Source organism: Diplotaxodon limnothrissa, linkage group LG17 (assembly GCF_057381915.1).
Source record: "Diplotaxodon limnothrissa isolate DT_005_m linkage group LG17, D_limnothrissa_male_GT1.1, whole genome shotgun sequence".
Lineage (NCBI taxonomy): Eukaryota > Metazoa > Chordata > Actinopteri > Cichliformes > Cichlidae > Diplotaxodon > Diplotaxodon limnothrissa.
The window spans coordinates 25155870-25216817 of NC_140612.1; the positions used below are offsets into that span (position 1 = coordinate 25155870).

General features: G+C 40.2%; 2 protein-coding genes across 3 annotated transcripts; one reads left to right on the forward strand and one right to left on the reverse strand.

Annotated features, from left to right (window-relative positions):
• Window positions 1-16264: 16264 nt before the first annotated feature.
• Window positions 16265-46002, forward strand: ppfibp1a (PPFIA binding protein 1a). 2 transcript variants are annotated; one of them, XM_085376816.1, is made up of 26 exons: window positions 16265-16384; window positions 24498-24577; window positions 26461-26666; window positions 29907-29987; window positions 30958-31071; window positions 31205-31315; window positions 33361-33453; window positions 35887-36004; window positions 37276-37337; window positions 37414-37480; window positions 38033-38151; window positions 38365-38438; window positions 38616-38670; window positions 38957-39110; window positions 39230-39262; window positions 39924-40059; window positions 40140-40262; window positions 40427-40577; window positions 42464-42575; window positions 42650-42738; window positions 42881-43003; window positions 43097-43222; window positions 44003-44191; window positions 44962-45120; window positions 45211-45276; window positions 45365-46002. In XM_085376816.1, exons 2-26 carry the CDS (start codon window positions 24514-24516, stop codon window positions 45455-45457), a joined length of 2718 nt encoding a protein of 905 aa, XP_085232942.1. In that variant the 5' UTR covers window positions 16265-16384; window positions 24498-24513; the 3' UTR covers window positions 45458-46002. The 2 variants fall into 2 exon arrangements, with proteins under 2 accessions (XP_085232942.1, XP_085232943.1); XM_085376817.1 differs by lacking the exon at window positions 39230-39262.
• A 517-nt stretch (window positions 46003-46519) lies between these two features.
• On the reverse strand, window positions 46520-56017 carry cyb5r3 (cytochrome b5 reductase 3). Its single transcript, XM_085376818.1, has 9 exons — window positions 55921-56017; window positions 55493-55618; window positions 55306-55378; window positions 51942-52048; window positions 51719-51848; window positions 51559-51642; window positions 50355-50440; window positions 50122-50221; window positions 46520-47693 (listed from the first exon to the last, which is right to left on the reverse strand). Exons 1-9 carry the CDS (start codon window positions 55939-55941, stop codon window positions 47521-47523), a joined length of 900 nt encoding a protein of 299 aa, XP_085232944.1. The 5' UTR covers window positions 55942-56017; the 3' UTR covers window positions 46520-47520.
• Between the last annotated feature and the right edge of the window lie 4931 nt (window positions 56018-60948).

The following is a 60948-nucleotide window of genomic DNA, read 5'->3' on the forward strand; positions in this document are numbered from 1 at the left end:
ATTAAATGCAATTATCTTCCAGGTTTCTTTAACCCACACACTGTCAAAGAAATTTGGATCAATTTAGAAGCCTCCGCGTTTGCTAAAATGAGCATCTGGGTTTTTGTGCTGGAATCAACAGGATCAACTGGGTGGTATGTGTTCAGATCAGTGTGGTGTACTATAATGTGCTTCCCAAGGCACTTTGTGTTCTGTCTGAGAGTAGCAAGTGATGCGTGTTTGTTCACATGGTAAAGTGTTTGTGAGTGTGTGGTTTCTCATCTGTACCTTAATAATCTGTGAGCAGAGACAAGCTCGCTCTGCTGCAGCCTGTTGCTAGGTTTCTCTGCGCTCTACCTGGCAGAACATAAACTAAGCAGACGCTTTTGTCTCAGGAAAGTATCCAATTAGACAGTGAGTGCAGCAGGTATACATATAAACGTGGTCATCGTGTTCTGTCAAATTTTAAAAAACAGATTTTCTTTTTAAAATTTGACTTCTATTAATGTTTAGTGCTTCATGTTCTAACAAGATTATTAGCTATGGATGTCACAATTAGTGCAAAAGCCTTAAAAGCCTCAAAGACTTTAATTAACGCTTTTGAATTCACAACAGGTAAGAATTTACAGCTTTTCAGAATATAATTATACTTGATATTCAAACTGTGGCTTTTAAGTTTCTTTCTTTTCGTAGGTTCAAGTCCAGCTACTGAAGGGTGGTATGACACATGCCCAATAGGGTGGTAGAACAGACAGGCACATACTGGTTGTGCTTACTTTCACAGGTGGAATTGCAGGTAAGATGTATCTGTATTCTGCATCTGTATTTACTGGGCATGTGTCTCCCTCACCTGCCCTCTGTTAAATCCCTTCAGTTCAGTTTTAATTATGTAGCGCCAAATCACAACAACAATCACTCCAAGGCACTTTATACTGGAAGTTAAAGATGCTGCAATAATACAGAGAAAACCCATCACCAACCATCAGATCACCCCCTGTGAGCATTCACACAGTAGGAAGAAAAAAATTCCTTTCAAGAGGAAGAAACTGAAACCAGAATCAGGCTCAGGGAGGGGCAGCCATCTGCCTGATCCAGACCTAACTATATGCTTTATCAACTAGGAAAGGTTTAAGCCTAATCTTAAAAGCAGAGAGGGTGTCTGTCCCCCTAAATCCAAACTGGGAGCTAGTTCCACAGAAGAAGAACCTGAAAGCTAAAAGCTCTGCCTCCCATTCTACTTTTAAACACTCTGGAACCACAAGTAAGTCTGCAGTCTGAGAGCGAAGTGCTCTAATGGGGTGATATGGTACTATGGAGTCTTTAAGATAAGATTATTATCCTGATTATTCTGGTTCTTGTGTGTGAGGAGAAGATTTTTAATTCAATAATATAGAAGCTCACAAAAGGCACATGAAATTTAAATGTCCTTATCTTGCGCAAAAGTTGTTTTTTCCAGACGTTGTTGTAGTACCTGGTGAGAGTGGTATCCATGCTCTTCGAGGTTACAAGAGAAAATCGTGGTGTCACCCAGTGAGGTGAAGACAAATCTGTTCAGCCAGTACATCATTTACCAAAGCCTGAAACACAGCGGGTGTATTAGTCAGTGCCCAAGGGGGCTGATGAAGGCCGTCATCCACTCATCTCCCTCCTAGTCATGACCAAGCTTTGGGTATTACACAGGTCCTGTAGGAGTTCAAAAGCAAAAGGAAAGAAATAGCCAAACAACATCCTTTATCTAACTCCAGGTAACGTTTTTCTTTTTTTAAACAAGGGACAGAGTGATAAAAGCTTCAGAGAAAAAGCAAACAAAGACGCTGACGCTTTCCACGTTGCATATTTAGTTCAAGCACAAAAGGACACAGTTTACCGGATGAATCATTTGTCTGTGTGCTTTTTGATTAAATGCAATTGTCTTCCAGTCTTACTAAATAAAAACTTTGATGTATTTTATAAGTCTTGGTCATACCGTGTTTCAAAAGTGAGGCTTATTCATGGTATTTTTTGTTCGCTCAGTGGCTTACAACTTATCAATCACCAGTCTCTAGCCAATGAGCAAGTGATTTCACAGCCACACCCACCCCTTCTCATCACATCAATAGCCCCTTCCGGTTTCAACATGACTCTGCACCAGTGCACATAGCAAGAACTTGACCGGCCTGCACGGAGTCCTGACTTCAACAGACAGAACACCTTTGGGATGAATTAGAGTGGAGACTGTGAGCCAGGGCTTCTCGTCCAACATCAGGGTCTGACCTGAATGTGCTTCTGGAAGAATGGTCATAAATTATCATAAGCACACTGCAAAGGGTGGGCTCATGTCATGTTAAACCATATGAATTAAGAATGGGATGTCACTTAAGTTCATGCGTGGGAAGGCATGAACAAGCAAATACTTCTGGCAATATCATGTATGTATACAGTTTATGAATGTAAGTCATGGCTGCTTCTGTTTCACTGGTCTCATTTAATCCTTAACTTTGTTTTCTCACCTGAAACAGAAAGTCACTCTTACCTTGCCGCTCATTTGCGGTCCATGTCTCCTGGGCCACTTCATGTTGCTGTGGCTCCACTTTACATCTGAGTGCAGTATTTCAATTTGCTGTCCACAGGGCAGACTCTGCTTTATTATTAGCCACTTGACGAGCAGGGAATAATTATAGGATGTCAGAAGGGTCTACATGGCTGATGGACAAAGCTATTCCTGTTGTGTTCCTGTCTTTGTTAGTACAGCTTGCATTTAGGAGGCAGAAGAAACGGTGCGACATACAGGGCCAAATGATTCTTCTTCACTACCTAGGAACAGAAATGCAGTGTTCAGTGCCTGCAGCCAGCAGTGATGCCTGCTAATGTCTTGTCACGATATGTAAATCAGATGTCACATGAGATAAGCAGTTTAAATTCTGCGTGCTCTTTGGGTAGCTTCATATAGACGACATGTAATTAATGCTAGGTGAATGGTAAATGCACAAAGACAGAAGCTGTCACCAATCAAATGCCTTAATTGTTGAATATATAAGTTTGAATAATGATAATGATTAGTTTGACAATCTGCAACTAGGTGGGAAAAATAATGGCCTTCATATGTCAAAATGAATGTCACTTTACCAAGCAGGAATACATTAAACCTTAGAGTTGAAGCTACCACTGAGGGGAGGTTCTCAGGACCCTCAGGGACCCTGCCATCTGAGCTCTCATCCCATTAATTATTACCCTGTCAGGTGTGATATATAAGAAATAAAAGAACAGGAGTCAAATGATGAAATAAAACCTGCCTCAGTGTCTCGTCCCTCAGAGCATAATGAAGGGATAACTGATCCTTTCAAAACTGATCTTTCAGAGGGTTTGAATCTTGACTCTCCAGCTGTGCTTTACCTCCTGCACAGTCGCTTTATTTTTCCACTTCTGTTCAGAATGAACAAAGCTCTTTTGGGCAGAGATTCTGAGCAGAATGGAAATCATGTCGTTATCCTCTTTTTAACCCATGAAACATCAATATCTATCAGCAAATCATGCAAGTGCAAGGGGTAGGATCTATTAGCCTTACTATAAAATTTCTGACTCATAATGGGATACTAAATTTCCAATGCAAATGCCTGCAATAATCATAACATTCCATGTGCCTGAGTACTTTGTGTTTAATACTAATTACCACATTTTTGCATGTTAAACCAGCATAAAAGGCCCTTTGGAGTTGTCTTCTTTGAACTTGATTTCTGTGACTCCTTCTGATCACCACTGTGCACTCTAGAGGTCTGATAAACATACTGAATATAAGATAAGATAAGATAAGATAACCTTTATTAGTCCCACACGTGGGAATATCCTTTAAATATACATGATAAAAAAATATTTCTGGTGTTTACTGGCTTGTGAGGCCTGAGTGTGTTTTGTTTAGTTAATCAATGAAATAGTGTAAGCATGGAATTGTGTGTGTGGCCCACACACATAGGACCTAACAAAATACTGATCATAAAAACCCAAAAGAATTGATTGAAATGAGTTTGCTTAGTTCTGTTAGAATATAACAAAACTCACTTACCAGGCTCTCTAAAGCTGACTAATCCATTAGTCACATTTCGTTTCCATACGCAAAGCAAAATTTCAGCATTTCAGCTTGTAACACATAATTGTTATTGCAATACATGCTTTATTAACTAAAAAAAGCTATCTTTGTGGCCTCTAACAGTCATTTATCTTTGCTTTTCTTTTTGTTGTTGTTGTTATTTTGAGTGATTTTTTAAACTTGAGAAGTAGTTTCCAGGAAAATCCAACAGATGTCACATTTATACCCCTCTATTACTCACCTGTAGCTCAAACAGTGAGCAGTACTGTAATAGGACTGAGTAATGTTAGCTTGCAAATTGAATCTACTAATCATTTATATATATATATATATATATAAAAACACCCAGCACGCCCCTGCGGGCGGTTTATCCTTCAAGCTCGGGTCCTCTACCAGAGGCCTGGGAGCTTGAGGGTCCTGCGCAGTATCTTAGCTGTTCCCAGGACTGCGCTCTTCTGGACAGAGATCTCCGATGTTGTTCCCGGGATCTGCTGGAGCCACTCGCCTAGCTTGGGAGTCACCGCACCTAGTGCTCCGATTACCACGGGGAGCACCGTTACCTTCACCCTCCACATCCTCTCGAGCTCTTCTCTGAGCCCTTGGTATTTCTCCAGCTTCCTGATATTGCTGTCATTCGGAACCGCTACATCGATCACTACGGCCGTCTTCTTCTGTTTGTCTACCACCACTATGTCCGGTTGGTTAGCCACCACCATTTTGTCCGTCTGTATCTGGAAGTCCCACAGGATCTTAGCTCGGTCATTCTCCACCAACCTTGGGGGCATCTCCCATTTTGACCTCGGGACTTCCAGGTTATACTCGGCACAGATGTTCCTGTACACTATGCCGGCCACTTGGTTATGGCGTTCCATGTATGCCTAGGATTTCTGGATATCAGCCACCTCCTCTATCTGCCGGTGGTACATACCGGTTGGTTCCTCGTCTCCCTCCTCTTTCTTGGGTTTCTGCTGCCTGAGGTATTCACTGAGCACTCGGTCATATATATAAAATTGGGAGCATGAAGTTGTCTAAAATGTCTTGGCATCCTGAAGCTATAAGAGTTCCTTTCAGTGGAAAGAACCCAAAAAACAAGGCCTCACCATAATCTTTCCTCCACAAAACTCTGTCTGGTCTTTAAGTCTGACGTCATTAGCCATGTCTGGGCCCAAACTCCGCCACAGGTCCTTAAGTCAAACAATCACTGCAGCATCACTGAGAGTTAAAAAACTGTCTAAAATCTTTCATCTGTACTGAAATGATCAGTGTGGCTCCTCTACCAGGTGTAACCATTAAGTTTAACATCCAGACATCCATGAAAGTAGAATTTATGAAATTTAACAGAGTTAGAAGTTAGCAGGGATTTAGCTCGCTAGTTTCCATCTAAATATAATATACCATGTTCTGACTGAGGGATTACTGAAACAAATTAAAACGTACAGCTCTGCTATAACTTCCAACATAAATGAAGACAGGAAACTAAACAGCAGTGACGTTTGTAGGGTTACTGAAGTTTGGCTAGCTGGTATATAACGATGTGCTACGTGACCGGTAGCAACACAGCTATGTTAGCATAATATAAATAGTGAAGCTGGAGGATGAACGCTAACGAACGGAGGACTTTTTTCCACAAATTAAAAGTTAATGTGAGGGTTCCCAATGGTTAGAGGCAAATGCACTCGCAAGGCAGGATACTGTAAACGGACCAAACGTCAGCCAGGAGAACAACTGAGATAATCCATCCGCAATACGAGGTTAGTCATTCATATACTGCTGCATGGGCTGGGCTGTAGTTACATGTACAGGTTTAAAAACTGAGCTTTAAAATGAATAGCGGTAATAAAACCCGAGAGACGCTGACAGTGATCGCTGACTGTTTTTAGGGGCTTTTTGAGATTAAATAGAACAAGATACAAACTATTAAAACATGTTAAAAACACAACAGCCTTATTAAATACAGACTACTTTGGGCCCAGAAGCAGGATTCATCATGTCATCACTTAAAGACCGGATACTTGGGACAATGCAGTCAGACAAGTACTGTTGTCCTGGCAACCGCCAAACCCAGACTCACCCATTGGATTACCAGATGGAGAAGTGGGATTTGTCATTCCAGAGAACCCATCTCCACTACTGTAGAGTTCAGCGGCAGCATGCTTTACATCACTATATCCCACACTTTGCATTGCACTTGGTGATGTAAGGATTGAATGCAGATGCTTGCCCCGGTAACCCATTCCATGAAGCTCTCATTAAGTTTGGAGGCAAGTGACTCAGAAAGTTGGCGACCTATGGATATTATGCACCTGAGCATTTGCCACTGAGTTGCTGTTGTTCCCAGTCACTTCCTTTTTGTTTTAATACCACTAACAGTTGACTGTGAAATATATGGTAGTAAGGAAACTTTCCTACATTCTACCATGGTACCAGGGTGGAATTCACATATCTAAACCTCCATGGCCACAGGTGCTTGATTTTACACACCAGTGGTCGTGGAGGTGATTGGAACGCCTGCATCCAATGATTTGAATGTGTGACTAAATACTTATAATACTTATGGTATTAAAGGTAATCAGGAAGAGTGGAAATATAAGCGTAACAAGACACAGCTGCAAAAAATCAAGGACAATGAGCCAGGGAAAGTAAAACCAGGAATAAGACACCAAAGACAACAAGCTACCGAAATAAAACAGGAAGTCTGACTCACCTTAACACCCTTCAAATTGTAACGGAAGGTTTTTCTGTTTTTTTCCATCTTATTTTTCAAAAATGTCTTACTGTTCCGTAAACTGGCTTGTTTTGCCAGTTTGAGTGTATATGTTTCTCCAGCCAACACAGCGTTGCATAAGAGCTGAAACTGTTAACTGGGGGTTAAAAGATTCTTAGCAAACAGTCATGAACTACTAAGAATGAATCACTGGCGTTCCAAGCGTGGGATTGTTTGGGCCATAAAGTGAATTTAGACTGCTTGTTGTCTGCTACGTTGCATGACATGGTTGTGCTTGTCATTTCTTTCATTCTTCTCCAAGGAGAACAGACAGCTTATGCGGTTCAGTATAAATAATATGAAAGCCATCAAATAAGAGAAGAGAGAACTGCTGCCATGTCTGACAACAAAGAGGAATAAAAATCTTTATGCAGACTGTGAAATCTGTATTTACATTACATGTCCTCATGCGTCCTTCTCAGGCCTGGGCCTTCATTGAGCTTCTGCAGTTATTAGACTTTCTAATAATAACAGCAGCAAAGGGTCAAATACAAATTTGCTCTCTCCAAATGTTCTCCATGAACCTCATCTTGATGTGCTTCTCATATTGTCTGTTTACCTGTGAAGCTGACATTTATTCAACAATATATTCTCAGAAAAATAACCAGAAGTGATTTTTTTTCCTTTTTGCTGTATTTTGACTGTCTATTAATGCACAGTAGTTGTTTTTTTTTCAGTCTGTGATTCAGAAACTTCTTCAAATGCAAAACAATCTGGCGCTTTTAGTACTAGCAGATAATTCATACATGAATTACGATTTCTAGCTGCACTGCCAGATATTCAGTGTCCTGACTCTTTCTATTAATTTGCACCAACAGGCACACTTGACCTCAGAGTGGAACCTCACTCTTCAGTTTAACCCAGAACAACTTGACATCAATTTAGACATTTTTTGCACTCACTTTTGGCTCCCTCACCATGCGAGGAAATTAAAAATTGTTACAGGGTGTTATGGTACTTCCAAGCAACAACGTTTCCATAGCCACTAAAATCACCATGCTGATACTTTTAGGCATTGTCTCCAGAGATTGTTTGTGATAGGCAAAACACTTTATGAAGCCAGACTGTCGACTGGCTACATATTTAAAGAATGTTAGCTACCACTCACCGCTCGTCTGCAGGCTTTATTTAAATGGAAAACTTCCACAACAGGCAAAAAAAAAGGTTTTTGCTAAAAAAATTAAAAAAAAGATTTAGAGCAGAAGTTTTTTGCACTGCATTTTAAAATGAAAACAATAGCATTTATTTACAATTAAAGACACAGAGCAGAAAGTGTGTTACTGTTTTACATCCACAGACACACAAGAAAAGAAGCAGGCAACATGACTTCAAGTTATGGCAATTTTATTTTTGTATTTCAGTTTTTAAAAAACAAACAAACGTCCCAAGAAGAAGGATGGGGTGAAAGAAAGGTGGAGAGAGGGGGAAGGAGGAAGAAACTATTGATCAAACTTGATGCTGCTGGGTCAGTTCTTTCTCAGCAGTCTGCTCCAGAATCCCCTCCTGTCCTCGGCTTGCTTTTCTTTTGCCTTCAGTTCTTTTAAGGTTTTGTTGAGCTGCTCCTCGGCATCTTTAAATTGTTCTTTCAGCTGCTGTTTGGCCAGTTTCACTTTCTGTTTGAGGAGCTCTTTAGCTTCCTTTTTGTGCTTTCGTATTTCTTTAAGTGCGTCTTTGCAGTCTTTCCTGGTCATTTCTTTCTTGAATGCCTTCACCTCAATTTTCTCTTCTGCAAGTTCTTCTTGCACTTTCATCAGTTCCTTCTTCATGTTTTGAGTGTAACTCTTTGTATCTTCCATTTCTTTCTTTGCTTCCTGTATCTTAATTTTCTCTTCCTCCAACACTTTTTGAGCTTCCAACAATTCTTTCTTCAAATTTTCAATCTCATTTTCTGCCTCATGTTTACGTTTTTTCTCCTCTTCAAGTTGTTGCTTTACACGCAGTAATTCCTTCCTCAGTATTTCAGCTTCAGTCATTACATTTGCAGCTTCTTGTGTTGCCAACTGCATTTTCCTTTTTTCCTCTTCAAAAGCTTCCTGCACCTCCTGTAATTCCTGCATCACATTTCCTGCCTCCTTCTTTGCAGTTTGATATTTATTTTTGGCTTCTTGTGCTGTGCTTTTCTCTTCCTCCAATGCTTTTTGAGCTTCCAACAGTTCTTTCTTCATATTTTCATTCTCGTTTTCTGCCTGTTGTTTTCCCATTTTCTCTCCTTTAACTTTGAGACCCACATGCAGTAATTCCTGCAATATTACTTCAGTTTCAAACTTTGAATTTTTAGCTTCTCCTCTTGATTTTTCTGCCTCTTCTTTTAATTTGACATTTTCAGCCTGTATCATTTGAAATTCTTCTTGCAGGTTAATCAGCTGTACTGTATTGTATGGTGAAGCACTCGCCGATCCTCTTCTCGTTCTCCCTCGATTCATTTTGGCCTTTTAAACAAAGGAACCAACGTATTGTAGAGGAGTGAAGTGAAATTTTCGAAGTTTTTTTCGTCAACTGTCGTTTGTCCTGCACAGAGATGCTGCTGTAGATGTGTCTCTAGCTGTGTCTGGATACAATGAAACATGCTGTAATTAAGTGCTTGTGTTGCACAGTTCTATTAAACATTCCATTTCATGCATGCTCCGCCCACATGGTCAGGAATGTCAGGTGCTGCATCACCAAATGCTGCTCCCGTTGCCTAGCAATAACAGCTGTTTACTTTTTGGGGTCTGGTTCATTGTTTAATAAAGAAAACATGTCCAAGTATTGGGTGCTGAGGCTCAGCATATATTCTAGCCTGCTGTGTGGGTGGGCAGCTAGAAATCACTGGTGGGCAACATGAGTGAGGAGAAAACTGGAGCAGCCAAGCAGGGAGCTGCAGGTTGCTGGTTTGAGTCTCTGTTCAGATGCTGGTGTCTCCTCTCTCTGAGATGTCTGCAAACAGTCCCAGATAAAACAATAAGGATAATAAACAAACACGTGACTAAAATAACAATTATGACTCTGATGCGTTTCATGTGTAGCAGGATGGCCTCTATACAGCAGTCGCTGCAAGCATCCACATCGCCACACTTACTTTTCTTTAAGCAGGCGTGCTGGGGTCCTCCTAAGGAAAGTTTGAAACTTCATTTCCTTCATGCTGGTGAACTTTTTACCAAATATTTTCATCAAACCTTCTCCATCACTGACAGGGATTGTTTGGATCTTCACACTCATCTCCACGAACCCTAAAAAATGAGTCTCACTTTGCTCATATAATGCCAAGAGTGTCTCCATATTTCACAAAAGTCTATGCAAACATGTAACAGTATCCCATATTCATATAAATATTATTGATATTATAACAAAAGCTGTCACCAACACAATTGTCCCAAGTGATTTTTTTTATTAGTTATTGCAAATGCTTGATTGCAGTTCTTGCTAGATGACAAAACCACTTATTAGGTTTAGAAGGAAATGACTTTTTCTACATGAGGTAAAGTTGGAGAGCTGTTTCCCCAAACTAAATGAAATCATCATTTAAAAAACTACAATCTGTATTTACTCTGAACATCTGTGTTAACATTTGAAATTGGAAACATGTAAGTGTAACAAACATGTTAAAACATAAGAAATCAGGAAGGGGCATGTACAGGAATTTCTTTTACTTATGTATTAATCACGTTGTTTTATTGTATGATACCTTGGTGCCACTGGATTTTAACATGTCTCACACTCATACAGTAAGACAAATGGGGGTCTAGTAAGGAAGTTGGGGGAAGCAGACAACTCCACAGGAAGAATCTTTTGTCTCTTTGAGGACTCTGGTAGGTAGCAAGGGAGTGTGAACCATAAGGTGTGAAACAGCTGTGTACTGCCTTTTGTTCCTGGAGAAGGTATTTAATGGCAGCATCAACCTGGAGGGAACCAGGTATGACTAGATGCAAACAGCCCAATAAGAACAGATTCTCTGACAGTGTAAAATACCAAGTTTCCCTTATCACTAAAGAAATCAATTTTAGTTTAACAAAAATCTGAAAATGGGGAAAAAGAACGCTGGTAGATTCCATGCATTCAGATAGACGTACCAGGAGAAAAGGTTAGATAAGTGGAGCCCTAAGGCTAAAGGTGATTTGGTAAGACGTAATGGGGGGGAGAACCCTGACTAATCCTCGCTCTTTGCCTTTCTTACAACTATATTCTGATGCTTTTCACTGGTGGCGAGGAAGACCACCCCTCCTCCGAACGACCAGGTCCTGTGTCTCACTACAGCTGAGGTGAGGAAAACTCTACGCAGAGTCAATCCACGTAAAGCTGCTGGACCAGACAACATCCCAGGCAGAGTGCTCAGAGAATGTGCTGATCAGCTGGCAGATGTTCTCACCGACATCTTCAACATCTCTCTGAGCAGTGCCGTCGTTCCCACGTGCCTCAAGGCCACCACCATCGTCCCCGTGCCCAAGAAGTCTTCTGTGTCCCGTCTCAACGACTACCGTCCTGTTGCACTTACACCCACCATCATGAAGTGCTTCGAGCGGCTCGTCATGAGACACATCAAGACCCTGCTGCCCCCCTCACTGGACCCACTAGCAATTTGCATAACCGCTCAACGGACGACGCCATCTCCACTGCACTCCATCTTGCCCTGACACACTTGGACAAGAAGGACTCACACGTTCGAATGCTGTACATAGATTTCAGCTCAGCATTCAACACGATCATCCCCCAACAACTGATCGGAAAGCTGAGCCTGTTGGGCCTGAACACCTCCCTCTGCAACTGGATCCTGGACTTTCTGACCGGAAGGCCTCAGTCAGTACGGATCGGGAACTGCACCTCCAGCACCACCACACTGAGCACTGGGGCCCCACAAGGCTGTGTGCTCAGTCCTCTGCTGTTCACACTGCTGACTCATGACTGTGTAGCAACACACAGTTCAAATCACATCATTAAGTTCGCTGATGACACGACCGTGGTGGGTCTCATTAGCAAGAACGACGAGTCAGCGTACAGAGAGGAAGTGCAGAGGCTAACGGACTGGTGTAAAGACAACAACCTGTCTCTGAATGTTGACAAGACAAAAGAGATGGTTGTTGACTTTAGGAGGACACGAGGCGACCACTCACCGCTGAGCATCAACGGCTCCTCTGTGGAGATCGTCGACAGCACCAAATTCCTGGGCGTCCACCTGGAGAAGGACCTCGGCTGGTCCCTCAACACCAGCTCCCTGCACAAGAAAGCCCAACAGCGTCTCTTCTTTCTGAGAAGACTGAGAAAGGCCCGGCTTCCACCACCGATCCTGACCACCTTCTATAGAGGAACTATCGAGAGCATCCTGAGCGGCTGCATCACTGTCTGGTTTGGGAACTGTGCCATTGAGGACATCTACACCACACGATGCATTCGCAAAGCCACCAGCATTGTCGCTGATCGGACACACCCCTCTCACACACTCTTCACACTCCTGCCATCCGGAAAAAGGTACCGAAACATTCGGGCACACACATCCAGACTGTGCAACAGCTTTTTTCCACAAGCCATCCGTCTCCACACACACACACACACACACACACACACACACACACACACACATTATCACTCAGCTTAACTCAACTACCTCAAAACATTGAGACTGGACTGACTAATCAACACAAGCGCAAACACACTGACCTACACCACCAAACCATCGTACACACCAACCTGTAAATGTTCTTTTGCACAATATTATTACTGGACTTTCTGCACTAACTTCTGCACTTCCTAATTTTTGCTGCTACACTAAGGAATGTTTACTGTTCCTCCACTACCTCAACTCATCATCACAAAACCTTATTAGTATGTTACGTTGTGTTTTTTTTTTGTCACACTGTCACTTGCTGCTCTTGTTTGCACATTTGCACGTGCACTTTGTTGTCTGCTGTCTGATAACAAAAAAAAAGTCTTCCTTAGATAGTTAGATAGTTTTTTGTTAATTTATGTTGTAATTTATGTTAGGTCAGTCTGTCTTGTCCCTGCTAGCCAGCTAACTAGGCCTCTTAGTTAGCTAGTTTAGAGTTTTCTGTTAATTTATGTTGTAAATTTATGTTGCATGTAGCACCTCGGTTCCTGGAGGAACGTTGTTTCGCCTCACTGTGTACTGTTAAACTGTATATGGTTGAAGTGACAATAAAGCCAACTTGACTTGACTTGACTTGACTTGAAGATGTTCACTTACAGAGTAATACTAGCTCACAGTTCTTCGTAGTGATATTAGAAAGGAGAATGCCACTTCAAACTAAAGCGTAAACACTCGCAGAATGTGTGCAGACATGTGCGATGATATTATACAGGAGGGTCTGAGAGTTCATGTTAGCACATTCATTACGCTGCTTGTTTCTCAGGAATTCAGTCAGTGCTGTTTAAGTCTATTCTGCCATTAAACACACAATGCACCATGTCTCTATTTTCTCCTCACTTCAGACAGAAACAAAAATGTCCTTTATGTGCTCCAAGGCAAGTGTGTTACATCATGTCTATAGTACACACTCGATGTCTTATAAAATAAAATCAAGGCTCCTTTGTGTCTGAAACCGAGGGTGTCCTTGAGCATGCTCCCAGCATCATGAGAACACCTCTGACTCCACCTACTGGTAGATGTGTCTGAAAATGTTTACCAGGAGACTTGCAGCGTGTATTTCTTTTTCTTTTTTTTAAAGCAACATGTGAATATTCTAAAATGGAATAAAAATTAATGTGACCTTTAAAGCTTTTAATTTGCACTCAGTGTGATGCTAATTTTATTTGTTCTCAGTTTTCTCCCACACAGCTCACCATCACACATGCTGGCTTCTGCATTATAGTGACGTCCAAAATAATTCAGTCAGTGTGTTATGTTTCACAATATTAAGCATTATGCAATGAAACAGAGTAAATGAATCACAAAAAACAATTAAAACACAAACAAAATAATTCTAAATAAAATAACAGTTTTATATTGACACACATGGTTCTCAAACCATGGGGCAGGTCCCATTTGAGGCGCATAAAGCCACTGCAAGTTGGGCATTTGACTAAAATTTAGCTTCGATATTTTTAATAGTTTATGACTGATTAAAGAAATTTTGGTGCAGGGGGGCATGAACTTCTTTTGGCAACTGAAGTGAGGCAAATCAGAAAAAAGACAGAGAACCACTAGTTTACACATTATATTGATTAATTGGCCAATTTATTAGGTACTTTTCAAGCACAAATATCTAATCATCCATTCACACGATTGCAACTTAGTACATTTAGACACGTAGACTGAGTGAATAGATTTTGAACACAGCATTGTTGGATATTTTAGAAACTGCTGATCTACTGGGATTTTCCTGCACAGTCTTTTCTGGAGTTTGTGCAGGAAATGGTCTGAATAAGAGAAAATATTCAGCGATCAGCTCTATGGCTAAAAAAAACTTGTTGATACCAGAGGTCAGAGGAGAATGGGCAGACTGCTTCAAGCTCACAGGAAGGCAGCAGTAACTGAAATAGCCACTCGTTATCACCAAAGTATCTGTTATCTGTACCAAAAATATCTCAGAATGGACAGCAGAAGACCACACTGGGTGCCACTCCTGTCAGCAATGAGCAGGAAACTGAGGCTACAGTTCACACAGGATCACCACAACTAGAACCTCAAACATGGGCTGGTCTGGGGAGTCTTGATTTCTGCTGCAACGTTTGGATGGTAGTATCATAATTTGCCATAAACAGCATGAAAACATGGATCTGGTGGTGTAACGTGCAAGGAATATTTCACTGGCACACTTTGGACACCTTTATAAACATAGTGCACCCATCTTCTGATGGCTGCTCTCAGAATGGTTTTTTAAACAGGACAATGAGTTCACTCAAATGACCTCCACGTCATCAGAACACCGTGGGATGTGGTGGAATGGAAATTTTCATCAGGGATGTACATGCAATGAATCTGCAGGAAGTCTATGACGCTATTATCTCAATATGGACCAAATTCTCTGAGGAATGTTTCCAGCACTTCCTTTCTATGTCATGAAGAATTAAGGCAGCTCTGAAGGTACAAGATGTACATAACAAAGAAGCTGGTGAGTATATATGTATATATGCAGCATGTACATCATATGTGAACAAGAAACACATCTGAATATAAATGTCAAAAACTCTGCGCTGGATTGCTACAAACCTCTCCAAAAACTCAAACCAAGAAACACTATTAAAATAGACAGAAATCTTAAATATTAAGTAAAATACCATGTGACAAAACAAAATGGCAAAATAAATGTTAAAAAATTGCACAAACGGAAATAACTAAATGAAGGGGGAAAAGTAAAAAACAATAAATGACATATGATAAATAGAAACTCTTAATAATAATTTCTATTTTACAAAGATAATAGATACAAAGAATCCAGTTAATACTTGTACAGCTGCTGTTATTGTGTGTATATATATATTTATTTATTTATATTTCTTCATACATTCTTATATAGTTCTATACTGTGTATTGTGTATTTTGTTGTACAGTTATTTTATTTTCAACTTTAATTTATATATTTTATCTTATTCTTTCCCAGTTAAATTTACCCTTCATTCTAATTTGTGTTGTACAGTTATTTCATTTTTAACCTTAATTTTCTATATTTTATTCCTTCCTAGTTAAATTTACACTTTTTAATTTTTCATATTTATTTCCTGTCTTATTCATAGCCTTTTCCTTTTTTTTTTCTTTAGGTCACGAGCAGTTGTCTAAGCATTTCACTGCATATCATACTGTGTATGACTGTGTACGTGACAAATAAAAATTTGAATTTGAATTTGAATAAATTCTTTGTAAAAAGTTGAATACAGCACAATTAAAGGTAAAAGTCTAAATGAAATCATTATCATCACTTAGAGGTCACTACAGTGGATTGTCTGTCTCAGCTTCCTCCGTCACACTAACCCTCTATGTCCTCCATTGATATATCAGTGGAGCTGCTAAATAAGAGGAGAAGAGGAAAACCACGCTGAGCATTCATCTCCACTATATCCACTATCCCTCCTCTGTATGTCAGAATCATCTCAACCTTCTCTGTCTTACTTCGCTCAGCATCTGCTGTCCCTCATATATAATAATAAGTTAAGAATAACATACAACATTATATTAGCCTACAATGGGATGACAAAGCTCATATAGAATACTTTCTTAACACTAGGAGCAGAAGATGTTTTTTTTAATCATTTTATTATCATGAAGGTTGGAAAAAATATGAAAATTACTGAATTCAAAGTGTTGCTTTGTGGCAGCAGTGAGAAAGATACAAGAAATGTCATGTCTTAGTCTAACATCAGAGGACATGAGTTTTATTGTGAAGGGCAAAAGCGATTCTTCCTCTGCTAACGGATTTTATGCTTTTATTCTGAAGTCATGACTTCCTGAAGTTTCTTCCTGTGTGGCTTTAACTTGACGCCGCACTCTATCGCCTTTTTTAGCTGGATGAAAACTTCATTTCACAGACAAATTCAATGAGAAGGTGAACGGCGACCATGAAGCTCCGTTGAAAGGCGGCCAAAGAGTTTGGAGTAAGCTAACTGGAGACTGCAGGACCCCGTCGTTAAAACTTTTTCTTTGGTCGAAAACTGTAAGTTTTCCGAAGTTTCAATTAAGTTTTTTGCAGTTTTAAAAACAGAGTTACTGTTAACTGTTGACTTTTCCAGTCTTTACTAAAGTGCTTACTTGACTTTTATGGTGTTAAAAACGCTAAAGTCATCTTGTTTTCTGTTTAATTGGACTTGAAGCTAAAAACGATGTGGACGTGTTAGCTAACGTATTAACCCAGAGGTGAGCTTTTTCCCCTAACTTTTGCGTATTCATTTGAATATTGAATGTATTCCCTATGTTAATGGCTATTTAAGATTATACTGCACATATGGCAGCCTAAAGTTAAATAGCCATAATTGTGTTGAGGTATTTAGAATTTATTGTGATATTATAATTTGTATTTTCCTCTATTTCTACACCATCGGTGAACACTTATATAGAAAATCTCCCCGGGTCTTACTGTGATATTTCACTGCAGTTTTAAAATGTTATTTGGGGTTAAATCACCAGCCCATGCACCACACATGTGTTTAAATTCCATGTTAACAAAAAACACACGTAGATACTAATAATCCATAGAAGTGATAAAGTTATTAGAGACAGTACATTTTTTTTCCAAAGCATTGCAGTTTCTTTTAGTGCTTTTAATTGTGCTAGCTTTGTATGTGAGGACCCTTATTGCATCACATTTTATTTATGTATCCATAAATGTGCAGGCCAACTTATGAATCACTGTCGTGAACCTCCAGTCAGACTCAGTTTGGCGCCCAGCATCATTTAGAAAATGATGTAGGAGCCAGCACTTTATAGCTGATTCAGGTCCAGTGTCGGCTTTTTTCATCATCAGCCTGAGACTTATGCAGCCTTTGTGTGGGTAAAAGTCTGCAGTGTAGTTTTTTTTTATTCAGGAAAACCCCCACTCCTGAGGCACATGACCCCCTGGCAGTGCTCTACTCTCCCGATCTCCCTCTGGTGACGTCTTGGCCTGCAGGCAGATAACCTAAAACTTAACAAAGGATTTTATTTCCCTCTCTGTCAATAACCACATTTGTATTCTCACCTCACTCATTCAGCCAATGATTCATGTCTCAGAAAACCCATGCTGATGCACACTTGCTTGCACAGCCATATCTGATGTTACAGGAGCATAGTAAAACAAACTGCTTAGTGATTGTTTAAGAGACACAAATAAATAAGTCTAATCTCCTGGAAGCATGTTTCCTCAGGCAGCAGGCGTGTGCGTGTGCGTGTGTGTGTGTGTGTGTGTGTGTGTGTGTGTGTCAGTCAGTCAGTCAGTCAGTCAGGACAAAGTCCATTATTGGCCCATGGCAGTAAACTTGCCTTGCAATAAGATTTACATGGCACACTCCCCAAAGTTTTCTAGATTTAGATTTTGTTTTTCTTAAAGCCACGTGTCCAAAAATTCTACGGGGGCCTTTCTATCTCAGGCACCTTTTTTTTTTTTTTTTTTTTTTCTCTCCATGATATTTGCATTCCTTGCATTCTTGGTGCAGTTATCTTGTGGTAGTGTATTTTGAAAGAAGGGAGGTGTCATGTTGAAGCCACATGACATACTGGGATGTTTACATTCTTCTGAAATTAATTATAACGTCTTAATCTAAAACATTTGTCTCACAGGAACAGATTTAAAGGCTCGTTCCTCTCTAAATTCAGTAAAATTGATGCTAAAGGCTCCATTATGATGTGACAGAAGTAATATAGGAGCTCCTGGACTTTCAGCTTTTATTGCAGTGTGTGAAGGGATTGCAGGAAAATTGCAGTGTCTTTGCAAGAGGAAGACATTTCCCCAGAATTTGCCAGGAAGCACTTCCTGACAGGACTGAGTGAAGGTCTTCCTGAGCGTAAGGATGCCTCTGTTTCAATCCTGTTTATTGGAAGCGCTTATAATGGTGTGAGTAATACTAGGACTTCTGAGTTACGTTAGTGATAACAAAGGCAACAAACTGTAGTTTTTCTTGGCTTGCTGAGATCTCTTACTCATTTCCTCCAGAGCTTTTCTTTATTTTGACAATTTATTTTTCCCCTCTAGTTTGAATTCTGCCTGTGATGTAGTTTGGGCCACGTGGAAAAACTGCAATAACTTGGGATCAGAGTCGTGGTGCTACCATGTGAGGCTCTAAAAGACAAAGACTTGTTTGTGTAGCGTGTTGCGGCAGCCGGTGCTGCAGTGAGAAACCCAGCGCTGGTTTAGTGTCTGACGTTACTATGAAACAACCTGACCTCACAGTAGCCCAGACTGAAAGTTCTATGCACCATCTCTCAGGGGGAAGGGTAAACAAAAGGAGGGTGTTTTACTGGAGTTTTTGATGGGGCTTTTTCTTAAATTGGGTGGCACAGGAAGACCAAGAGCAAGGCAGGTGGGCCAGAATATTCAATCATAAAATGCAGTGATGACAACTGGTGTGGAAAAACATTAGGTGCAGCCCTGTGCTCCAGTGCACAAAAGCCTGCAGATGATTCTTGTACTGAATAAGTTTTTATAAGTTGATTAATGTCTTAGTAACTTTTGTCATTGTTATTAGCTGTCAGTTCAGCTCAGGAGGGTTCAAATCCGACTAAAACAAATGTTTTAAAAGGAATGGCAGCAATGTAGGTGTATTGGAGACGGTCTGTATTCAGTTATAGTTTCAGATCTGGTTATATTTGCAGTTTATTTTAGTCAAGGGTGATGGTGCTGAAGGAGAAGCGAATGTATTGATTAGATTACTTTTAAAGAAGAAGTAGTCATGAACTTATGGTAGCAAGTTATTTTAAACTTGTTCTCAGACCTTTGACCTAAAGTGTCACACAGATTTACAAACCATGAGCAAAAGTATCGTACAGCTGATTATGAGCAGGTCTAAACTTCCTACGACAAACTGGGTTGTAGTACTTCACCTTATGCAGCTTCTTATGCTACATTCTGAAATGCACATCTGTACCACAGCTGGAGGTAAGTTATAGGAGCACGAGGCACCGGTAGAGGCGTGTGTGTGTTACAGAGACCGACCATTCAACGTATGGTCAAGTAATCCCAGCCTATTTTCAGATGCTTCATCCCTCCCCCCTCCTCATTCTGTATCACTCCAAATCCATCTGGTTGACGTTAAAACCACCTCTTAGCCCCAGAAAAGTAGAGTTTGATTCTCTTACTGATTTCTTTCTTTAAAATTGAAAAATTCTTCTGTCAGATGGATTTAGATCAGTAGCATTGATTCCTTTTTTGGGGGGTGGAAACATTTATTCAAATGGCAAGAGCAGAACAATAAGTGAATGATGTCATTAATGCGGTTTTATAGTGTGGTTTTTATAGTGTTAGATGGCCTCTCAGACCTCCACAAAAAAGCTGTTTTTAGGCCTCTGAACATATGCTTTTTATCCATTGCTTTTGCAATTGTTGCCCTTTTTAAAATAAAAACTTTAGTTTAGAGTGAACTAAGGTTTGTGAGCAATTTATTCATGATGGCTATAAGTGGATATTTGCTTTGTAAAAGTGTATCAAAAGAGCATTGTTGAATAGGCTTGGAGTGAAATGTCCACCTCTTTCATAGAAGTTTACCCTCTGACTGGTCCCAGCAGATACGTACCCCTCCCTAAGCCTGGTTCAGGCAGAGGTCTCTTCCTGTAAAAGAGGAGTATTTCCTCACCACCATCAACAAATGCTTGCTCATAGAGGGTCATCTGATCACAGTCAACCGATGGGGTTTTCTTTCTAATATTGTATGGTCTTTAACTTAAAATATAAAGGGCGATTCTTGTGAAATCAAGTTAGAGGTTGTGTCTACTGTTTTTGTTTCCCAATGTTGTTTCTCCTGACACTGACGATCAAAAATTATGCAACAACCAGCTGGGTGTACAGAGCAAAGACGTTGGCCTAAGGAAAAGCTACAACCACTTGAAGCTGGCTCTGCATCGTCTCAGTATCATCACATCATCTCAATATGTGGGATAACAATGATGCTCAGTCCCACAAAGATATTTGTGGTCTTGATGGTATATTTTAAAACAAACTGGAGGCCAATTGTGGTTAAGTTTTTGCAAAAGTATGTAATGTGGACGTGTTTTCCTTCTGATCAGTGTTTTCCTGGTGTGTCTGAAAAGATATCTATGATAGTCGGGACCAAGCCTCTTCCTTCCTACTTAAGACAATAAAAAAAGAAAAAAAGTAAGGGTTAAGCAATTTCCTTAAACAGCTGGACACTATCTTTTTTTTTGAGGAAAAATTACTTCAGCAGGACTGAATGTTTGCATGTGTTTCAACTTTCATCAGGGAAGAATAGACTTTGGGCACAGGATGGATCATGTGTGATGTCAAAACAAACTACTGTGGTCAACAATGGAGCTCCATGGCACAGAGGAATAGGATATTTCTGGCTCTAGCAGATAGACAATACTTGTTTGTAGGTTCAGTTCTTTTCTGCGTGGGTTTTTTTTTTTTTTTTTTTTTTTTTGCTTGGGGTAAAATATCTGAATCCATTTGAGTTGCCTCCATGTATATGACACGCCAGCTTTTGTTTGTTGTTTCTTGTTGGCATTTTATCTTTTCCCTTCATGGATCAGTTTAAATGTCTTGGGCTTTGACATAATACAGTCCTTGGGGGGATTTAGTGTGAGGGAAAGAGGGTCAAAAAGGTCAGCAGGAATGTCACTGCCTGGTATTAGTGTTTAGTTTGTGGGAGAACTGGCTTGCTTAGGAATGCATGCAGTCATCACTCCTACGCTTCAGGCATCAGACAATATAATTTCATATGGACCCTCCTTCACAAGGCCACAGATGGACTCTCATCTTTAGGTTTAGCCATATTTTATATATATATAATTTATTTTTTAAATGGTTGACCTGTTCATCACTGATGTGAGTAAAAGTGGAAAATCCCTGACATTTTAAAGGCTTTGAGTCTAAAGAACGACCAAACCAGTTTTTACGGAAGGTTTCAGTGCCATCTATTTGCTGCATGGCCAGCACAAAATTGACTTTTATTTTCATGTGCTCATTTAATTCCTGTTTTGACTCTTTTCCAGAGATAAATTGACCTGGCATTTTGACTTTCATGGGAATTGTTACTAAATGGGATTTCACATGAAACTCATTCCAGTTTCGATGTGGCTTTTATCACATGACAACTCATTCTATTTCATATCTCCTCAAGGGACAAAAAAATGGGACCATTAAGGACAGCTGAACAGAGCATGAGTTAGGGTGTCTTGTGAAGGATTTCATTATTTACATGTTTATTTGTTTGTTTTTAAATTTCAAAAGTGTTTCCAGCAACAAATATGACTCTTGAGCTATATATTTCCTCCAGAGTTTATTCAAAAAGCATCCTGTTTCCATCAAATCACAGAGTAAAGCATAGTAGTAGCAGTCGTAGTAAGAAGTGCATCGGTGGTGTGCCTCCAACCTCATTCCACTTGGAAACTTTACAGTTTATATGGAAAGCAGGTTGTTATATCTTCAGATGCATGTGTCTGCATAACCAGGGTTCTGTTTAGATTCAAGCGTAATGATATGTTGATGTTGTACTACAAATACAGCACTTTGTATGACATTTTGGAACAAACCTACACCCACTTCTCTGCAGTTAAACCAGGCGCCAAAGCACTTAAGGCTCCTTGTTTTAACAGCAGACTGTAGCAAACCCAGCTCACATATTGAGGTCATTGGTCTTAATTAAGCCCTTAATGCCAATTTCTTAACCTACTGGGTATGACACTGTGACCCCACAGAGGGAGGAAATGAGGCAAAGCCACTAGTCCCCCCCTCCCTTTTTTACTATGCGATGTCTGAACAAGTGGGGTTACTGTTTTTATGTCGGACAGCTGGGCTCTCTGTGCCATATTGTTTACTATTTCAGTTCCTCTAAATCAGATTTTGTTTGAAGCGATAAGTGGCCAGTGCAAGTAAAAGAGGACATGTGATAAGTGTTTGAATCCACTGGTCATGGGTATATTGTCCAACTTTGTTATGGAAGTTTGAAATGCCGAGCATGCCGGAGCTACAAGGCCTGAGACCCCTGGGAGAATAGTGCCATTATTTTAGAGAGGAGCCTGGCCATGAGCACTCGTGACTGCCCACTCGCCGGAAATAAGGGCTTCTGGATAATAAGTCCTGGAAATCACTTTGTTTTTTGTCTCTGAGGCAGCCAGTTTTTTTTTTTTTTTGTTTGTTTTTTTTTTCTTTTCGTTTTTTTGTGTCGCCGACTGCAAGGGTAATTTGATGCAGCAGTCATTTGAAAAGGAAGAATGAGACCTTTTACTGTAACAAGATTAGTGATAACTTAATAATTTCTTTTTCAAGTGGAAATGTAAATGCATGCATACAGGCAGGCTTTCTGGTTCAAAACAGGCTATTGTGCATCAACAGTGCAATTTCCTTACCAGTAACTACAACAGGGACAAGGGTGGCATCAAAAATATATGTAAAGGACTCTTTAGGGAATTGCCTGATTCACCAGAAATGGCAGTTTACTGTTGTTGTCTTGCTTTTCTTTACTGGACATGTTAATTTTAGTTGTTTAGACGTGGCCTGAACAGTTTGCAAATTTGTCTGCCTACTCTTAGGAAGTGGCTCTCCAGTCCTGTTTTGGATCAAAACATCCCTCCCACCAAGTTCCAGTGTTTTCACCACAGTAGACTTTGAGACCTGGCATTTTAGGGAATACTGACATTCTTGGTTGAAAACATGTCCAGCGTGTTACATCTGCTATATTTTAAAAACTGTTACTGGGTAACATTAGGAGTGATGGTTGCACAAGAAAAGGGCCAGTGTATGCCCATATTGTTTTTAATGCAATGTCAAACAAATGACAGGACATATCATAATGTGGACTATTATATAAAAACGTATGGAATGCCTACAAATCCATATTTTATCCCAAATACAGCATTTTAAAACACTGGTTGTTTAAACTGAGGCATTTTACTCTTTCATGAAAAAAAAAATTCTCATTATCATTTGAATGCAGCAACATATTAAAACACAAAACTTGGGGCAGGGACAGCAAACGGCTGGAAGAGTAAGTAGTACTAAAGAGAAACAGCTGGAGGAACCTTTTTGCGCTAATTAAGTTAATTGGCAATGGGTCAGTAACATATTGTCTGTATAAAAAGAGCACTTGAGAGAATTGGGTCGAACTCACCTGCCTGCAGTCTAAATCTTTTACCGATTAACAACATTTAGCCATCTTTTTTTTTTTTTTTTTTTTTTTTGGGGGGGGGGACTTTCTTTGTAACCTCATTTTTAGCCATCAAAGTAGCCAAACAAATGCTAGACATTCATCCATACCCTTGTTAGCCTGATTCTGATTCTCACTTTAACTCTAAAACCAAGGTTACAAGTTTGCCAGTGTAATCATTTTTAATCATTTAGATTGTTTTTAAAAACAAACTGTTTCCAACAAAGATGACTTCAGATGTTTAATCTGTTCAGTCTTTGGTTTACTGTGACAAACCAGTCCTTCATTTAAAATTTCTTTTGGAAGAGTAGCTCTCAAGAGCTGGAGTTAAGTCTGCCCATCACACAATCACTTTTTGAACAAGCACAATTGCACACACATTCAATGAGTGTGTGCTTACACCTAAGCGTTTTTCTAAACACTGACATAAGGCCAACCCTGATGCTTTCAGGGAACATTTGTAAACTGTAGCTCCAGAAAATTTGTAACATTATCCAAATAAACACTGCACTAGTGTCATTAAATTTCTGAATTCTGTGAAGAGAAGCTGTCGGTGCTGTTGTCTTAGTGGCTGTTGATGATGTGATATGTGGTTTCATGTGGGCATGAAACACCATCTCATCACACGGTGTATTTAGAAGTTGTAGTTGAGTGCTGTTAAACATCTATTTAGCCAGATCCAGTTTGAATAGTTGCTTTGATGAAAAGTTGAAGAGCTTTTACGCAGTAATGGCAATACTTTTACCTCATGTGCAATACTCCAGCAGTTTGGGGGATGGCCACTTTTCAATCTTTTCTGTCTTACAACGATCAAAGTCTGTTTGTGAACTGATAACATAAAAAAGACTACTGCAGGCATAGCTGCAGACACCATATTTGGCAGTGATTTGATTTTGAAGTATATTTTAATGCCTTTTAGTTCCGGCCAAGATCCTTTATGGAGTTTCCCTTTTTTCTTATGCTTGTCTTCTCTTTCAGAACAATTGAACACAAGATGATGTCTGACGCTAGCGAGATGTTGGCAGCAGCCTTGGAGCAAATGGATGGGATCATAGCAGGTAACCACAGTGAACATTTGGACTCTAAGACCTGGGAATAGCACTTTTTCAAGTGGGCATGGTAAGCTATGAGGGTCTACTCACATCTGGAAATCATTAAATTGCAAATACAGAGTCTAGCGGACAATAACTTTACCACTTTTACCTGCAGTTTAATGTAATCCTTCTGAATATACATGAGTCTGAAATACAGCTGAAACCATGCTTTTAGTGGTCTGCCTCCACTGCATGAAGAATTAAAGTAAGTTTCCATTGTCCCTGCCGTGATGGAAACTAATGATTATTCAAGCTCTGTGAGTTTGGAATATAAACCTCTTGCTTGTGAGCTTTTGGCTGCACTCTGTATATTTGTGCTGCTGCAGATGAGCAGACCAGACTTCAGTTTTTGAGTCCCTACTTTTTCCACTGATGTGTGTAATTATAGCACTGACCTTTCCAATGGGAACGAGACGGCTGATCACATGATATCACCCCGTCCCCACTGTTTCCGCAGAAACCACAGGCATCATCAAGCCCTCATGCCCTGCTACTGTGGGGGAAGCCATGCTTGGTGGGAACATCATGCACTTGAAATCAGTTGGGATGCTGCCGCATTTGCTTCCAAATAAAATGCAGTTGCCACTTATACAGAGAGATTTAATTGTCTTTGTTATCTTATATTTTGTCTGATGGACACCATACAAATATTGTTTGCTCAGTATGTTTGCATGATTGTGGTATTCTCGCCACGTCGGCATTAAAGTATCCACGAAAGTACCTAAAAGTTATTATGACGCTTTAATTTGCTGAAATGTTTACTTGAGTAGGAGGAAAATGGCTTCAGAGGGAAAACCATGTGAGCTATTTAAACGAACATAATGGTCTTTGAGAATTTGATGGAAACCCCAATTAAAATGTTCTATGAAGGATGTGAAGAGCTGCAACTGTAACAGCTCTGAGCTGCAACAACCATTTTTAACTGTCATTAAAAATGGTGTCTCTGTGTTGGGGTTGTGCAGTTAATCAAATTTTAAATTCTGTTAAAATTTTGGCAAGATAAGAAGTTAATTGAGATGAAAAATGAATCATTTACTTAATTGTTTTCTAAAACTGCTCCTATGTTTGACCTTTTAGCACACTTCACGCCTCTAATTCACTCCGTGCCAGTCACCTCACTAAACTTTTTTTTTTCTTTTATCTTTTTTTTTTTTTTTAAATAATTCAATTTCATGGAATTAATGAAAAGACAAGGATTTTTTTCTTGAACTTTAATAAATAATTTTTTTCCAAATCATATTCTTAATGACAAAATAATCGTTAGCATAATCGAATACCCCTGTTCTGTACATATGCTCTTGTGAAAATTCATTATAGACGTTTTGTTTAATCTTGTTACATCATAGAAAAAGAACTGATACATTAGAAATGTGCACAGCTGTGCAGCAGTTAATTTAAAGCAGTTAAAAGGAGCTTTAGTTTGTTTATGCACCACAAGTTAAATCTTATTTATATTCTTTTTACCGCTGACCTGGAGTTCTTGCCATTTAGTGAATGCAACAAAACGCAAAGTCCATAACTCATATTAAATAATATTTTGCACTGTACATACTGTAACAAAGATTATCAACCCCAAAACAAGCTATATAAATGCTGTAATCTAGTTTGATGTATTTGGTGTTTACAGACTGATATGTTGGTGACTGTTTAAAGGCATCAATGCAGTAACAAAGGCAATAGCAGTTTTTAATGATTGAAAAGAAAAAAAAATTGGAATATGCAGCTGTATGAAAGTATGAGTTCACAAGCTATTCATCATGATTCCACCACTCCTGCAGATCAAAGACAAATGTAGATTTCATAACAACCTCTATATGTATCTAAATCCTCCCCCTGCACTTCGCCAGGCTCCAAGGCCATGGACTACTCCAACGGGCTGTTTGACTGCCAGTCTCCCACATCGCCTTTCCTCGGTGGCCTTCGGGTCCTTCACTTGCTGGAGGATTTGCGGGCAGCCCTGGAGCTGATGGATAATGATGAGAGGGACAACCTGCGGTGTCAGATTCCTGATTCCACTGCAGAGGGTCTGGTGGAGTGGCTGCACGGACGAATGGTAAAAAGACCCCGTGTAGGGTTCTCTCTAGATTTCTTTGTCTGGTCTTTTAGGTTGAAGTGTGATCGAAAAGTGTCGTGAATTTCTAATGAAGACTTCTCCTTGCACACCTCTGGACCCCTGTCAGTGTGATTGCTGTTTTTAGTAGGGGTGCAACGATACACAAAATTCACGGTTCGGTTCGGTTCGATACTTTGGTGTCACGGTTCGATATTTTTTTGATACAAAAAAAATGTTCATGCCTTTTTAATTTGTCATTTATTAAAATTATAAATATATATTTTAACTCAAAAGTACAGTTTTTAAATTTAACCCTAACCCTTGTGCGTGTTTTTTATTTTGACAGCGAATGTGCACCTGCGGACCACTTATGTGCAGCCCTGGTTATTTAGCTCGTCATATTGCAGCCACAGAAATTATTTTGTCCATGAAACCATAAAGCTGCACTTTCTTTTTGCCTTATAGTCTGATTTGTCATAACTTCTCCGTTTTGTGGTAAGCTTTTCTTTGGCTGTCACTTCTTCACCCTGACCTGTCTTATTTGGCTCAGCAGAACTAAAATATATATCTGTCTGTGAAGGTCATCGTAGTCAAATATATATCCTGCTGCTTTTACACACGCACTCACATAAGCTCAGCGATTCTCTGCGCGATCAACCTCTCACATGTTTAAGCTTGCTGCGGGAGATTTCACTTGTCATGTTTGCATAGTAAGCTAACGATTAATAAGACGATGTCAGAGGAATTGGTGCACAAATTATCATCACTCACAGATCAGTGCTGTCATTGCAAAGTGAAAGCAAAAAAACAAGCGCAAATTCAAACGCGATTTCAATATGTCACATATTGACAGTGGCTCACCGATGCCAATGACATAATTACCCAGCTACATTTCTGAAAGAATGCAAAAGCATTGACATGTATTTTTCCTTCCTACAATAGCCCGACAGGCAGGGCAGAGATAGATTTTGGTAGCCCGACTGAAAAGATCGCTAGCCCTGTATCTGATTGAGGAATCACTCATCTTTGGAAAAGAGAGATGTATTACAGAGAAATGTCTCTTTCCAAAATAAAAGCTATACTATCCGCTTCTTCTGGGCTATATTCTCAGCAGCATGAGGAGAATCATGTGCTAACGGCAGTCTAAATGACTCGGCTAAAGTTAGTAGCATCCTTGCTTGTTTTTTTTCTGCTTCCACTTGTCTTTGCACTAGGATGATGTCGGCGTAAATGTGCAGTCATATTCGTTGTGTTCCCACTAGTGCTTTCAGGTTAATCTCGTTGAAATGACCTTAACGCCACAACACGGCAAATCTCCGTTAACGAGCTACCGCCGATCGCCCCGTGCATGGGGCTAGACGGCCAACACGTTAACGAGCTAACTGCGCTAACACACTAGTTCCCACCCATGTAATTGAGCATTGCATGGCACATCCAACATACTGTTTTACTTTAGTGCATGACTCGCTTACCTTCAGGGTCATACGTCACATGAAAACCAAAATAATTCCAAATGCCAGATCTGAATGAGGGTGGGGGAGGTCCATGTTGCAAGGAGAGCTTAACTTCTGTCTCGCTAGCTTGCCCTGCGCTCTTCCTTCTGACGACGCTGTCTGTGTTGAGCGCTCAGTGAATCTGCGTTCGACTACTCCGCCTAGGCTGCACTGTCGAGCCTAGGCGGAGTAGTCGAACGCAGATTCACTGAGCGCTCAACACAGACAGCGTCGTCAGAAGGAAAGTTGATAAAATAAATAAAAAACTTTGTATTGTTCGATACATATGCGTACCGAACCGAAAGCACTGTATCGAACGGTTCAATATCGATACGAATATCGTTGCACCCCTAGTTTTTAGATCAGTGAGTGGACCCCTTGCTGCTCCATGAGGTTTATGAAGTTATGTCATAGATTGAGGTGATGGAAGCCGTATCTCTGTCAAAGATCAGAGGGCATGACTCAGGTCAAAGGCATGCTTTATAATTTTATTTTATTTTTTTAACGTATAGAGTTCTGCTGTAAGTCTAAGGGAGGTCACTCCCTTTTTTGGCCACTACAATCTCTTGTTCGCTACAAGCCCTACTAGCCAGGTTTGTCTTCCTGTGACTTTGTCCTGATCTCTGAAGTTCCAGCTTGCGTCACTGGATATACAAGTGCTCAGATTAGGAGTTTTAAAAGATTGCATCCGTGCTGAAAGTGATCAAGAAGGAGTCTACTTTGATGTGGAAATGAGCTCAATTTAAACCCAGCCTTTTAGAGAGGTGGCATACATCTTTGGTCACGCCTTGCAGTTACATTTGGGAGTAATAAAGGTTATATATGCCCCTTGAAGAGACTTTTTCATCATCTGTCTCAATTGCATCTTAACCTGTTGAGGTCATTTTGAGTTTATTGCTTTCTTGTTGGATCCATTTGCTCCTAGTTTTGCATCAAATGCAGTTGATTCACCTGAGGATTACATGTGGATAAGTATGAGGAAATGAAAATCTGCTCTTCTTTTCTTGCTTTCCTGAGCAGAGAGAGTTGCTGCAAACCTAAAGGCCGTCGTTTGATATTTTTGATTTATTTATTTATTTTGTGTGCAGAAATGAGAAAAACCCGTCACTTTGTGCATGGTTCGTATCTTTGCACAGCGCAGATTTAGCCTGGGGTGAATTATCCTCTATGCTTTTCATCTCTTGATTGTGCTCCTTTGCCCTTACTGTGACTTTGTTTATACTAGAAGTAATGTTTTGACAGGGTGTGTGAATGATGGAGTTTCTATAGGAGCCTCCCTGCAAATAGTTTCCATCATAAAAACTCATGCTGACTCTGTGTGAGGCTCATGTTTTTCTTCCTTCGCTCCCTCGTCTCTCCATTTGTGATATTTGAGAAAAAGTTTGCTTTTCATTCAATTCTGAAATCACTTTCATGTGAGAACACTGATGACCATCACATTTTCCCGAAAGTCTTTAAACACGTATCAATTCATTCCTTCAAGGGAAAACCATGTGACTGAGTTATGTTTATACAAGAAAACAGTGTGTAGTTTATCCATTAGGATATCCATGTAGCTCAGAGCTGTGTATTTTAGTTTGCTTTTCCCAGGCAGATCTACATTTCAACATAATTTATATACCATCTCCCGATTTTATGAGCTCTTATATTTCAAGAAACATTAACTTAAAGCCTTATTTATCTTGCATTGCAAATGCAGCTGTTTGCTCAAACAATACAGATCCCCTTGTATCATCTCTTATTTCAGACCAACGTCCACAGCTCCGAAGCAGTCGCCCAAGAGCGTCTGTCACGACTTGAGAGTGACAAAGAGTGTCTCATTCTTCAGGTGCGTGAGCAAAGCTCTCTGTCACGGCTGCAAAACAGCCGAGCAATTTGTCTTGAATGTGCAATTAAGTGTTATTGTGGCTATTAGCACTTGTGTTATTAGTGGGATCAAAGGCACGCTTTCAGTTCTTTTTGTAAGCTTGCAGCATGTTGCCAAAATTAAACAATAGATTTGGAAGAAATCTGGTGGAAGGGAACAAATTATTATTTCTCCATTCTTATTTTAAGCCACAGTGTCGCTGCATGTGCACTAAAAATTGCTTCTTTTATGAATTCATGTGCTCGGTTCTGTTAGTACAGGCCCAAATATGTCTATTTTTTCCTCCAATAGTTGTAACCTTTATTTTAACTGTTAGGCAAATCTGTGCAGGCATTTGAGACTGTTTACATAAAATACACTTTGTGGCAACTACATTAATGCTAGAGGAGGTCTCAAATAAAATGACACTGTGTCTTTGAGGGATGTTCATAGAACAAAATCAAGATCGAATATGTGACATGAATGTTCAACAGGCTACTTTGGCAGAAAGTGTTAAATTGAAAACGCCTTAATCAAGTGCTCATGATTGTGACTCACTTGAAATCCATCCATGGATAATATTCGATATTAGAGCTGATTACATTTCAGAGCTTTTTCTTGGCCAGACAGATAGTTATGAGTCAAAGAAGTTGCCAAGTTCATTAAACAAATAGTTTTCTTTTGTTTTTTGTGTGATTTATCAGTTAGTAGTCAGATTTGGTTACCTTTTAGACAGAGCCAGCTGTTCCTCCCCCAATTTCCAGCCTCGGTGTTGAGCGAAACTCTCTGCCTGCTGGATGTAGTTACATATTTTCCACACAGAGACACATGAGAATAGTGTTGACCACCACACTGACTCTCTGCAAGAAAGTACATAAGCATATTCCCCCAAAATGTCAAACTAATGTCTCTGTGCTTTAAAGGTCATAAAACATGTTTCACTATTGTCTAGGTAAGCGTTTTAACAGACCAGGTGGAGGTGCAAGGTGAAAAGATTCGAGATCTAGACAGCTGTCTTGAGCAACATCACGAGAAACTCAATGCTACTGAGCAGCTTCTTCAGCAGGTAAGGGCTCTTTCTATACTTGCATTGAATGCCAGTTAACGGTGGTTTGAGATAGCCGAGACCACCCATTTTGAAACTTTCTTCTTTCCTGGTAATAGTGCAGCCTTTACTGCATGTGAATGTTGCTCCACAGGAGCTTTTGAACCGGACAGCACTGGAGACCCAGAAGCTGGAGCTTATGACCGAGGTGTCCAGCCTGAAGCTGAAGCTATCTACTGTGGAGAGAGATCACAGAGGCAATGAGGTAGAGCACCTTCCTCGAAATGTAGGCTGTAAAAAGAAGCACGCATTCTAATTGTCAGATGCACCTGCACCTCGTCTAATGTGCCGTGCGACTCTGAATCCTGGCAGCCACCGACTTATTGTTTTAAAGTCACAAAGGTCGGCCTCACTCGGCTGGACTGAGATCTGTCATGTGGTGCAACGTGAACTTCTTTAAGGGTTACAGAAGATATTTAAACAGTCCTTGTGCTCCAGCAGCTGTTTCCTGCCAAAATAACCCCCACCCACCCATACTCCCTTTCTCCACTCTCACAGGCTAAAAAGCTTTCCATACACTGTTCTCGGAAGCTGGGATATATTATGTGTACTTTCCACGCAGTAAAAGGATATAAATTTTTTCCCCCCGTTTTTGGTGCCGTTTAGCTTTAAATGAAAACCCTGATTGGCCGTCTTGTCTGTCCTAGTTTTCATGACCTTATAATGTTACCTTGAGCAGCTTTTTGACACATTCAAAATCTCACTTCATATTATCAAACCAAACAAACCTATTCTTTCTAACGAGAAAAGTTTGTGTCAAGCATTATGATGATTTGATTAAAACATATCTAAAGGGGAACTCCTTTTCTTTTTCTTTGGGCTCCGTAACACCAGGCGAGTGTAAATGATTAGTAAAAATTTAGATTTATATTGATATATTCTGTAACACTATTAGTCAGTATTTGCTGGGCCTATTTTCCTTATAAATATCCAGAATCAAAATGAGTCCAGTTAATTTTCTGTGCACTCCTTTTGTTACAGTGTAAACTGCAACCAATAGCAGCTAATTCTTTCAGACGCTATATGCCAAGAATAACAGAACAGTACAGCAACACATACTCCAAACAAGTGCTGAGAGTGTGCAAACCTCCCCCAAGAAAATTCACTGTCTGGGCAGTTTCTGCTTTTAAGGCAATGGTATTGTATTTTGTATATATTCATTTGAGCCTACTTTAAGAAGTTTGTAGTACAGTAAAAATCAGACAAGGGTAGCATGACAGATGTTTGCTTTGACTACACTAACATTATGCAGCAGCAGGTAATGTATAATGTGTATTAGTGTGCAGTTTGAGAAGAAGACCTTCAATTCATTCAAACTTCAAGCTAACATGTTTACAAACAGAATGATGACACGTATGCGCGCAAATGCTACCAAAACCAATAACCTTCTTGTACATCAACATGATGAAAATGCTAAAACAATAGCCACACAAAATGTAGAATATCTTACCGTTTGAAGTTGTGACACAAATACAGAAATCACTATATTTGTATGTTCTTCTCTCTCACCCTGCTGTTCATCGCATCCACTTTAAATTTGGGAGGTGCATTGGTGGAGACTTGAAGAAGTGCAGCAGCGTGTTTCGGTTTGTCAGTTTCAGGTCTTTCAAAGGAAGTTCATGACATTAATGGATTCCTTAAGTTTAACAGTCACAGACAAGTACCAAATCTTGTTTAGGGGGCATCTGTAAATTGTGGGTACAACAAAATAAACTTGGTTCTACTTGGTCCGAACAGGCTTTGCGCTGTTATACTTTTCATGATATTAGCTGAGTGAGACGGTTTTAAAGTCACATTTTCTCTGAAATCCCAAACCCTGTTCTCAATACAAATGAAGATGATATAAACAAGAAGTAATCAAATATTTTCTGTGTACCAACAACAGTCCTCCTTGAAGAATGAAGGGTTTACAATCACAAAAAAAGTAAATACCCATTGCATTTAAAGTCAGTTTCCCAGGCCTCCTACACTGTTGCTGATTGGGATAAAAGGAGTTTCACATTAATTAACCGTGACCCTTCCCTTAAGTCTAGGATTTGTCTCCATGTGTAGACTGAGCTCCTCATATTCCCTCCTGAGAGACATCAGTCTGAAAATAATGTTGATGCCTTTGGCAAGAATGTTCCTTCTGCTGAAGAAGGGGAGAAAAAAAAAACAGACATCTCTCCCACGCACAGTCTCCACGAAGCTCTCCAGTTCAGGTTTGTATCAGAGTTTAGCGGTTAATGGGAGTTCTGTTTTCCTCCCCAGGGCTTGTACCAGGAAGTGACGGACCTGCGGTTCAGGGTTACTGATATAGAGAATCAAAGAGTGCAGTGTGAGAAGAAACTCAAAGCTACCAAAGTGAGTGTCTGTAGTTCACATCCAGTCAGCAAACGGCTTTGTAATTGACCATAACCATAATCTGAATATGTTTTAATCTTTTGAAATGCATCATTACATGTTTAAATCCTTCTGATTTTCCCCGTGACATTTTTCTCTGTTTATTCTTCTTTTCCACCCCTCTTCTATTTGGCTTCCGCTTTTTATTTCTTCTGTTATGTTAACATCTTACTGCAACATGTTAATCTGTCAAGCGTCCAAAGTGGAACACTGGTCGGTTCACTGGACTTGAGGTGAAGGTTTAATCTCCAGCCCCCCCCCCCCCCCCCCCCTTTTTTTTTTGTCTTTTTTCTCCTTTCTGGCCCTTAAGATCCTCTAAGCCTGCTCTCCTCCTTCACTGCTGCGCACTGATTTCCTGACTTTCACCACACTTGCTGTAAGTGCTCCCACCAGTACTAAAATCCTGTATTAACTTTTTGTTCTATCCCCACTGGGATAGGTTAATTGGATAACCCAAATTGTCACTAGGTGTGAATGTGTGAATGGAAGTGAGTGCGAATGGTTGTCTGTCCCTGTATGTTGGCCCTGCGACAGACTGGCGACCTGTCCCGGGTGTACCCCGCCTCTCGCCCTATGACAGCTGGGATAGGCTCCAGCGCCCCCCGCGCCCCTGAAAAAGGATAAGCGGAAGCGAATGGATGGATGGATGGAACTTTTTGTTCTCTACACCTGTAGAGCAAAATAATGTTGACCGAAGCATTGCTAATCAGCAAGTGTTGTTTTTTGTTTTGTTTTTTTTCTTTTGAGTAGGAGGGTGGTATTTCTCCATTTATAAATCTGCACATCTTGTAAATTTTCTATATTAAAGTAGTTGAGTTTTTAATTAGTAGTTTTTGTGTGAGATACTAGTCTGCATGCTGACTGTTATGCAATTTGTTGATTAGCTTGAGTTTGCGCTGAATCACATCACTTGTGCCACAGTGTGTTTGCAGTGTTTTGGTAACGCAGCTCTCCACTTATTCTACATATAACATTTAGTTTACCTGAGCATGTGAATTTGGACACGTTTCTATGGAGAAACGTCAGAGTTTCATTTATTTTGCAGGTATTTAGTTGTCGTTTTTCAAATCATTGAACTTATGTAAATATTCATCTGATAGAGGCAATAGTTGAAAAACAAGACGGTCTCAAGTCATATGACATTAATTTGTACATGTATTTTCAAGGGGCTTCATTAGTACTTTAGTCTAGTCTATACATAGACTGTAGATAAAGGGTGGACTTGCCGCTCTGACCTCACTCAACGGGTCAGTAAGCTACGGTTTTTGAAGACCAAGGTCAGCAACCTGACTGACCTTGTTTTTGGAAGCCAGATGGGAGCCCACTTGGATAAGAACATTAGGTTTAAGGTAATCGGCTAAATGCAAATTTCTGGTGCAGTCGTTGTCTCTGCAGAGTTATTTGCCTGCGCAACGAGATTTGCAAACTATCTACACACGCTTTGTGCAGTCCTCAAATAACCCAGTAGTATGTAGCTTCATGTGGATGATGCTGTATATCAGCGGTCCCCAACCTTTTTTGCGCCACGGACCGGTTTATGCCCGACAATGTTTTCATGGACCGGCCTTTAAGGTGTCACGGATAAATACAACAAAATAAAACTAGTACCGGTACGGGGGAAAAAAAGGTTTATTCATAACACACGTGAAAAGACCCAGGAAAACCAAGTAAACGATAACAAAATAACGCTGAAAACCGATTAAAAACCCTGAAAACTATACATTTCACACCTGAGCCTCAACTCTCGTGGCCCGGTACCGGTCCGAGGCCCGGGGGTTGGGGACCACTGCTGTATATGGTAAGTCACAGCGCAGTTCACCACAAACGGGACAACCTTAAAACAGTCTCCCGCTAAGGTAAAAAAGCATACAGAATAAAGTGGCTGCAGAGAAAACTTTACTTGTTTAACATTCTTCTTCTACAGCTCCTCGTATGTTATAGCTTTTCTTTTCTTTGTGGCTGGCAAGACCAACAGTAGCACAAGCAAGAGTAGGCCATGGATTTATGTATTTGTGACACTGCCCCCACCAATGCAGAGGCGCTATATTTTCTAAAGACTAGTTAGACAATAATCTTGCTAACCAATCTAGCAGCGATTCGTATTGTTGGAAGCGATGTTATGCAGACAGCCAGTGGCACCCACCTGTTAATCAAAGTGAATGCACTCCTAATAACTCTATAGCAAGCTAAATCACATTTTAATTGCATGCAGCTGTCAGGCATCATTTTTGAAACAATTTGTTGCTTAAGAGTCACCCTAAAGTTGCTGTGCCTCTGATAATTTAACTTAAGCATACCTTTCTTTCCAGATTGTTTAATGCATTAGATGCTTTTCTCTGCTTCCTAGTATTAAATGCTGCAGATAAATTATGGCTTTGTCAACCCTCATTATAGGAGGAGCTGCAGCTTCTGCAGAGGCAGCTGGAGGAGCGAGAGTTGGAGCTGCAGAAGTTGAAGGATGAGGGCAGACTGAAGGTGGAGAGCCACAACAGAGCTGAGGGGGCAGAAAGAGGTGGGAGCTGTTTTTAATAACTGTCATGTTCTATTTCATGCACTTCAGTTCCAAAATTGGCTTGAGGATTAGAAAAATAGACATTTTCCATTCCAGCAACACTATATCCACCTTCAGAAGCCTTACCAGACAAATATCACACAGCTTTTGTCTGGATTTCTCCATTTCTTCTTTTTTTTAAGTATCTTACATTTCACAGACAGTCTGAGGTAATTTGAACCTGATTTTAGTTTTTTAACTCCCTATCTGTCCGTCTGTATGATCCATACCAAACACATCACTATCTTACTCCTTCCACCCCCACAATTGACCTTATCTTATCCATTCTGATGGAGGAATGTTGTGCTTCTGTCATGCTGGCCTGCCTGTAAACATGTTCTGTGCAGTAAAATCTAAAGACAGGAAGGCTTTTGTTTTGTCTTCAGCCATCTCAGCATAGAGGCACAACAAATCCATCAGAAGTTAGAAATGAAGCAGACTAGAACAATAAATGAGGAACTCGGTTAACGTGCAATTGGGAAACTTGCAGAGAGTAAATGTGCATGCTGCTGACTTCGCTGGCACAAGATTCGAGGCGAAGGTGATTTGATGAGCAACAGGCTTTTCTTAAGTTGAGACATTTAAGTGGAGTAAATGATGCTCACACACAGAGCTTGAACTCTTCAGAACAGTAGGACAAACAGTGAAGACGCCAGAGTTTCACCCTAAAAAGTTATTAATGGTGTTTTAAATTGTTTGTTTGCCCAGCACAGGCTAGAAGTCTCACATACTGTAATTTTAAGTGGTGCCTCTGGCCAGCCCAACATTTGCCCTCCAAACCAAATCTGACACAACCTCGCCCGAGGGAATAATCCTGCTCTTCAGCTGCTAGATCTGCCTGTTTTGCTGTTCTTTATGTCTGTGGGTCAGCAGCCGCACTACGCTGGTGTGGCTGCTGGTGGTGAAGAATGCAAGAAATTATACAACATATCAGCCTGTGCACATTTTTTAGGAGTTCATTAGGTTTGGATTACGTTATCAAGTGGCTGGGGGGGGGGCACATTTAATTGTGTGGTGTTGCTTGAAAAAACAGACACAGACCCTGTGTTAATCTGTAGCGATAACTAAATCAAGAGATCATTGCAAGCTGAAACAAGAGCCCTTCTGACCAGTACGCTGTGCCCCAGTGGCTTCGTTATTTCTGGTTTCTGTTGGCTGCTTTCAGAGCCCGCAGGAGCTGATGTTTAAATGTTCACAAGTATAAAGCATCTTTTTTCTTCTCCTTTCTCCAGATACTGAAATGTTGAAGATGAAGAGGGTTTTAGAGTCGCTGACGTCAGAGAACGATGAGAAGGTAGTGTGCAGTGCGTCAGCAGCAGCTTTAACTCACTTCGAGTCATCATTGCAATGACATGTGTGTCTGTCTCCAGGAACGAAGGATTAAAGAGCTGGAGGAGTCCCTTAAAAAGTGCAAAAAGGTGCAGGAGCTGGTCAGAGGTCAGAAAATCTAACCTCGTAAATTTCAAATTTACTCACATTGATATTTACAGTTTTGTTGTTAAAACTACTTCTGCACTGAGTCAAAGCTGGATTTAAAACATATTTTTAGCTCCTTTTGGTTCTTAAAGTGTTCAAAATAAACATGTAAAACACCTAATTCTCCATTCTAAGAGAGACAGTTTTTGACCCCCAAAACCTGCTGGCGATAGAAAAAGGCATCTTCTCTTTTGAATAATAATTGCTAAAAAACTCTGGTGTACTTCACAAAGCTTCCTTTCGGTTTCTATCCATGATTATTTTCATAGAGCTGCAGGACTTTGTGTTGCCGTTAAAAATACATTTTCTCTCACTGTCAAAGTATGTGTAACTCAAGTGCAAAATACACCCCAAAACCGCCCGTTTGACTGTCAAAAGCCCTGTTTTCTTGTACTTTTATCCACAATGTTGGAATGCTTTTAACACTGCCAATGAACTTTGAAAAGGTAAGACTGATGTTGGTGGGTTTGTGCTTTATGGTGTCCCCGCTGACTGCCCTCACTGCTCTCTCAGAGAAGCTGAATGAAGATGACTACCACGATATCCCAGATGATCCCTCGGTCTCTGCAGCCATGGAGGTTGATCAGGTCACTGTGGAGTTGGAGGGGGAGGCAGGAAGGGGCTTGGGCGAGGTAAACACAACCTCTATCAAAACAGTTCTGACACAGGATGAACCCCAGACTGTGGACTTCCTTTATAAAAACTCAGTTTTGGCCTCCCACTCTGAAATTGTTTCTGCCAGGAATTCAGAGCTTTGGTTCTTGCTGTTCTGTTTGTTGATGTCGGTGCATGCTCTGCTTTAGGAAAGTGTTTTTGCTTCATTATGCTTTTATCTGTTGTCTCAGTCTGTTCCATGCATAGCGGTGCTCTCTGAAATGAACGAACTGGACAGAGAACGACAGCTTCAGGCAGCCGGAAGGTAAAACTCAAGCTTCCACATGTGATTGCTGTAATTAAAAGACATCGTTCTTTTTCTGCTTTATTTAGTTTCACGGGTCAAATGAAGTAATTTACATTTTGTGCACAAATATCAGTCTACTTCTAGGTGATGTCTAGTCAGTGCTTGAGGCCTGAATTCTCATTGTTGTGATTTCAGTACCTTAGACATCCCAGAACCAAGCAGCTCAGCTGGAACCAGCAGCACTGATCAAGTAAGACAAGGCTATCTCTGATGTGCTCTGGCTGATTATACTGTTATACTTATTATTTCTATAATAATATATTCTATTGTTATATCAAAAATACTCATTACTATTTCTTTTTTTTTTAACATTTTGTACTAAGTAGTAGAGTAGATCCTCCTTGTTATGAATGATTAGGACCAGTCACAGGGTCCTCTGTGTAAGCTTGTCCTCCTCTGACACCTAGTGGTGCTTTTTTCCTGTGATTTGTGCTTTAATGCTTCTGTCTCTACATGTTTTTTTTCCCTTCTCATAGGGCCTAAATAAAACAGGACGTAGTTCTTCTTCTCCAACTAAAGGAAACGCCACAAGCGAGGGGAATTTTGGTACCAAGAAAGCCCGCGCTTCATTTGGCCGGGGCTTCTTCAAACTACGTGGAGGCAAGCAGACGGGCAGCGCCCCGAACCTCGGTGAGCTTTGCCATCTTGTAGAAGGCATTTGATTTTTTTCCCCCTGTATTTGTTTATGTGTGTGTTTTTATTTTATTACTTATGTTCATGTTTCCTTCATGGCTCTGTAAATTGTGAAGATCGCAACCGGAGTGCCAGTGCACCTGTGTTAGGTACAGTGAAGCAGAGTGGCTTTTTGGCCTGCAGCATGGCAGCTGTGGGTGAGACAGCTGGATGCACTGAAGCCAGCACTGACACGACAATGTAAACATTTATCTTACATGAATCCTTGTCATGCTGGTCTTTCATAGAAACACTCTCCTGAAAAATGAGTGTTTCCCAACTTTTTTGTTGCTGTTGTTCATGACATCTTATGTTTATGAGTTTATAAATATAATTGTTTTCTCTTTCACTGTTTCAATATTTATATCTCAAAGATCTGAAGAGATAAAACCAGACTGAGTTGCAAGAAAAGTTGGAAACCACTAAAGGCTATTCTTTATTGGGATTTCTTTTTTTCTTCTCTCAACCATTTGCTTGCAGCTTACTCTGACGTGTTTCTATCAAAGTTATCACAAAAATATCCAGTTGTCTTTTATCCACGACATTAAACCATCTGCAATTATGCCGTTTTTAGTGTTTTTCCAGGTTACATTTCTTTTGCATTACTACTTTGTAAATGAGTAGATGTTTGCATGTGTGATGCTTCTCCAGTTTGTGTTGATTTCGTCCTGTTTGAATCCAGAGATCTCTGGAATCTCTGTGCTCATGGTGGTGGGTCATCCATGCTTGCTCCAGCTTGTATAGTCTCACATGTGTAATTGACTTTCACAGCTGAGACGGCGCACAAAGGCACAGAGCACCTCGACTTGGCCGGTGCTCCTCCACGGAAATCCCACGATAAATCGCCTCCAACGTCCTCGCCCGAAACCAAAAAGAAGTCCAAAGGGTTCAAGAGATTCTTTGGCAGGTAAGACTCAGCGACGCGTCGTCGGTGTTTGAGCTGGAGGAAATGTATCTTTGATCATTTCTAACGTAATTGCGATGCAGGTTAAAGAGGAGCCACTCTACCTCCTTCAACCTTGACGATGCAGCCGAGATGGAGTTCAGAAGGGGTGGAGTCAGAGCTACAGCCGGCCCCAGACTCGGCTGGTCACGCGACACCAAACAAATGTAGGCGTTCAAAAACCATTTTAGAACATCTTAATTATAAAATAAGTAAACCGTTATTGTATTAATTATTAACTGCTGCATATAAGGGCAAAACTACAAAGTGTTTTTCCCATTTGAGGGTTTTAAGAATGCTGTTTACTGATGTTCGTCCTCTCTCCTCTCAGTGCTGTTGATCTTCCTTTCTCACGGTGGAGCAAAGAGGAAGTTTGTGCGTGGCTTCATGAGCAGGGCCTCGGGTTTTATGTCGCGCAGGGTCAGAGCTGGATCAAATCAGGACAAACATTACTGCAAGCATCACACCATGACTTAGAGAAGGTAACGGTGACAGCAGTAGAAACATGTTGTCTATGTATACCAGAGGTGGGACCAAGTCATTGTTTTGCAAGTCTCAAGTAAGTCTCAAGTCTTTATCCTCAAGTCAAGTCTCAAGTAATGTCAGGCAAGTCAGAGTTGAGTCTCAAGTCACTGGTGTAAAAGTTCGAGTAAAGTCACAAGTCTGAAATTTTGAATTTCAAGTCCTTTCGAGTCTTTAAAAAAAAAAAAAAAAGAAAACAACGAAAAAAGAATGTTGCAGTTATGCTAAATGTAAATATTAGACCATGTAATTTTTAACTCTGTTTTTCTCAACACATGACAAAATAGTGAACTTAGAAAATATACACAAATTGTGAAATTGCAGCTCAATTAAACCTAGCTCCAAGAATAATTTTCACCGACAGTTCTGAGATAAGCTGCATGTTATTCTTGGATGCGCTTGTAGGACCGGCTTTAAAATCGCATGACAAAAATATCATACACATTAAAAAAAACTGCATCACCAACGTAGCCTGGACAACATTTGCTAGTTAGATGAAGTCAGCTATCTCATCGTAGCATATTTATATGCATATTTATAATTATACGGTTCTTGGAGTGAGTGCACACACTCATGAAGTTTAGTAACTTCAGGTCACTGCAACAAGCCCAGGTACAGTTTACCGACGGATGGGTGCAGGACCTTGAAATGCACCGTGTAGAAAGTAAAGACCATCGTACATATCACAAGTTTACCAGTCTCACAAATTGTCGTCATAAATACACATTCGTTAACCGTTTATTAATATAACCTTTGAGCTCAACGGTAATTAATTAGTAGTGGAAATAATTTCTGGTACGCGTTACAGAAATGTAGCAGTGACAATAATACTGTATGCTGTAATCGTACTGGGCAATTAGTGATACAAAACAACTGTTTTATCCTGTGAATAAAAGTATGTTTTTGTCAATGTACCATAATAACAGAAGCGAAACGCAATATTGTGTCAGGACAATTCACTATTTATGCACAATAAACAAAGGAGCATAGCGCGACAATTTCTGTTCAGCGTCAGACTTGCTTGTAACCTATATCACCAATTATGTTATGAAAATGACGTATTAACTACTAAAAAACACTGACCTTCGTGTAAATGCTTGGAGCAGACTAACATGTGAGCTGGAGTGTTCTGGGACGTTATATTTGGTCTTTGAATGGCTGCGATCCAGGCCACCCGTCGCCTCTTTGTTACTTCGGAAACATGGCTCGAACAATTTCTCTTCAACGACGTAATCCGATAACAACCGATCTCTTTACCCGTCGGCTTCCCGTGGCTGTCATGCGACCGGCTATTGCAGTTAATAATACAACGGCTTCTTGCCATTTTTGTGTTTCTTTTTATCGCTGTATAACTGATTTCAATTAAAAGCCTGCGTGCGCTAGTACTTCTTGCCACGAGTTCCCAGAATCCTTTGCGGTTTTACCCCTGAATGACGTCACATTTTCAATCTCTATATAATATGTATGTTAAATTTTATATTTGGGGTGAAATATCAAGTCTTTTCAAGTAAACCGGTTCAAGTCCAATTCAAGTCCCAGGTCATTGGTGTAAAAGTCCAAGTCAAGTCACAAGTCTTAGAACATTTTTTCAAGTCAAGTCTAAAGTCATAAAATTAATGACTCGAGTCTGACTCGAGTCCAAGTCATGTGACTCGAGTCCACACCTCTGATGTATACATCTTCATATCTTCTTTTTTTATCTTTATACTTTTAGTGCTTATAAACCTATATATATATTTTAAAGAATAAATGAAGAAACAAGTCTAATTATGCCACTTCATGTGAATTACACGATTTGCTAAGTTTCTACTAAAACAGGCAGAATAAACGTCACACTATGTTTCAGGAGCTGGGCGTGAAGCACCCTCTGCACAGGAAGAAGCTGCAGCTGGCCCTGCAGGCTGTCGGATCAGAAGAAGAAGATCTGAAGGGCAAACTAGACCACAACTGGGTGACGAGTGAGTGTCGTCGTCTCACGGCCTGCACGTATCATCTCCATTAGCTTTGATTCAAACAGGCTGTTTGTTTTCAGGATGGCTGGATGACATCGGTCTCCCGCAGTACAAAAGTCACTTTGATGAGGCTCGAATTGATGGACGCACGCTGCACTACATGACAGTGGTGAGCTCCGTCAGAGCTTTTAGATTTACTCTTATTAGAAAGTTCAAAAATAGCTGTTCTTTAATATTCTTTCTGATTTTTGTGTGAATAAGTCATTCGACAGGTGACGTGTGTAGGTGGTAACTCTTTGTTGTTATCCCAGGAGGACCTGCTGTCTCTGAAGGTTGGCAGTGTTCTCCATCACCTCAGCATCAAGAGGGCCATCCAGGTCCTCCGCCTCAACTCTTACGACCCCAACTGTCTCAGACGCCGTCCCTCTGATGAGGTATCACGCAGAAGTCCCAACCCAACCTTCTCTTTTGCTTTAAACCCGTCATTTTTAAAATTTAATTATTAATTTCTTTCCCTCGTCGTCCAGAGCAACGTCACACCAGCAGAGATCTCGCAGTGGACCAACCACAGAGTGATGGAGTGGCTCCGCTCCGTGGACCTGGCGGAATATGCCCCCAACCTGAGGGGGAGTGGTGTTCACGGAGGGCTGATGGTGAGCATTATATACACAAAAATAAACACAGGAGACAGAATAAACTGTGGAAACTGCAAATTAGAGGTCACGAAATGTGTAACAGAGACTGTAAAGAGCTGAAAAAGCAGTGCCTTCATCAGGTTTGAATAAGCTGTTCCACCTAAGATCATTTTTCCTCAAGTCACTGGTGCTGCATATTTCTTTTATATAATCACACTAAATGGAGCCTGCTTTGGTGCTCAGTGTGCAGAAAATGCATTCAAAGAAACTTGGCAGCCGTTATTAAAAGGTTACTGGGGAAAAGAACCCACAAACCTAAATATGAGAAGTTTCATGTAGGAACTATTTTCTTTCTAGTATCTAAGAACCGACAAACTAAAAGGAAACGCTTACAGCTCAGCTGAGAGGGATGTCATAAATGTTTAGATGCCTTCAGTCTCATTAGTTTGTGCATTTCATCGCAGGAGAATTGATTCTTTCTTGTGATATACTTTGCATAACTGCATCGGAAAATAATTCCTATACAAGACTACTCAAAGCAAAGGGAAAGACTTCACGACAGGGACATAATTGAGGTGAACTGTCTTTAAAGCAACTGCAATCATTTACATGTCAGGCTGTCTGTTTATTACTTCACTAGCAAAGAGCACACGGTGAACTGCCTACATTTCTGACTTTAAGCTTCTGTCTTTTAACAAATAATAATGATTAAGTCCCCTCTGCTGCTCTGCGTCATTCATACATACATTTTTATTTTTTTGACCTTGCACCGCGATGTTTCATCTGCCTGTTCTGAAGGTGTTGGAGCCTCGATTCAATGTGGAAGCTCTCGCCCTTCTGCTCAACATTCCTCCCAACAAAACCCTGCTGAGACGCCACCTGGCCACCCATTTCCACCTGCTCATTGGCTCCGAAGCGCAGCGGCTCAAACAGGACTGTCTGGAAAACCCAGACTACATTGTCCTCACAGCAACGGCCAAGGTCAAGGTAACTGCACGCTGTTTCACAACAAACCCTCCCTGCTACAGAGAGGAACTTATCATTATTGCAGACTCTAAACAGATCAGCGGTACCAAAACTGGCAAACCAAAAGTAAAAAAGTAAACCTAGCAAAAAAAAAAAAGCCTCTCAATTCTTACAGATCTGAACTTCTGTGTTTTTTCACCTCTTTGGACAGCAGGCTGTATTTAAAGCATGGATGGTGAAACTGAAGCTATTCCACACTTAGTAGCCTCTTGTCAATCATAGAGTAGCCACGCCCTAAAGCATAACATGCTTTGTCTTTTTTATGTTCATATAAGATGTGAAACTTGCAATTAAGAGCATGATCATAAATCAAATAAGCAGTACTTTCATTTTCCCAGAGTCTCTTTTATATTAATCTCCTGCATACGGTCGGCAAACCTTTTAAAAGAGAAGCATCTAAATGAGAAAGTAAATAAGCTCTGTTCCCATAAATATCAAAGCGTTAAGCCCAGTAGAGTTTCCCAACACTAATAATACTTTTAAATAAAGTAGCTGTTTCTCAGGACATGAATGAGCTTGTCTGCTACTTGGAAGGTCGGCAGTTCAATCCCCAGCTCCTCTAGCCTGAAGTATACTTGGGCAAGATGCTGAACCCTGAGTTCTCCCTGATGCATTTATTGGAGTGTGAATGTTAAATGTGATGTGTGGGTGAATGAGGCTTGTAGTAAATACAGCAAACGCTCATGTTACGAGCTGGCCATCTGCTAATTGTGTCCTTTATCCTCCTTCAGCCGAGGCGCTTGTCGTTTGGAGGTTTTGGCACTCTGAGGAAGAAACGTCAGGACGACGGTGAGGAGTACGTGTGCCCCATGAATGTGGAAATGCCAAAAAACAGCAGCTTCCAGACTAGCGCCCAGATCTACGAGGATAACCTTGAGCACCTGGAACAGGTACACACTTTCCCAGTTACACTTATTTGTAACACAATAAATTAGTTTTGTTTTTAAGTGAATTTGAGTTGATTCTGTCACTTTTCACAGATGGAGGACTCTGAAGGAACCGTCAGACAGATAGGAGCCTTTTCTGAGGGAATCAACAATCTGACGGTGAGAAGCTGACCTGCTCCGGTGTGATCACACAGAACACGCTGTCCATCGACTACACTGAACGCTTTTCTGTGCTCCTGTGTTTCAGAGCATGCTGAAGGATGACGTGTTTTTCCGGGAAGTGTCGGCGTGCCCTCCAGAGTATGATCCCTCAGAAATGCACAGTAACTCAAACATCTGATATCAGAGCTCCGCAAGCTTCATGGAAAAAGAACGAACTGTGCAAACTTCATCCTGTGGTCTATCTCTCTCTACCGCTGATCAGCTTTTGTAAGAGAACATGTCAGACTAACAATATTTCCATCTTTCACATGTACACATCTATATTTATTGAAGCTGTCCAAAATGTAACATGTGAACTGAAAATGCAAAGTGTTCTCAAATTAACATACCTCTTTATGAATTTTGTCACTCATGCCTTTGTTTTTCAGTATTCGGTGATTTTAAACTTTGTGTGTTTCAGCCCGTATTTGAAAGGGCTTGTCTTCAGTTGTGTTCACTGATTCTGTTTGTGAGAAGTGCTTACATTCAAGGTTATGATTTTATTTGAACACATGTTAAAATTGATGCCTCACAGAAATCGAGTGAGGCAGGGCGAGCAGCATTTTTGTGTGTGGTGCTCACAGAATTGCATTTTGACCCAGTTGAGCGTTGTGCAAGCTGAAGGCTTTTTGAAAAATTACTTTCTTCAAATCCTGATTTGTATCCAGGCTCTCTGGGGCACCAATGCTGTGGCTATTTTTTGGGGTTAACATTTTACTGTGAGCACCACCACCTCATAACAGATCAAGCTACTAGTATCTATGGATGTTAAGCTATGTGCTTACACTATCAGTTAGAACCGTGAGGGCACTGTTATGCTACAACGTGTGATATATAGACTGGGAATGGGGGAACAGGCACACCTGGCTCAAGGAAATCACTGTTCACCACTAAACTAGTAGGGATGGTCTTTTAAAAAAACAAACAAAACCCATTAATATCAAATGGTCTTCTCAGTCTTAATATATATTTTCCCAGCGGAAGAAGCACACCTAAAAACATTAATGACTGAGAGATTAGATGTTACTGTCAAATGGGAGAAATTTAGAAAGCCAAAGATGACTTTAGATAAAGTGAGTAAGCATCAAAGACTACTCTAATAGTTCCTGGAGACCAATATATTTTAGCCAGTGTATGCCCATGCCTACTAGCTTAGTAAAGAAGGACATTCTTTTTAAAAAAAATAAAAATTACTGCTTATTTTTGTTTTCGCACAGTTTAAATAAAGGTCATGTGAGTTGGGGAGCCATCTGCTTCCTCTTGTTTACAGTCTAAGCTAATCAGCGCCTGGCTGACTGGAGTGTCACATTAACCATACACACACGAGTGTGTTTCCCTGAAGTGTCCAGCTCTTCTGTTTCAGATACAGTTTAATGCAGCCTGCAGGAAGGCTGGATATTCAACTCTATTAACATCCGATCCCTGCCTCAATGCAGACTGCAGTCAATCTTTCCTTAAAAGAAAATGGACAAATCTCTGCTCACACATACCATTTGTGGTTTTATTCTGTTTTTAAAATGTTTTGTTAATAAATGCATTTCTTTTTCCCTGCAGAAAGTGTCTTCATTTAATCATGGTAGAAGCTAAAATCCACTTGTGACCAACATGATTCAGAAACGATGATCAAAACACCAATAGTTCAACAGCATTGTTGCTTTATGATCCATAAACACAAGCAGCCACTTTTTCCACACTTTCAGAAAACAAATCAGTAACCACGCTGTGTTTGACAAATCACAACGGAGCAAATACTGACACGTCTTGCGTGACAACAGATAAGCAACAGGTATAGACTTGTAACACGTTCCCAACACCCATAACGGAATAATCTATTATTCTGTATTGAAGTGAGTGATCACAATTCTTGTGGCGTGCATTCAATAAAATCTTTGCAGGTGTTTAAGGCACTCAGAAAAAACAGCCAGTAAACCTCGAGTCTTCTAGTAAAACCAAAGTGAAGTCATTTTCAAGCCAAACATCCGGAAACTTCATATCCTATCATAAAATCCTTATTTCACATCCCATTTCCCCCTACACATTCACAACCTCCTACCAAACATACAAGAATTGGTCCAAGCTGTGATTCTCTTGCATGATAAATATGTCATATTTAAATATAGTGCAATACCCACTGTAGATATGACAGCTTTAATGCTTTCAGGGTAAGGAAGGAAAAAAAAAAGACAACTGGATGGACGATGTCTAAAATGTGAACCTGCGGCTGTCGGCATGGCCGACTTTATCCAGGTTAGGGTTGCAGGCAAACTGGATCATCGGTGGAGGTCCGCACATCAGGATGAGGGTCTCGTTGCTGGGAGGCGGCAGGTGTTCCCTCACCATGTCTTCACTGATGAAGCCTTTGCTGTACTCCCAGTCTGAAAGACAGAAAAGCCTGAGGTTAAAATGCTGCTCAGAATTAAAGGGTGCAAAGTGGGGCATTTTCAGTGTTCAGCAGCGACACCTACTGGTGATCATCTATAAGAGCAACTTTATCTGTCATATCATTACAGCCTGTACAAGCCACCACTCAGGCATACATTCAGATACAGTAACAACTGTGGTTATTGTGCTTGGTTCTTAAAAGTCAAACATAACCAGTGTCTAAGCAGATATATTTACCTTAGGCTACGTTCACACTGCAGGTCTTAATGCTCAATTCCGATTTTTTGATCAAATCTGATTTTGTCTGCTTGTTCACACTACAAATAAAATGTGACAGCAAACGCGCTCTAGTGTGAACGCTCAAAGCGGCCCGCATGCGCAAAAGAAGACGTCACACACAACACACTCTGTTTAGACTCAGACCAAACAATATTGTTTGACTGATGGCCCTTAATAATAATAATAATAATGGATTGGATTTATATAGCGCTTTACAATGCCACTATTCATTCACTCTCACATTCACACACTGGTGGAGGCAGCTACAGTTGTAGCCACAGCTGCCCTGGGGCAGACTGACAGAAGCGAGGCTGCCATATCGCGCCATCGGCCCCTCTGGCCAACACCAGTAGGCAAGTAGGGTAAAGTGTCTTGCCCAAGGACACAACGACCAGGACAGAGAGCCCGGGGATCGAACCGGCGACCTTCCGGTTACAGATACATAATAATGTAAATAACCTAATAATTATGCTCATTGCTGTTTTAGAGGAGCGGTGCTTCAAAGGATAGTTGCAGATTATACAGTACAAATAAAATGTTCACGTTTCTCCAACGTTGTCTTCCCAACAGTTTCACTGACATCTATACTGGATGGCCAGGAAGCGTTCGCGATGTCTTCTCCGGAGCTGATAATTGGCGTCTGTCTTGTGTCAGTGACGTAAAAGACGGATTTAATGCGACATGACCGTTCACACAGCAGTCGCTTTCTAAAACATCGGATATGTATCGGATTCAGTACCACATACGAAAGTGACCCAGATCGGATTTGTGCCGTTCACACTGTCATACCATGATCGGATATGGGTCGCATAGGGTCCAAAAAAATCGGATTTGATGCGCTTTCGCCTGCAGTGTGAACGTAGCCTTAGATGGCATTACGCTGGCCTCCAGTAACACCATGAGGAGTTTAAGTCATTTTTGATCAGGTTAGGTCCTTCAGCATGCACATTAAACATATATAAGGGACTGCCTTAATTCATATGTGCAATATTACTACAATTAAAAACATCGTCTCAGAGTAATTAAGGAAAGAAAAAAAAAAAGGCTGGACTATTGTAATTCATTATAATCAGGGGTTTTTTTTTTAAAGATGAAAAGCTCTCTCTCTCTCTCTGTGTATTTTGAACCACTATCAAAAAATGAACCTATATTTTACCAGGATATTAAAAATGTAATCTTTTTGGTGCAAAATCAGCAATAATTATCCAAGATTTTAAAAAAACCTTCCTGTAAGCCTGAGATTTTCCTTAACCCAGAAAATTCAATTAATAACATCACTGATTATAAAACGAATCAATATTTGTATAATCATGTTTCAATTCACAGGTAGCATGCTTGCTTGCTTGTTTTCAGTTCTGATGTTTGACTCTGCTGAACAAAACTACTAGCTTGATCATTTCTCACATTAAAACCACATACTGGACATTTTTTTGTTGTTGTTAACTAAAAATGATTCTTATCCAGCAATGATATACAACTTCCTGGTGACAACAAATACGTGATCCTTCACTGCGACCAAAGAACATTGAACAATTTCTCATGCATAACCACAAATGAACCAGCAAACCTCTCGGCCTCGTTGTGGCCACTCACCCATTGAAATTTGCCCTCAGTGATGCTGGTGACCTTTTTCCGTATTTAGCCTGCGGTGATAACTGTGTATGAACTGTGATCGATTGAGTTTTTATATCAGAAGTTAAAAACTAGACCGCAAAAATTCAAAGAACACAGAAAAATTCAATCTGTTTTTGCACATTAATGTAGAAGTTTTGAAATGTAGGATGCATACAAAGTACATAAAAAGTTTAAAATTTGACTTTAGCCTGCTGCGTCACATTTTGAGAACGTGCAAGAGTACTAATACTTCATAGATGCTCTCACATTACAAGACATAATAGTCATTTTCATATGCAATTAACTTTCTAAGATTACATTCTTTCTTACACCTGTCAGGTAAACAGTCTGTCTTCAACCTGCCAATACAAATACAAACATCCATGTAATATCATGGACTGTGCTAGTGGGCGATTACTGCAGCTAATAAACCGGGGTAATGAGAAGATGTGTACAAAAACTGGAAATAGTTCCTGTCTGAAATAGTTAAAGTTCACATGTGAAGGTGGTTGCTGTTGGAGGACTCACTTTCAGGTGCTCTGTCGACGGTGAACCACAGCTTGAACCGGTCCGGGTGGCTGACCTGAATATCTTCCAGCTCCGGTCGCAGAAGGATGTCTTTCTCAGTCTGAACACGGGAAGAGACGATATTTTTAAACTACTGCGTGAACACAAATTTATACTCCAGTCCAGGTCAAATGTTATCACATAGTAAATATCCTCCTGACTGCAAACATTAGATTGTGGTTCATAAAACTCACCTGGTTGGCAAACAGCAGGTGACACACCGTTTTGTCATCAGGATCTTTCATTATTGCTGTGACGAGCTGCAGCATGGGAGTGATGCCTGTAATAACACCCAGCACAGGCTCAGGTTACATTAACAGAGCTCCTTTAAATACAGGGCTGTATGTGTGCTTTGGTCACAGTCGGACCTCCAAGTTCGATTAAATGAAATGTTTCTAAAAGCATAACTTTAGTTAGAATTTATACAAATTTACCAAACCTAAACCTCTCCAACGCAATTCAATTCAGGCGTTTTTATCAACTTAAAGAACAAAAGATACTTAAAAGGCACTTCGTACTTTAAAGTAAAGACCCTACAGTGTGTAACGCCTGTGTGGATGATGAGCAAACAGCCCAAATAAACTTTGGAACAAATAGAGCACAGAGGAAGGGGAAAAAATGTCATCGTATTTAGAAAAGGTTGTAAAAATGGCTTTTATAACCTTTAATGCTACATTACATGTCAGCATCTCCCAGGTCAGTGTTTGCACATTAGTCTAACATGTCTCTGGTTGGAGACTAGCAGAAGACAAATCTATTCTGGGTTGCATAAAAAAAAAAAAAAAAAAAAAAGGCGGAAAAATAAAACAATAACTAAATATGTGGAACTGTCTGATGTGGCAGTAAGGGAGCAGACCAAAGAACGCTAAATTAATATCTTAAGAGATTTCTGTGGCACCAAATTCAATCCATACAAATGCCATTTTTTCAGCCGAGCACTGTTGGCACAGAGGTGAGCAGTGAGCCAGACCACTTTACCCAACATCGGGTTATGACTTCACTGATGCAGTGGAAACTTTGGCTCAAACACTTATCAGATCTGACATTCATACTCCCCCAATTACCTTAACAGTTATTATTTCATTACTGTGGCTCCAATGCAGCTGCCTCGCTCTCTCTGTGGTGGTCAATGCTCTGACCACTCTATAGTATCTGGTTGCATGAGTAACACCTACTCAACTTATAATATCTACAGAAACTGTCCACATGTCCAAATAACACTTTGTTGAATGATTTGTGTTGGAGTTTTGTAAAAATTTAGACATCAAGACTCCATCTTCAACTAATGATAAACACCTTTATTACTAATAAGCAGCATCAGCCCTAAAAACAAACACCACCTGAGTCAAACAAATGAAAAAAACCACCCTCGGTCCTGACACTGAACAGCTCCCTCACCTGTGCCTCCAGCGATCATGCCCAAATGCTTGGCAGTCTTCATCTCAGCTGGGGACTTTTTATCAGGCTGAATGGCAAAAACACCTGCAGATGCAAAGTGAGAGTATTAAACCAAGCTGATAAAGCTGATTCACCTACTGTGTTCAGTTATGCTGCTCACCTTTGCCCTTGTAAACGAGTAAGCCGCTGGGTCCTCTGAAGTCAATTGTGTCGTTGATCCTGAGGCTCTCCAAGTACTGACTCATCTTCCCGCCCTCTGGGAATTTTGGATTAATGTCTTTAAAGTAAATCTGAAACAAATGGAGGAATTCATGTGAAACAATCAACACCTTCATATATAAAAACTAAAATGCACATGAAAACAACCTTCCTTAAATCTTTACCTTCACCACCAGGTCCACAAAACCTTTGTCGTCATCGCTGGACACTGGTGTGTACGGACGGACGACAAGCTTCCCGTCTATCTTTGCCGAGAGATAGATGTGCTGCCCTGAAGACGAAAACAAACACGTACTTACCATCAACGTCACCCATTTCATACTATGTGACTCAAACAATGATAATTCACCATTACAGCAAGTATTTCCTGCTTTAAAGGCTCTGTAACTGTGAGAGGGGATATCTCTAATAGACCTCAGGATTGTGACGTCACCAATGCAATGCATTATGGTAAATGGCCTGTATTTGTATAGCGCTTTACTAGTCCCTAAGGACCCCAAAGCGCTTTACACACACTCAATAATAATAATAATAATAATGGATTGCATTTATATAGCGCTTTTCGGGGCTGTACAATTCCACTATTCATTCACTCTCACATTCACACACTGGTGGAGGCAGCTACAGTTGTAGCCACAGACTGACAGACAGAAGCGAGGCTGCCATCTGGCCATCACCAGTAGGCAGTAGGTGAAGTGTCTTGCCCAAGGACACAACTTGGCTCGAACCGGCAACCTTCTGGTTACGAGACGAACTGCCAACTCTTTGAGCTAAGTTATCAGTCATTCACACATTCACACACACTTGCAAGCCACATTTTAGCCACAGCTGCCCTGGGGCGAGGCTGCCAGACACAGGCCCTCTGACCACCAGTAGGCAACGGGTGAAGTATCTTGCTCAAGGACACAATGACAGAGACTGTCGGAGCCAGGGCTCACACCGGCAACCTTCTGATTACAAGACGAACTGCCAACTCCTGAGCCACGATCGCCCCATTATGGGACTGAGGTTCATGCAACTCCAAGTTGATGATGAAATATATGGAAGCAGCAACAGCGTAACACCTCAGACACACAGTAGTCACCGTGGATTAGGGCTGCTCAATTAATCGAATTTTAATCACGATTACGATCTGGGCTTTCAACGATCATTAAAAATGACTGAGCCAATTATTAGCCCCTCCCTCATTTATCCGCGACACCTTAAAGGCCGGTCCATGAAAATATTGTCGGGCATAAACCGGTCCGTGGCGCAAAAAAGGTTGGAGACCGCTGATTAAGAGGACCCGAGGGAAGCTCGGAAAGCTAAGCAGAAGTTATTTGGAGAGGAGAGTGACTGCCATTGGTTGAAAAGAGAGGTAAAAAAAAAAAAACTTCAGTGGTGTTGCACACTATTTTATATTATTTTTTAAAGTCATTATTCAATACATTGTTATTGTTAACCCTTTAAAGCCGTCAGAGCAGCACGCTCTGTTTTGTGTAACTATTTTTAAATCCCTGTAGAACCTGAACCGTGTAAGCTAGCGCAATAATTTGTTTTGCATATGAAACTTACATCTTATGCCATCAGCTTGTCCTCGGTCACGGTTTCCTCCCACATAAATTGCATAAAAAGCGCTTGCAGGAACAAAAACATAATATTCCAGAAACACGCTTTGCCGATCCGATCAGCTGTTCGTAACACTTCGCACATTGAAACAGACGTCACCGCTAACTATCACATGTCCGCCATTTCCTGCCCGAAACCGGAAGTGATGTCATTTTCGCGGAAAATGTAGTTTGTTTTTTTTTACTTGTAGGCCTTAAAAGCCTATACTGGTCATGTTTGACTTTTCTGAATAGTTTCTGGGATGCTTAGAACTCGAATTGCACTGCTGGAAATAGTTTATTTTGATGCACATGCTGTTTTCTTTGCAAATTTGCATCATAGGATTGTTTTCGTTTTTCCTGCAGTATATAAAAATTGCTGTATCTCCAAAATAAAACTGAAGACACTCAAAATAAATTTCCTGTTGTTGTAAACTAGTAGAAATTAACATATATTTCTCCAAGTAGAAATATATGTTAAAAAACAAAAACAATTTTCAATTTTTTTTGTAGTTTATTGCACTTTTTTTGCAATTAATGTAGTTACTATGGACTTAATGCATACATATTATTAAAATATGGGCTATAACAGTTGTATAGCAACTTGAAATGCTCCCACAAATGGCACTACAACATGTAAAAAAATAATATAAGCTCTGGCGGACTTGGTTCTATAGTAGGTCTTAAAGGGTTAAATAAATATCGTCAAATAATCGAGATCTCAATTTCAGTGAAAATAATCGTGATTATCATTTTTGCCATAATCGAGCAGCCCTACCGTGGATACCTCTGACCGACATCGATGCAGAACAAAGGCACTACAAGCTCCTGCACCTGCTGCAGCACTATAACATGAAGTGCTGTAACAAAACATTGAGCAGTAATAAAAGACATGAAACTGCTTCACATCTGAACGACTTATTTTTAACATTCTCATCACAGTTTAGTCCAGCTACAAAACAAAGCATGCAGGGTTGTCATTACAGCGCAATTATAAATGTCAAATAAAAAGGTGTGCTTTATAAATGTGTTCAACACAACGTTGAAAAAGAGAAAATATTACAGAAAAGTATTAAATATGAACTCAAATCAATTGTATAGAGTGTCTTTAACCTCCTAAGACCTGAACTCTTCCATGGCATGCATTCCTAATTTCGCTTTGATATTTGGGAATATTGGGACCCGATGAATGTACAAACAAAGAATCACCGGATTTTTAAAATTTTTTTTTTACCCTATTTTTGTTTCTAAGAAAATTGAGAGCCACATATAAAGACATTCGTTTTAAATTTTGATAAACAGAGGCAGTATAATGTCCTCGTAAGTGGAAATCAGGCCCTTGTAGAGGAAAATTTAGTATTTTGGTCTAGACAACCCAAAATGTGATGTCCACATAATTGGATGCCAGGTTAAGAAGGTTAAGGGTAAGTGATGCATGTGTCACAGAGCCATGGCTCAGCAGCTGAGAGAGCATGGCCGAGTCTAACAAGTCTGAATGTGAGCTTGAAGCCATGCACAATTCTTAAGTTGTCTGAGGTTTAGGCGCTCACCACAAACAGCTTTTTTAACAAAACACTAGGCAACTTGAGAAACTGTACCTCCTAAAAATAAAGTGACAGTTTGTGCTCACATATCAGCCCCTCCTAATAACACTGCTTTGCCTTTTCGTTTACATTCAGTTTGTATCACAGGTTTAGGTGTCTTCCTCCTTATCACCTGCTGGCATCTAACTTCGTTTCGGTTTGGCATGAACTACGCAGAATGCATTGCCATTCCCTATCTCCAAATAGGCACTACATCAGCTGTTTAAACCGTCTGTTAACCAGGGGTGGCCAATCAGAAGAAAACTATCTTAAACAGAGAAGGAAAGGAGCTAGAACAGATTTTGAGATATGCAGTCAAACCTCCGGCAGTGATGATATGCGTGAGTGCGCACACTTACCAATAGGGAGACCAAGGACGTGTTCAGGGGATGGCAGTGCAAAGCGGAACTTTCTTGTGTCATGGCTGACAATCTTTAAAAAAAAAAAACAAGAAACAGACAGAGCAGTGAGCGTGAACGCATCTGCTGCGTTTGCAGACAAGTTTCATTCTGCAAGCACTCAAGTGTGCAGCGTTTGAGCGGTTACCTCTTTATCTATCAGGCGCAGTGCATACTTAATGTTGGGGTCCTCTAAGGTGATGGCAGGTCTCTTCTTTTGGAAGAGCAGCCTGAAGATGAGGTTGATGATGCTGTCAAAGCCACCTCGGATCAACTGCGATAAAAGGTCAAACGTGGGAGAATGACTCAGACCACCAACTCCTAGCATTAGCTACCAGCTGTCTGAGTACCCTGCGGGGCGTTGCCTGGATTAAGTCGGGTTTTTGTTTTTTTTGTTTAACACAGACAGCAACAGGGAGAAGTGAGTCATGAAGATTCCTGTGGGCAGGCCCGAAACAGCGCTCAGGATAACTTAGCTGGGGAAAAACTGAATGTTAGCGAATATTAACCGAGCTAATGCATGCAAATTAGCTGGCGTAAAAGCACCCTGATAATTTTCCATTGATGTATACTCACGCCAATGATGTAGGAGAGCATTTTCAGGCCGGGAGGACAAATGCAAAATACTTTGTCAGTATAGCGCGCACACCCCAAACGAGTTCAAGGCAACTAATTGTGACGGAGGTCCAAGCCGTCAAGTAAGGCTGTCGAGTCAGCCAGGAAGGATAAATACATCCGGTTTTAGTTTTCAAAAACAAAATTCCGTTTATATGAAAATTAAACCCAGTAGGCTAATTATAAAATGAATGGTGGATATTAATATTTTGGTGCGCTTCTATGTGTATTTGAAGCTGTTTTATGTCAATTTCGTCGAGATTTGGACTGAATAAACGTACAGTAAGCATGTAAACACTCAGCTTCCGGTAATACAACAGGCTAACGTTCACTAACTTATCAAAGCCGAACCTCAAACGTCACTTCCACGTAAAAGACATGTATTTTCACAATAAAACGCTGAAACGATAATAATGATAAAGCATTAAACTGCGCACAATTTTTCTAAGCAAAAAGAGAGGCTAGAAGAGAACAAAACAAAACACAAAACAAGATAATAGCATCCGAAGGAGACTAATCAGAATTAAAAAGTGTGGCTTTTGGTCATACGGCAGCAAAATGAGTTTAACTAAATTGATTAGTTAAACACAGAAACACAAATGACGACTTTATTATTATCCTAGTTTATGTATGCAAAATGGATATTAACCCAAACCTAGTGAAACTGGTTAAACTTAACTAAATAAATAAAAAAAACCGAAAGCAGAATACAAAACTTTCATAACTCTGCTATGTAGATCTCACTTCCTCTTTTTCTGTTGTTCACGTTTCATGTAATACAGTTATATCAGGTGCTTATCTGTATTGTGCATCTGTTTATTTCCTTCTGTAGCCGTCACACTTGACTTAATCTTATAGTGAGCTGCTGCTTTGAGGTCAAACATGCATCCTACAAACACTCATCTTTCCATGTGTTGCCCCACTTCAGGCACACAAAAATCAGCCAATATTAGGATGGATTAAGAAATTTCTATATGATGCAGTAAAATTGCAGATATGATGATGGTTGATGATGATTTTAACTAACTGATTTTAAGTAGAGCCATGAACATGAATAATGTTACGCTTAAGCATTATTTACAAGCATAACAAGCTTTACAGTGCTGTGAAAAAGGAATTTTCTATTACCCCCCACCCCCCCCCCCTTTTTTTTTTGCATATTTGTAATTCTTATATGTTTGAAATCATTAACCAATTTTTTTATGTTAGAGAAAGATACCCAGAGGGAATACAAAATGTAATTTTTTATTTCATTTATTGAGGGAAACAAAGCTTCTAAACCTACCTGGCCCTGTGTGAAAAAGTAATTGCCCCTCTTGTTGAATCATGAAGAGACTGTGATTATCCACAGCTTTTGGAAAACTGAATTTAATTTCACTAGCCACACTCAGGCCTGATTACTGCCAGACCTGTTGAATCAACAAATATTTTAAATAAAACCTGTGTGAAAAAGTGAAACAGACTACATGACACCAAAACACATCCTGTCACAATCTAAAAACAGTTGAGAAACAAAGACATTTCTAAGGTTTTGGGACTCCAGTGAACCACGGTGAGAGCTGTTATAGACAAAAAGCAAAACTCAGAACAGTGGTGAACCTTCCCCAAATTACTCCAAGAGCTCACAAAAGACCCCAGAACAACATTACAGAACTGCAGGTCTCACTTGTCTCAGTTAAGGTCGGAGTCCATGATTCAACAATAAAACAGAAAAAAATGGCATCCATGGGAGAGTTCCAAGACGAAAACCACTGCTGATCAAACGGTACATAAAGGCTCATCTCATAGTTGCCAAAAAAAAAAAAACCATCTTGATGATCTGGGAGACTTTTGGAAAAATATTCTGTGGACTGATGAGAAAACTGAACTTTTTGAAAGGTCTGAGTCCTGTTACATCTGCTCTAAAACTAACACAGAAGAACATCACAGCAACAGTCAGACATGGCGGTGGTAGTGTGATGGTCTGGGGCTGCTTCGATGCTGTAATTGATGAAACCATGAATTTTGATCTCTACCAGAAAATCCTGAAGGAGAATTTCCGACCATCAGTTTGTGTCCTCAAGCTGAAACACACTTTGGTTATGCAGCAGGACAACAATTTGAAAAACACCAGCAAGTCGACCTCTGAATGTCTCAGAGGCTGGAAAACCATCCGTGATTGAATTAAAACAATTCTGCAGAGAAGAGTGGACCAAAATTCCTCCTCAGTGATCTGAAAGACTCATTGCCAGTTATCACAAACACTTGATTGCAGTTCTTTCTGCCAAGGATGGTGCAACTAGTTTTTAGGGTTAGGGAGCAATTGCTTTTACACACAGGGAGGAAAATTAAAGGTAATAATATATTTAATCGAATAATACAACCCCAAAACTAGTGAGAGTGTTTGGGCTTGACTATTTCACTCAGTGTGACACGGTTTCAATAAAAAGCTGCAATAATCTGCCAGATGATGCAGATTATTGCAGTCACATATTTCAGTGACTTAAAAGGCAGGTTAAAAGAATTCAATTTAAAATGACAGCACCGTGCTACAGTAAAAATTTCATGGGACATGTTTTACTCTCAACATCCAAATGAGCTTTATTTTACAGCATCAGCAGTAGCCTGAGATCTATAAATCTCCGCTCCCCAGCATTCATTACCATCCGAGCATCACATCAATGTGACATCATATTTTAGTGGAGGACAAACTCTTGTCCCCATTATGTGGCTCTGCTGCACATAAGTAAATATTCACTAATAGAAATTGATCTGTACCTGAGGCAAAATGAAAGAAAGAAAGAAAGAAAGAAAGAAAGAATCTTTTCTTATTAGTTTTTTTTTACATCTGGTACACAGTGGTGTTCCCCTGCGTGTCCTTCAGATGGCAGTAGTGACCTTTTTAACAGGCTGCTGTGTCTGATTCAAAGTGCCATCATTAAAATAGGAATTTGTCATGCACGTCAAGCATGCAGACGCCTTTCTTTCTGAAGTGAACAGTTTCTTGCATGAGCAGTGAGTCACACTCGTGGCAATCAATACCGTGACAGTTTTGCTCCGTTGCATGCATCCCGAACGAAAACACGACATGAAAGGCTTCTGTATCAACAGGAAATAAAACATTTTTATTGATCATTTGTGTATATGAAGTTATATAACAACAGTCAGAAAACTCCACAGAGTGAATCACTACACAAAGTGAAACAAAACTGGAAAACACCTCATGAAAAAATGAAGGTATACACAGCAAATATAACCGTCAGCAGGCTCGCCGTCACTGCGAGCGATATGGCAGGAAAAAAACACCCCGAACAGTTCTACAAGATTACAGAGAAAATTTCCACACACAAAATACTCAAGCAGGCAGTTGATATACACAAAGGCAACTAGGATCTTTCTACAGCATCAGATTCTAATACTTTACACAGCTTTGTTTTTGAAAGGTCAGTGTGGCTTTTTGTCGGTGTCACTGGAGAGATTCTTCAGTTCCTTGTCATACAGAAGAGAGCTTGAATTTAGGGTGTGGGGGGTGATTACGCGTGCGCACTTTTTTTTGGTGGGGAATCGCAGTAACAGGAGCATTGCGCTGCAGCGCAGGTAATGGCTTTTGCTTTGTAGTTTCCTCCACACGCCTCACAATCCGATGGGTTTTGCAATGCTGCCCATTTACTGAATTCCCTGATACGTTCGTGCACTTGTGATATTTTCATATAATTCGGTTTGATTTACTCTCAGCTTTGATTGGATAATTCCTTTGGTGCAACCTCTCTGCATTAGTATTCATGTCAAATTGCTTGGGCCATTTTTGCAAAGAGTGCACCTTTTACTTTAATATATTTTTCTGTTATTTAAATCTGAAGCTGTACTGGAATTCATGGATCTATATATGGAAAACATGTCAAATAAAAGTTCCCCCAGCTGAAGAGGGATTGGGAATACAGCTGTATTAAAGTATGCTCAGTGATATTGGAATGCTATCACAGGGGAGGTTGTTTGATTGTTTTTACCCCATAGGATTATGAAATGAATCCATAATAGCTGAAAAAATATTAAAAATATGTTCTTTTAAACAACAACAAGTGCAAGGTACATCTAATTAATTAAAGTAATCTACACCAACACGGTCCTCACTGTACATTCAGAGTTTTCATCTCAAATAGAAAAGGGGTTTTGAATCAACAGGGGAGATAAATAAATAAATAAATAAAAATACATAAATAAAATAACTCTAATGAAAATGGATTAACGATGATGAGATATAGCATCTGGATAAAAGAGCGATATTTTGCAGCTGAATAATCATTCAGGTCACTTTATATTTATTCTAGATATACATTTTCTTTGACACGATTATGTAAATATATACATGGCATTTTTAAGGGGGTATCTAAATGCAGAATCTTGTTTGGTATTTAACGAAGACTCCCTGAAACTTCTGATGCTGGAACTGTGTGCAAGAAGAGAAAATGAACCTGCGGAAAAGGGAGGGAACCCTAAACAGAGGTCAGCAGGTGTCAAGCTCCAAACTATAAGCTGAATCTAAGTGTGCTGTGTCCTAACCATTTCACTGGAAAGGAGAAAACATCTCTCTGGACTGGATTCATCCTCGAAGGGTTATAATCTCTTTTCTCGGGCAACGCCACCCACGTTAACACTATGGGATGAACATACAAGTATTGCACAGTGCTCAACAAAATGCTGTGTGAAGCAACCCGCTCTCGCTCGGATAAAAGCCTCCTCCTTTTTTTTTTTGGCTGCGTGCAGTCACGCTCTCTCTCTCTCTCTCGTCCTCTCTTTGCGTGTAGAAGGAAAAAATGGCATTAAACGCTACGACATCACTACAGAACAGACTGGATTCGCTACCTACTGATAAGTCTACATCTCTAAGCACACACGGCAGTCACAGTGATACACAAAGCAGTCCTCAGAAGACTCCTATGGAATGACAAGTAGCTTTTTCATAATAGTGCTATCAACTACACAATAACATTGAAAACATTTAGAAAGTCC

What these genes read in the sequence shown, in the direction of transcription:
- ppfibp1a (XM_085376816.1), top strand. Translation starts at nt 24,514, where the DNA reads ATGATGTCTGACGCTAGCGAGATGTTGGCAGCAGCCTTGGAGCAAATG. An exon ending in GGTGCAGGAGCTGGTCAGAG is followed by an intron (nt 37,481 to 38,032) that starts GTCAGAAAATCT and finishes CTGCTCTCTCAG; the next exon opens with AGAAGCTGAATGAAGATGAC. An exon ending in TCACGCGACACCAAACAAAT is followed by an intron (nt 40,263 to 40,426) that starts GTAGGCGTTCAA and finishes CTCTCCTCTCAG; the next exon opens with TGCTGTTGATCTTCCTTTCT.
- cyb5r3 (XM_085376818.1), bottom strand. Translation starts at nt 55,941, where the DNA reads ATGCTCTCCTACATCATTGGC. An exon ending in TGCTCTCCTACATCATTGGC is followed by an intron (nt 55,619 to 55,920) that starts GTGAGTATACAT and finishes CTTTTATCGCAG; the next exon opens with TTGATCCGAGGTGGCTTTGA. An exon ending in ACTCGTTTACAAGGGCAAAG is followed by an intron (nt 51,643 to 51,718) that starts GTGAGCAGCATA and finishes TTGCATCTGCAG; the next exon opens with GTGTTTTTGCCATTCAGCCT.